We start from the raw sequence: 72089 nt of genomic DNA on the forward strand, positions 1-72089 counted from the left end.
TGTTAGTCATGATCTCTCCCCTTTCATTCATAATTTAATTAATTTGGGTCCTTTCTCTTTTCTTTTGGGTAAGTCTGGCCAGTGGTTTATCGATCTTATTAATTCTTTCAAAGAACTAGCTTCTAGTTTCGTTGATCTGATCTACTGTGTTTCTGGTTTCTGATTCATTGATCTCTGCTCTAATCTTAATTGTTTCTCTTCTAATGCATGACTCAAACATCGTTTGTTGCTTTTTCTCTAGTTCGTTAGCTGTAAAGTTAGTTGGTGAATTCGGGATTTTTCTATTTTTTTTTTTTGAGTGAGGCTTGGATGGCTATGTATTTCCCCCTTAGGACCGCCTTTGCAGTATCCCATAGGTTTTGGACCATTGTGTTTTTGTTCTCATTGGTTTCCATGAATTGTTTAAGTTCTTCTCTGATTTCCTGGTTGACCAAACATTCTTGAGCAGAGTGGTCTTTAGCTTCCATGTGTTTGACTTTCTTCCAAATTTTTTCTTGTGATTGAGTTCCAGTTTTAAAGCATTATGGTCTGAGAATACGCAAGGAATAATCTCAGTCTTTTGGTATCGGTTGAGACCTGATTTGTGACCCAGTATGTGGTCTATTCTGGAGAAAGTTCCATGTGTGCTCGAGAAGAATGAATATTCTGTTGTTTTAGGGTGGAATGTTCTGTATATATCTATGAGGTCCTTCTGGTCCAGTGTGTCATTCAAAGCCCTTGTTTCTTTGTTGATTTTCTGCTTAGATGATGTCTATTGGTGAGAGTGGAGTATTGAGGTCTCCTACAATTAACGTATTGTTATCAATATGACTCTTTATTTTGGTTAACAGTTGGCTTATGTAGATGGCTGCTCCCATGTTGGGGGGGTAGATATTTACAATTGTTAGATCTTCTTGTTGGATAGACCCTTTAAGAATGACATAGTGTCCTTCTGTGTCTCTAACTACAAACTTTAGTGTAAAATCTAATGTGTCTGATATAAGACTTGCTACCCCAGCTTTCTTTTGAGATCCATTGGCATGGAAAATGGATCTCCATCCCTTCACTTTCAGTCTGGATGTATCTTTAGGTTCAAAATGAGTCTCTTGTAGACAGCATATGGGTGGGTCTTGTCTTTTTATCCAATCTGCAACCCTGTGCCATTTTATGGGAGCATTTAGGCTGTTCACATTGAGAGTGATTATTGAAAGATACAAATTTATTGTCATCATGTTGCCTGTGAAGATCTTGTTTCTATAGATTGTCCCTGTAAATTTCTTTTCTATATCACTCTTGGGGTCCTTCTCCTTTTATAGAACCCCCCTTAATATTTCTTGCAGGGCCGGCTTAGTGGTCACATATTCTTTCAGTTGCTGGTCTCGGAAGCTCTGCATCTCTCCATCCATTCTAAATGACAGCCTTGCCAGATAAAGTATTCTTGGCTGCATGTTCTTCTCATTTGGTACCCTGAATATGTCTTGCCAGGCCTTTCTGGCTTGCCAGGTCTCTGTGGATAGGTCTGATGTTATTCTGATGTTCCCCCCTCTGTACATAAGGAATCTCTTCCCCCTAACTGCCCTTAAGATGGTTTCCTTGGTTCTAAGATTTGCAAGTTTTACTATTACATGCCGGGGTGTTGGCCTGTTTTCCTTGATCTTGGGAGGGGTCCTCTCTGCCTCTAGGACACGAATGTTTGTTTCATTCCCCAGGTTAGGGAAGTTCTCAGCTACGATTTGCTCAAATATATCTTCTATTCCCCTCTCTCTCTCCACCCCCTCAGGTATCCCAATAATTCTGACATTGGAACGTTTCATGGTGTCACTTATTTCTCTCATTCTATTTTCATGGATTCTGAGTTGTTTTTGCCTGACCTCCTCTTTTCCCTTCTTGTCTATTAATTGGTCTTCTAAATCACTAATTCATTCTTCTGCCTAGTGTACCCTTGCTGTTAGATTATCTAGATTGGATTGGATCTCATTGATAGCATTTTTAAGTTCTGCCAATACAGCTTTCATTTCTGCCCTTAGAGACTCTATGTTGCCATTAATCGATTTCTCCATCTGGCCATTGTCTTCACAATTGCTACCCTGAATTCCATCTCCGACAACTTGGTTATATCTGAATCCATTTGTAAATCTGTGGCATAAGTCATAGTCTCTGAGTATTTCCTATTTTGGGGATTCCTCCTCCTAGTCATTCTGTTGAGGGGTGGTTGAGGAAATGTATAGAGTCCAAATTACTGACCACAACCCAAGCAAGATGTACCTGTTTCTAGGGACCTTAGGGTTGCTGGCCTCTTGTTTTCCCAGCCTGTCTTCTGGGGGAGGGGCCTGCAGCACTGTTTCTCAGGCAACCCTGTTTGGGCAGAGTTCCCTTGCCCCCTGTGGTGGGGGATGGGCTCAGTGGAAACCAGTTTTTTTGGGCGTTTGTTCTCTGGCGGCTTTCCCTAGGGGGTTTCCGCATCTCTTCCGTGAGTCAGCAGAAGAGATGGTTTCCAACCCTCTGTCTCAGAGCAGAGAGATCGCAGTCTGTTCTTCAGTGAGCTCTCCAGGCCACACTATCTCCGTTTCTGTCTGTGCTGCTATAAACTGCAGTGTCCTGGGTTGTGTGCCCCTCAGCAGCGCTCCCAGTCCTTGCCTCCAGGTCAGGGCATGTCTCTGCCCTTTGTGCCTCTAAAACTGCCAGCCACCCCCAGTTCTCAGGTGCAGCCCCATCGCTCCGGGTTTCCGTCCAGAGGGCTGCTCTAAAGTCCTTTCCCCGTCGTTACTGGTCTGCGAGTCTGTGCCCGATCCTCAGCGCGGGAAGCTATCGCTCACCGGTGGTGTAGGATCCCCACGGCCAGGTTCCCTCCCCTTTCCGTTTATCCTTTGATATCTGCCTGCAGAATCACGGCTCCCTGCTTCGTGCCTCGAAACCAACCTCCTGTAATATTCTGTTTGTAGAGATCCAGATCTATCTTCTTACATCTCGGGCTGATTTCGTGGGTGTTCAGAGTGGTCTGGTAGATATCCAGCTAAATTCCGGGGACCGGTTGGAATAGGGTCCCCTGCTCCTCCGTCATCTTTTCCCTTTAGCAAGGTGTCTGTTGTCTTCTTTTAACAGCAGTTTGCCACAAACTCCTAAAATACTACATGTTTTCCTTTCATATGCTGGTGATCGCTTTCTCTCATTATCATGAACTGTGCATGTATGTCACCTCCTCTCTAGACTGCTAAGTCCCTAGTGGAAGAATCTGTTTTACCTTTATGGCCTTACTGTCTAACACTGAACCTGACTTATCATGTTAATTCCACTTAGTTGTTCCGTTATTATATCTTATGAAATGAAGTACATACAATGTTTACCCACGCAGACACATACAAAAATACACTTGGATTAGCAATATAAATAGTTTTTCTGAAGCCCTCCCTTTTGGTTAGTTCTAAATTCTGAGAACCTAACCAATATTTCTGTCTTCTCAAGAAAGAAAAATTCTTTTTTTGTGGCTGGGGAGGAGTGCAGAAAAAGAAACTTTGGAGAAAGCAGGCCTGCTTATACTTTGATGCCTTTCCTTTTTCTCTCCCTTTATAGATCTTGAAATGGTTCTGCTCATGTGGGCTGCATGATGCGGCCAATTGGAGGGTATGTCATATACTCCAGAATGGGCCAGGAGAGACAGAGGGGATGTGTGTGGATGTTCCCTGCCTCTCTTTTTTCTGGTTAGGTTTCAGGGGCTGATGCTCCATTTTGGAACCTAGATTTGGGTGTGGGCTACTCTGCCTGCTGCCTGCTGGTGAAGAGGATTCCACATGACAAGTCTTAAAGCACCGCGGAGAATACCCCCATGATGGTGTTGGAGGGACTGCTAGAGATGGTGAAGAAAGAACCATGGGGGGAAATGAGCAGCCATTAAGAATGAATAAACTCATCAGGTCAGTGCTGATGTTAGGTCAGTCCTTCAAAGCTTATTGGTGTTCTGGATATAAAGTCGAAAATCATGGCTCTTGCAATCACCCATTTCCCGTCTACTTCAGACCTGGGTGAGATGCCTCTCCTTCACACCCATTGCTTCAGCCATACTGGCTTTGGTAGTTCCTCACATGTAACTGGCTCTCCTGCTGGAGGAGCTTTATGCCAATGGTTCCTTCCGTGCAGAACAGTTTTCTCTCCAACCTTCATGTAGCCAACTACAACATGTTCCTCCCTGACCCCTCAAACTCAGTTAGTGCCCCCAGTTTTATAACATCTGGCACCCTTTACTTGCCCTTTGTCAAAGCTCACCAGTCTTTCAACAGCCTGCCCAGTTTCTTCACTAGACCATAAGCTCCTTGAGGGTGGACACCAAATCTGCCTCATTCATCACAGGAACTGCCATGTCTGTCCCCTTGCCAGGTGGACACCAGACTCATGATATTATCTGTTAGGTGAAAGCATGTCTCAGTGCTTCTAAGGATAATTCTCTGAGCTGACTGGGTGGTGCTACCAGAAACATGAGAACTGAATGGGTTCTTTCTGCTTTGTCTCTCCCAAATCCAGCTGGGAAGTAGGAGGTTTGAAGGACAGCATTGTAGATGGGGACTCTGGGTGAGGACTCTCACTGTGAAATAGGAACATTTTCAAGGGAACAGACCTTTTGCTGGAGCCCCTCAATTTCAGTGTGGTTAATAACTTAATTGTTTTGCAGTGTGAATAATTCACCTGTGGAAAAAATTTAGCTCCAACAGTAGTGCTGCTTTTTGCATTAAAATCCTGAAATCCTGGGGTGCCTACGTGGCTCAGTTGCTTACTGTTGATTTCCACTGACTGTTGATTTAGGCTCAGGTCATCAGCTCAGGGTCATAAGATAGAGCCCCACATCAGGCTCATTACTGGGTGTAGAGCCTGCTTAAGATTCTCTCTCTCCTTCTTCATCTGCCCCTCCCCTCTCTCAGGTGCCTTCTCTCTCAAAATTAAATTAAATAAATAAATTAATTAATATAATAAAGATTTTTTAAAATCCTGAAATCCTGATTAATCTCAACTGGACTCAGTCCAGACTGTGCCATTTCTATTAACATTAAAAAATAATCTGTAACTACACCAGCAAAGCCACCCCTTAACAAAGGACCAGTGAGAACCTTAGAAATCTAGAACCCCCCTCTCCCAAAAAATGATGAGTTGGGGAAATAATTGGACCTGAATTAAATTATTAAGTAATAGTAATGGTGGTTTAATGTAATCAAATTAAACCTCCATATCTGGATGGGTTTGGCCTTCTGGGTGTGTGTCATTTGGTCCATCTTCTCTAAATCATTTAGTCACTCATTTGCCTACTATACAGTCCCCTAGGGGGCAGTAATCAAAGTGAAATAACTCTTTCTACCCACAGAGAGCTTATTGTCTATTTGGAGAGAAAGGCATAGAAAAAATAAGTGAACAACATTTACTTTCAAATTCCAAAGGATACACCCAGCCCTTGTGGAGAGGCATACCCTAAGGAATCAGGTACGTCCTCTGAAGTGTTTGTCCTACATTTTCTGCACCTCTGGCATTTACTTAATACCGGCTCATGGGTTCTCCGTTTCCCCCATAACCTCATATTTCAGTGCTGTGTAAACTGTCTTCTCCAAATTAGCACACATAAATGCCAAAGATTCAAAACTCTACTAATTATTGCAAACTTTCTTTTTTTGTAACTATTTTACTTAGACATGCCATATTCGTAGTGTTCTCGGAGTTCCTAGCAAATTCTCAAACACTGTTTAAAGATACGGGTTGCATGACACCAACTCATGTTGATTCTCTGCTCAAAAACTCTAATTGTAGTATTTGTGTTTCAGTGACTCTATACTTAAAATTTCAACCTGACCCTCTATTACAAGAGAGATTTAGATTTCATTTATCTAAAATTAAATGCCAGCTACATTACTGATAGTGATATTTTTTAAAATGGTAAATGTATGAGGTAGTCAGTTATTTGCATAAATCTATCTATATGACCGCAATGACTGGGGAAGGGACAGGCACATGGTTGAAAGAAAGTCATAGGATGGTGTGGGATCTACCGGAAAGAAATTCTTTTTTTGGCTCAGCATGAGCCTGGGAAGATGAGGCCTACCTTTTGCTGTCAGCAGCAGTCCTGCCACCAGACACAGCCCAACATCAAAGATAACCTGAAGACAAACGTAGCCAAATTCTAACGTCAGTTTGAGTACCTGTATCAACCCGAACGTGAGGCTGCTCTACAGCTGGTCTTGCATGCAAGTGCACCTAAAATTCTTTTTTATGTTCAAGTTCATTAGTTAAGGTTAGATATGCCTTGCAAACAAATGAGACCTTACTGATTCCATCTCACAGAAGGATCAAGGTAGAAAGAAAGCTGCAAGCAGGACAATTTAAGTCATTCTGTATTTATTGGTATTCAATCTATTTTTCCCAAAGAGAAGATATACAGTCCGACATAGCCCATTTTAATAAATCCTCTGCTTCTGGATTTACATCCTGAATTTCTACGACCTCTAATCAAGGTTCAGTACTATCACACAGAGTGGTTAAAATTTTTCCCTGAGATCATGAAGGCTGTGTTTTTAGCCACAGAATATTTTGCCTTACCAAAATTCAGGAGAAAACAGAAAACTGGAAGTCTTTTGGTAGGAGACGAGGCAGGCAACTTAGGTAGAATTCCTGAGAAAAAGGTGTAGAGTCAACTAATCCACTAATTAATATTTTCCTGACTGTGAACTATTATCCGTTCAATGTCGCTAAACATTCTAGAAGGGAAATACATTTTATTGCCTAGAAAGACACTTTATCACAGGGCTGTGTGCAGAGCATCTTGACTTTTGCTAACTGCCAGAGCCATCATGATGCCTCAGTTCCAGTAAAGTGCAGAGTTAGTGAGGTACGAGCAGCCTCTCCCCAGTGGCATGTGGGAAAGAGAAACCCAGACATGGATGATGAGAAGAAATGGTTATCACATTAAGTGCTTAGGCCTCCAGTGTTTTTCAGAATGGTTTGAAATCAAAACAGCTCATGATCCTACACAAGTAGGAATGGCAGAGAGAGTCACTGGATTATCACCTCAAACCCCAGCCAAGTCAGTACACCAAAGCATAAGGGAAATGGCCATCAGCCCATGTCTTCCAGTACTGGTGCATGGAGAGTCCACTCTGAAGGGGATGGGGCTCCCAGCAGCCCCTCCTGGGTTGCGAGAAGCCACATTCTGGGAAGGAGCCAGCTCTCTGGGATCGGTTGCTCTTGGATTGTTGTGGTTCCTCACCCACCCATCCCCCTAAAATGGCACAATGGAATGACTGTGTTCTCTATTGAGGACTTCCCTTTTTAAAGATAAACAAGCACAAGTTTCCCTAATCTGATCCATATTCAATAGTGGGAGAAGGCAGCCAGTCCCAGGGTGGGGAGTGGGAAAGGAAGCCAGGCGTCAGGCAAACACACTCAGGGACGACATGCTGGATAGCTTGCAGGCCTCTGAAGACGGAAAAGTGAAAGGAAAGCTGAGCATCAGCGGGCCATGGCACTTCCAGATCATCATTCCATGGACACACGATCCCCCCTCTTAGGTTTTCTTGAGGTAGTTCTGACAGGCTTTCGCCATGTCCTTCAAGAAGTTAGGAACGCCATTCTGCAAAACAAAGGACACCATCACTTCTGTGTCCTTATGGTCATTTCTCCTGATTCTTTGAGATATGGCAAAGGTAAACAAACATGACTCTGAGAATAACAAATATGACAATAGGGCCCCTGTCCGATTTCTATAGAACATGGCCACAGATCATGACAGAAGACCCAAGGCACAGGTGAGACTAGATAGCAGGGGACACTGTTGTGTATCTTGGCTTTTCCTAGTAAAAAGCTAAGATGATCCTGAGACACCATTTTTTGAAAAGGAAAAAACACAGGAAATGGGATTGGGTTGGGCTATGGGATTCTAACCCAGGAATCAGAGAAAGGACTTCTTTTACAGAATTAGGAAATGGTGAGGGTGGGGGGCAAAGGGCAGACTATGTTATTAGTTAGTGCTGAGCATTGTGCAAGACACCACCTTAATTTACCACTACTCTACAGGGTGGTAATACCTGTCCCCATTTTCGAAAGGGAAGAAATCAACAGCTTCCCTAGATTATACAAACAAAACCACATGTGTTTGACTCAAAGCCTGTGCACTTTGCACTCTCCCAGCGAATGGGCTGAGCCCTCCCACCGGTAAGTAGCCCTCCTACAAAGCACTGAATGGTTCTCATAAAGCCAGGTTCTCTGGGGGTCTCTAGTGATCTGGCCACCACTGCAGTCCCCTCTCCTTACAGAGAAACAATAACAAAACTGGAGGCTTCCAGGCTTGGACACGTCTCTCGAGCCAGGTTGGCCTGTCATAAGCAGACACAAGGTCCAAAGGCACCATTTTTCATTTTTCCTACAAGGAGCAGGCTTTTATCTGGAGGATGCAGAGAGTGATCCTGGCAGGGTCTTGCTAGCAGGGAGGGTCTAACATTCCAGCTAAGGATTCTTCTCCTTTGTCCCAGCCTCTACATCCTGGATGTTGGCAACCTCAGTCCTAACTGTAGTCACTCAACCAAGCTGCTTCAATAAAAGAGCCTCATTAGGCCTGAGACACGGTGTCTCTTCAGCCTGACAGCCCCGTGGGCTAAGTCAACATTTGTCAAACACACTTCCCCCTCCTGCCTCCTGGGATCTCACCTTGGCGACCCAGTTTATCAGCCAGGATGGAATCTGGCCACCCGGGTTATCGAAGTAATACATGAAAACTAGAAGGGAAAGAAAGGACAATTCAGGAGGAGAAAAAAAATGTTAGAAATACAACAAACCCTGCAAAGCTTCCCCCTCTATCTTCAGGCCCCCAAAAGTAAGGAGGGAGGCAACACGGATTCAGGAGGACTTCTGTCCTCTGCCTTGCCTCACAGAATAAATACATATATATTTATATTATAATATATATATATGTTATACACACACACACACACACACACACATATTTTTAAAAACAAAGCCATAGGCAGATTTTGCTGCTACTGATTAAATGCCTGGCAAGTGCTAGACACTTGGATATAGTCTCTCATTTAATTATTTCTATCGGGGCGCCTGGGTGGCTGAGTCCTTAATAGTCTGCCTTCGGCTCAGGTCATGATCCCGGGGTCCTGGGATAGAGCCCCGCATTGGGCTCCCTGCTCAGTGGGGAGCCTGCTTCTCCCTCTCCCATTCCCCCTGCTTGTGTTCCCTCTCTCACTGTGTCTCTGTCAAATAAATAAATCTTTAAAAAAAATTATTTCTGTCATTAATTATCAGTCCAAAGGAGTTGGTAAAATTAAACCCCCACTTATAAAGGACAACATGGAGACTCAGAGCAATTAGGGTGGCATGTCCAAGGTGACAGATCTGAAAAGCTTCAGAATTATGGTTCAGAGGTTAACTCACACATAAAGCTACACTGATTCCCATACAACAAGTGGCTGGCTGCCCCCACTCTGCTCACAGCTTTTCTCTGTGCAGGCTGGAACTCAAGGCAGGCAGGTCCTGAGTCGGCTGAGCAGGAGCTGCGTCCTCAGGGATAGTCGTGCCAGCCCTCTTGCCCTACCCCACCCCCAGGCACAATGTATGTATCCCCAGGACTAGCCTGAAGTGAATTTTTAAACTTTCTGGTTTGATTTCCTGGGGACAATGCAAGAGTCAATAAAGAACGGGTTGAGGGGCGCCTGGGTGGCTCAGTCGTTGGGTGTCTGCCTTCGGCTCAGGTCATGATCCCAGGGTCCTGGGATTGAGCCCCACATCGGGCTCCCTGCTCCGTGGGAAGCCTGCTTCTCCCTCTCCCACTGCCCCTCTTGCATTCCCTCTCTCTCTGTCTTTCTCGGTCAAATAAATAAATACAATCTTTAAAAAAAAAAAAAAAAGAATGGGTTGAGTCAGATTTAACCATTCACCATGCACTCAAGCCAGGTTTCTGGGGATGAACTGAATCTCTCCCCAGGTTTTGATCCCTTGTTTGTTTTACACCCGTGCCCATTCTCTGACCTCAGGGAAAAAGCATCATGCATTTTACATGCCTAACAATCAGCATGGCCTACGTATAGTGGCCCCAGCTGCTTTGCCAACATGTTCCCCGGCTTTACCTTTGCTCCCATTCTTGCCATCACTCTCGATCACTAGGCTCTGCTTATACTGATTCACCCGGACCACATCAGACCTCTCAGGAATCTGTGGCACACAGGTGCTCTGGGCCAGGACCACGTGGATCTTCTGCCCGTCCATGTCCAGGTCTCGCTGCTGCCGGATGTAGACATACTATACTGCTAGTCAAGGCACGATACCAATGCCAGCATTTCAGATGGGTGGAAGGAAACCCCACAAGCCAGAAGCAAAGTGAGATGATTCTATTCCTCCCACCTGGCACTTGCTCCTGAATACTGTTCCTTTACTTCCCTGCCCTGTCTCCCTACCTGCACTGCAAGGTTGTACCCCATACAAGTTGATATTCTCATTTGACAGCATGCATTACCTACCTGTGAATGATTCCTTGATGCTTTCAATTATACGGGGAAACCACTCGTCCTTTCTCTAAGAAGGCACTGTGAGATATTAGAGGACTGATCACTCAGCAGCAGTGTGATTCTGCATTAGTTACTCAACCTTTCCGAAGCTAAGGGGGTTAGATTCCCCAGCAGGCACGCCTGGTGGGGGCACTGGAGAAAGACTGGGGCAGAATAAATACTCCATAAACACTGGGATCATTCCCCTTTGTCCTGTCCTCCCCCAAAGCTCTAGTTAGTGACCTCTATGCACAGAGGATGGCCAAGCAATGTTACTTACACCTAGTGGTCAGAGGAAGAAACATTGGTACCTGAATATTTAGTAGGCAGATGTCCTCTCTGGGTTAACACTGGTTAACCACCCAGGATAACAAAGCCATTTCATCTCTATAAACACAGGGCACTCACTATGTCTATGGTACTGTAATAGGGAAGATAATTTACTCCTAAGAAACAATGAGAGTTACCATTTACTGAGCCCTTACCATGTGCCTTACATATAGCATCAGTTTTGATCCTGAAAAGGTCCCTGTGAGTTTGGTGTAAGTATCTTCATCCTACAGATGACAATATTGAGGCTCAGAGAAGTAAAGTAACTTGCCAAAGATCCCATGGCTCAACTGGAACCGGAGTGCAAACCCAGATCTGGCTCCAAAACCTAGTTCGACTTTCATAGCTGGACGGGCCTCAACAGAATTTTAGGTTTCACACTAGAAGGAATTCAAAGCCTAAACAATAAAAAATAAAAATAAATAAATTTTTAAAAATCACTCTATAACATAATATACTCACTGTAACAGCAACAATGATAGCCCCATGCCACCACAGAGTCTCTGCAGCACCCAAAGGGGTCCCAGCCCTCACTCAGGCACCCTGCAGGATGCACTACTGCTCCCGACTCTATGGACTGGCAAGTAAAGTTCTTAAATGTTTTGGGGGAGAAATGATGTTGCTTTGGCTCTGGCTTTCTGCCACCAAGACCTTTCACTTTTTCCTCACAGCAAAAATTGTCCCACTCCCAAAACTTGCTCATCTCATGTGACAGATACCACCTGACACTCCATTAAGGAAAAACCAACCTGATATATTGATTAAAACTTGGCAGAGGTCGGGCGCCTGGGTGGCTCAGTCGTTAAGCGACTGCCTTCAGCTCAGGTCATGATCCCAGGGTCCTGGGATCGAGTCCCACATCGGGCTCCCTGCTTGGCAGGAAGCCTGCTTCTCGCTCTCCCACTCCCCCTGCTTGTGTTCCTGCTCTCGCTATCTCTCTCTCTCTGTCAAATAAATAAATAAAATCTTTAAAAAAAAAAAAAAAACTTGGCAGAGGTCTTCAAAAGTTTGGAAGGTTCAGCCTACCATAGGGCCTATGACCAGAGAACCACCGGTTCACTGAGGCCCAGAGAAGTGAAGGGACTTTTCCAAAGTCACACAACAAATCAGAGAATGAGCTCACATTCCATCTGGGATCTTCGGCTCCAAACGAATGTTCTTTTCCACTACCCTATTCTCTGTTCTCAAAAATTTAACCACTAGTGGAGAGACATGCATATAGAAAGATTAAGAAACTCATTATTGGATTGTGTGGTATTGGAAAAACAATTATATAGAACTTAAAGTAGGCCCAAGTGTCTACCCCTAAGACCTAACCAGCAGTGTCACAGTGAGGTCAGAGAGATGGGATCATGCCCTGGTCAAGGTCACCATCTCTGGGAATAGCTGGACATGGGTCCCAAACCTGCCTCTGCCACCCACTAGTTGTGTGAACCAGAGCAAAGTTCTGGACTTCTCTTTGCCTCAGTTTCCTTGACTATGAAATGAGGATGATGATACTTTGCACAGTTGTTGGCAGGATCAGGGAAAACCACATAAAATCTAAGGGTTAGAGTAATCCACAATTCGTTGAAATACATACCATATGTTGTACAAAGTACCTAGCAGTCTGTAAGCAAGAAATAAACCCTTTATGGAGTTTATAATCTAATTGGGGCCAAAGAAAACACATACACTTAGACACAAAAACACAAACAATATACATAAAACACAGCCACATGCTCCTTCTCTTTCAAGAGAATAATTATTTAGGAAATACAGGCTTATACAAAGCTAAAGCTAGAAAAGATCCCAGTGATCATCCAGTTTGGTGGTTTCCAAACTCTTTTTTTTGAATCCACAAGACCCTTTGTTGACAGGATCTTCTATGGAAATTCAGTGTGTAACATACTCAGCTGCTGTGATTGAAGAGGACAGTGAAGGAGTGGAAATCTCACCTATCCTGCCCCCACCCTGCCTGTTCTTCAAATTTCCATCCCCCTTCCTAGGCTAGAACTAAGAGGGCTTCTTAGAACCTTGGAGTGTCAACTAAAACTCCCCACATTCCATTCAACTGTTTTAACGATAAATGAGGGTAAGAAACATACACCCAGTATCCAGAGCCAACAGTCAAGTAGGGATCACTGTGGGGTCAATAAAACAGGAGGCGAGATGAGGAGAGCTGGAAAGTGGGGGCCTGGGGTCCAGTCCCCACTCTGCCACTAATCATCTGTACGTATGCCTCTGTCACTTTACCTCTCTGGGTGCCTTCCACCTCTAGATTGAGGGAATGTATTTTTGTTTTTTAAAGACTGTATTTATTAATTTGACAGAGAGCGAGAGCAGGAACACGAGCAGAGGGAGTGGGAGAGGGAGAAGCAGGTTTCCTGCTGAGCAGGGAGCCCGATGCAGGGCTCTATTCCAGGACCCTGGGATCATGACCTGAGCTGAAGGCAGATGCTAAACACTGAGCCACCCAGGCGCCCCGAGGGAATGTATTAAACATTCTTTATAAATAGTTCTTTCCAGGTCCCCAATTCTGTGGTTCAACAATTTCAAGCCTTAGAAAACTTCTCAGGAAAGTCTAAGCTGCCCTCCAGTGACCACAATCACAGAGGCTCCACATGGTCAGGCCCAGACATCACACACTGAGGTCTCCAAAAGTCACACAAGAAGCAACAGTTTTAGCAGATGCTTTTTAAGAATCAAGAACAATGCTGTCTACACCTGCTGGGCATGCCACCATTGGGCAATGGCCAAAGGGCACAAGAAACATTTAGAAAGCCAAGTAGGAAGGATACGTCTCTGTTGGACATCGGAAAGGGGTACTTCACTTGCCAGTAGACCACGGTTTTTCCATTGCATTCCTTTTCATAGAGTTCTAAGGCAAACAAAAGAAGTTAATGTATCTGGAAACTTCTTGGCTCCAATTAACAAGAAGCCTAGGTATGATGACCTCTGAGGATATGATAAACCACTAAGAAGGCACAGAATTCTAGAAAAAATCAGACAGATTCATTAATGCTGAAAGCTTGTTGCCCAAGGGCAGAGTCTAGTAGACAAAAAAACACGGTAAAAAAAGAAAATAACTCAACAAAATGTGTCCATTGTATAGCACAAGCAAGATTCTCAGAATGCAATAAAACAAAATCAGGCATCCAAAAATAGATGTTCAGGTTTTAAAATCAGGACAACCACCAGATGTCACTAGAATCCCAATAGTTTTGCTTTTGAGACCTCTCTTTAGATTTCTTCACCTTTTACAGCTAGCCTGGGTCTGAGTCACCCAGTCTAGTGTGTTCAGCTGGGAAAAGAAGGTTCCAGAGAGGGCAGTGTCCTTCCTAAACAGCTAGGAAGTGGCATTAACTGTGGCTAACCCTGAATGTCTTCCTTCTCTCCTGTTTCTTTACATTCTACCATAGCTACAAGACCAGAATTCTTAGTATTCCATCATTCTACTGTGTGCAAATAGCAGCTGACTCTCAGCTGGAGAAAGCAAAGGAATTCAATGACATACACACCCTCTGACCCTAAGCTGTGCAGTAAGCTTCAAACCAACCATTTAGAGAAGGAGCCAAGCCAAGGCTGCTGAAATAACCATGAGAACCCCTTGAGGAGCTCCTGATGAAGGAAATGCATTATTTAATTCAGCTTTGGAAAGAAAATCTATAAGAAGCAAGGTCATGGGTTAAAGAGCTGGCCCGGGCATTGGTGCCACGAGAGGCTAAAGACAGCCCTTGAGAGGAAGGGAAGAAGTGGACATGTTGCCTTTGCATGCTCAGCATCACCTCCCCCTTCCTGGACCAGCAATTTCAATTCTTCTTCAGGGCATCATCGTATCCCTCCTCCTGACTATGTGGTTTAAGCAGAGTCCTTAAATTAAACTCAGCATTAATTTCTGGCTGGGAAAATGAACAAGACATGGCCCAGTGATTTGTTCAGGGATGGTACATCTGGCCAGGGTCTTACCTTGTCGCTCTAACAAGTTTGGGCCAAAAAGTGGTTCAGTAAAGACTCTCAGGTAACTCACAAATATCTAGAAGGACCAGAGTTAGGCTTAGAACTTCAGGATTATTCCAGAGAAGGCAAACTACTGCTGTGACTAGACTAGACACGATAGCGTGAATGGCTGATGCCAAGTACCAAACATCAGAGGCTCTAGAGTGGTCTCTCCCAATGTCAGATACCTTAGCCCTACCATCACCAAAAAATTGATTGTGATGCTGCCTGCTTGCTCATGTTGTTCTCTCTCAAATTGAAGCTGCACGTTGTCTTATTGGCAACATCTGTATTACACCACTGAACCATGGCTGCTAAGGAGACTGGGACAGAGAACATCTGGCTTCTCCCTTGAATGGAGGAGCATCACAATTCACCCTAGATAGGAAGGGCATTTGAAAACACTAAGAGACCAAAACCATGACAAACATCCACAGGATGCCATGGCAGCAAATTGTGGGACTCTGGCTGCCATGAGTAGGAAAGTGGAATGCTCATTCCTGTTCCTGTGGGTTATTTATACGGTGAGACTATAAGCCTGGATCGTCTGGGGGTCATCTTTGCCATGACATAAGAATCTGCCTGAGAATTAGGTCAACTCAGGAGAAAACGGAGTCCAGATGGAGAAAACATTTAAACACTGGATGCAGTGTCCTGGGAGTCAGAAACCCCTGGACTTTTCAATGGCATGAACCAATAAACCCTTTCCTTTTCTCACACTGGCGTTTGTTAATTTCTTGTTGCTTGCAACCAAGGGTCCTGACTCTAGCAAGAGTCTTTCAGAGCTGACACGCCCCTGGGCTCGCTCTGCAGTTCTAGTCCACTGTGACTAAATGACAAAGGCCACTCCCAGCTCTAAGTGACAGGAGGATCACCTCTTTCATGCCTTTCATAGCTGTCCATTGCTTGCAGTGTCAAATCTAAGCACTGTAGCCTGGTGGCCAGACTGGGCTCCTGGGGATCTGGACCTTCCTCCCACCCTAGCTCTAGATTCTGCTACCCCAACAGCCCAGTAAAACCAAATTGCTCAGTTTTTGAACATGCCATCTGTTTCTTGCCTTCCTCGTTTTACTCAGGTTGTTCCCTGGGCCTCAAATAGCCTTAAACCACTCACCCCCTCACCTTCTCAGCTTCTCACCTATATGCATTCTTGTTTTTTGTTTTTTTGTTGTTTGTTTGTTTGTTGTATTCCTGTTGTTTATGAAACTTTGATTCAACTTCCAAAACAAAGCTTGGATACCACCTCCTCCAAGAAGCCTTCTGTGACTACCTAGATATATGGGATGATGACAAACTTATAGTGAGAACAAAGTAGGCCTTGGAGCAAACTGGAGAGTGGCATCTGAGAGTATGCAAGGAATCACAAAGGTATGTTTCAGCCCAGCACTTAAGACTGTCTTGCCAAAATTAAAAATAAAACACAGTAGAAATTAAACCTGTTGCTTTCTACTGGCTAGAATAACAATAGATTCTACTTTCTAGATGATTTTTAAAAAAATAATAGGTGTCACTCACCTTTAACAAACTGGTCCCACTGTTTTCTGTAGTCTAAGTCCATATAGACATCTGCGAGTACAGCCGGTGGGCAATTGTCCAGAACACCAAACACTTTATACTCATAAAGTCCAGTCTGCTATGAAAACAGAAGAGGCAGAAACAATCTCTTGATTCCCAAACCGAGAGACAACTGGATTACACAGCATATGAAAAACTGTTCATGCAACACCATTACCGACTACATCCTCTGTGGTCTTGGTGACACAATGATGAAAAAGCAGATGAGGCCCCTGCTCTAGTGAGTCTTATATTTGCTTGTAGACATTGGTGGTGGTAGTGGCTATAAATGCTATCTAGGTAATCTGAACAGGTTATAAGGAAAGTTATAAATTTAGTGGTGCCTGGTTTGGTGGGGTTTCCTATATAATTAGGTGGTCAGGAAAGGCCTCTATGAGAGATAACCTTTATGAGAACATCTTATTCTAAATATAGAAGAAGCCAGTCATGGGAAGATAAGTAAAACTCATTCCTGGTAGGGAGAAGGGCCTCTGGTTGATGGACTGGCATGCCGAAAGAAGAGAAAGGCACAGCATCCAGAGAACTGTGGATGGGGGAGAGTGGTAGGAGCTGAGGTCTCAGAGGTAGTGGGGGCCAGACTCCAAAGGGCTTTGTAAACCAGGGTAAGGGATAAGGATTTTGTTCTAACTACTAAGGAAAACCAATGAGTTACTTTAAATGGGGGGAATAATAAATAAAAAGATGATTCTTGCTGCTTGGTAGAAAGTAGATCATAAGGGAGCAAAGAGATGGATTTGAAAACCCGTGCAATGGGTGCAGATAAGAGATGATGGGGATCTGAACAAGGAGGTGATGACAGTGATGGAGAGAAGCCCAGTGATTTAGGGATATATTTAGAAGTAGTGTCGGCAGGAAGTGCTGGCAGACTACCTGTGGGTAAAGAGAAAGCGAAGAACTGTGTCTTAGAACCTCTGCTTGAACAACCAGGTAAATGGGAACTCCATGCTCTGGGAAAATCAAGAGTTCTACTTTTGAATTTCAGATGCTTATTACAAATCCCAGTGGGAGTATCATATAGGCAGCTAGCAATCTGGGGACAGGTTATTATTTTAGACATCCACAGGGCATAATGAAACCCAGAACATTGTTTTTATCAATTCCAAGACAGAATTTTTCAACAACTTCTTCCTTTAACTTAAGAACCAGTAAATAAAAGGAAGAAACAGCAGTGTCAAATCACATTAGTCCCCTTTATTCAGAAAAAAGACAATTTCTAGATGCGAAAGTATAAGAGAGTTCTTTTTTTTTTTTTTTTTTTTTTTTTTTAAAGATTTTATTTATTTATTTGCGAGAGAGAACGAGAGACAGAGAGCACGAGAGGGAGGAGGGTCAGAGGGAGAAGCAGACCCCCCGCGGAGCAGGGAGCCCGATGCGGGACTCGATCCCGGGACTCCAGGATCATGACCTGAGCCGAAGGCAGTCGCTTAACCGACTGAGCCACCCAGGCGCCCTAAGAGAGTTCTTTTGTTGTTGTTGTTGTTGTTGTTGTATAGAACATAGTCTAAATAAATAAATAAAGTAGAGAGTTCCCGTTTTTTGTTTTTTTTTTTTTCAGGTGAGGCCATATCCTCCTTTGTGAGAGTTCGGGGCTAGAGTGGGCCATGCTATACATTTCACTTTCTGTCCAATGGCAGCTAACAATTCCTGACCCTCCCCTTGCCTAAAGGCTCTATCCTTAAGATTAAACCAAAGGTTTTTAGATTAATTTCCATGCAAAAGCGAACAAACAAAAACGATTTTAGAATGACGTGTTCTTCCATGCGCTAAAGAAACGTTATTGGCTAACCGAACTTGAATAAAGCGATACTCTTAAAACCAATGCCAAGGAGTTATGTTAGGTCGAGAGGTAAACATGGTGAAGCTTTCTAGAGATCTCGAGGCAGCAAGGGTTTCCTGGCTCAGGAAGCATAACCCAGGGAAAAACACATCCTAGTTTAGCAATCTTCATAGGTATGTTAAAGTACCTGGTAAGAAATGGAAGATGACATTGAAACTGAATTCATAAAACTTTTCCAGGCCTAAAAGTATATGACTTTATTCCAAGGGTTTCCAACCAGCAAATGACAAACTAGTAGATCTGAACCCCTCACGGGCTGTGCCATGGATACCCCAAAGGAAGGGCAGACAGCAGGAGAAACAGCTCCTTCTCCCTCCTCTCCCCTCCCCTCACACATAGGGGAAGGTAGTGAGGGTTTATACATATCCACTGGTTTATTAATCAACTTTGGAAGAGAGACCAGTAGTTCCCTGTTCAAACATACGGGGGCCCCATTTTCTGTACACACTGACTGAGCAGAAGGGGTAATTGTTGAGATAATGATCTCAGTTTACATGAGTTAACTTTGGTTATCTGGATAAATTAAGACAAACTGTTTCCTTAAAGTGGTTCCCTTCCCCTTCTGAATTTAGTTACTGCCCTAAGTGACCTCAGTCCTATACACATCACAGAAAAGAAAAACAGAAAGCCCTCTTAGGAAGAGAAAAATAAAACGATGTGATTTACATGAATACAGAAGAATGAACTATTGTTACAACTTCCTTATACACTCCCTTCGTGGAGAACTGAGAAATGCCAGGGCTCCAGAGGAACAGAATGCTCGGTACCACTTCACTATCAGTAAAATGTTCTTTTCAAGTAATGTACAGCCCGCCCAAATTCTTGGATCAAGGCACTTTTTCACCCATTCTTTCTTTCTAAAAAGGAACTCAGCAAACATACATATTTATTTTGTCTTTTTAAAAAAATTAATTTTTTATAATTGTAGAAATAATATTCATTATAGGAGAATTGGAAAATGCCAAAAAAAGAGTAAGGAGAAAAAAAAAAGGCATGTGACTCCATCATCCACAAACACCTAGTTTAATATTTGACATATTTAGGCACATAAATACTTCTATATGTTACAAAATGGGAATGATGTTAACAAGCTATAGAGAGATCACACCTAATTTAATTCTTCTCATAAGTCAACATTTCCAATATTTTTAAAATATAAATACTGCTGGAACACTCTATCATTTCATACGGACCAAGTTGGTCCACAATTCTAATTTTTTCATTAGGAAAGTTTCCTTAGAGATAAATTTTGGGGTAGAAGGTATTACCATTTTAAGGTTCTTTATGCTTTTTATAAGCCTTTAAGACGTTTGTACCAATTTATACTCTTGCCAGTCACACAGGAGCATCTCAAAAGGACTGGGTACCGTGTTCATATAAACAATTTGATAGGAAAAAGCATGAAACTCAGCTTGATTTGGGCAAAGTTTTTATTACTGATCTGTAAGATCTCCTTAAAATTAAAAATATAAATGTTCTGCATATATGTCTCTAAAATTACTAGTACTTCAGTAAATGATTCCAAATAAGTTTACTCAAGAGGTTACTGGCTTTCCTGAAGCTCCTCCAGAAAACCATTTCTAAGAATGTCTCCATTTCTTTATCATGTTGTAAAACATGGTGCATACTTTTCTAATGCTCCATTTATAAATGAAATAAAAATTATTCAGTGGTAGAGAATCAGTAAATATCTTGTGTAGAATACAATGACCAGAAGAAACAGAAGATGTGGCATAGCATACAGTACCTTCTTTCTTGCTAAGAGAAGCTCTATGGCAATGTACACAGCTAACTTTGCAGGACTGAATATGGATGTTTGGAGCTGTAGCAGCTATTTTGTAATGAAGAGGTAACAAAAAGGAGGAGGAAACGTAAAAAGACTCAAGCGTATTACTGGCATCACTGATCAGCTACACCAGTGCCAGCAACTACTGATCTCTGCCCAACTTGTTAAGTGAGAAAAATAAACCCCTTTAAGTCACTGTCAGTACAGTTTCCTGTGGTATTGCAATGACACATATAAGAGAGGAAGCTTTGTGTCATAAGATTCATATTTATATTGTGCATCACGTGGGTGTTTACCCACCCTTCAGAGTAAATCTGTCAATCTAGAGCACACCATACCAGATAAATACCAAAAATTCTTAAAGATATCCTATTCAAACTCAGAAAAGAAAGAGAAAATTGACCTGTAGAGTAACATAGATGTGGATTACACCAGGCATCTCGTCAGAAACCAGCCATGTAGCTTTTACGAAGATGGCGCCGAAGGCTAAGAAGGAGCCCCTGCCCCTCCCAAAGCTGAAGCCAAAGCAAAGGCTTTGAAGGCCAAGAAAGCGGTGCTGTAAGGCGTCCACAGTCACAAAAATAAAGAAGATCCACACGTCACCTACATTCCGATGACCCAAGACACTGCGTCTGCGGAGACAGCCCAAATATCCTCGAAAGAGCGTCCCCAGGAGAAACAAGCTTGATCACTATGCCATCATCAAGTTCCCCCTGACTACTCAGTCAGCCATGAAGAAAATAGAAGACAACAACACACTTGTGTTCATTGTGGATGTCAAGGCCAATAAGCACCAGATCAAACAGGCTGTGAAGAAGCTCTACGACATTGACGTGGCCAAGGTCAACACCTTGATCAGGCCTGATGGAGAGAAGAAGGCATATGTTCAACTGGCTCCTGACTATGATGCTTTTGATGTTGCCAACAAAATTGGAATCATCTAAAACTGAGTCCAGCTGGCTAAATCTAAATATAAATTTTTTCACCAAAAAAAAAAAAAAAAGAAACCAGCCATGTAAAAAGAGAGTGGAGTAAAATATATACTATACTGAAAGAAAAAAAAGCCACCAACCTGGAATTCTATATCCAATGAAACTGTCCTTCAAAAGTGAAGGAGAAATAAAAGTTTTTCAGACAAATAAAAACTGAGGGAATTCATCAGCAGCAGACCTATTATGGAAGAAATGTTAAAAGATGTTCAAAGGGAGGGAAAAAATTACATAGGTCAGGAACTCAGATCTACATAACATAGAAAGTTCCTGTTTTATTGTCTTCAAGCTTCTTGAAGGTATGAACTTTGTCTTACCCATCAGGTATCACCAGGGCTTAGCATAATGCCAGGCACACAATAGGTCCTAAAGACCACTTGAATGAGTACACAAACAAATAATTTGGAATTTTCATTAACCCAAAGGTAGCTATGGAAACATGTCTATCCTAAACTAAATGGCAAGATAAGGTTGTTAGGTCTATCTCTAAGCTTTTCTGGGTCTTAAAAACACAGTAAAAGTCCCAGGCTAAAATTCAAAGGTTTGTATTTGCACAGATGCTCCCTTTCTTATAAAAATATATTCATTTGCATAATTTCCCTGAAGGATAAACTAGCCTCACAAAATAATGTCAAGGGACAGTGAGCTTGTGAAGTAACAAACTATTCCTACTGGAGGCCCACTAGAATTCTCCTTCCACCCATACATAGTGACTCTAATGTCAACAGCAGTTCGGAAGACCAAGCAAGAACAATATTCCACTCCACATTGCTCCAGGTCTGCCCCTGGTTCACCCTGATATTGGTATGGTATCATGTCCAAGGATCCAGAATGTCCAAATCCTTACTGACAAGTCACTTCCCCTCTCAAAGTGTCCGCAAGGCCCAATGACAATCAGAGTTTTATTAATAGTCACCTCCTGTGAACCCCATGTAGGAACTTGGTGAAAGACAAGATGAGGCATGAAGCTTGGCTTATAGCCAGAGACAGAGTGGGGGGGGTCCTACTCATCCCTCTCCCCTCAGTCCCCCAATTTAAATCTTGGGACCAACATTCTCATACAGCCTCATACCACATACTCTTCCTGAGAGAGAAGTGAGGAGGGGAAGACCTGAGGCTCTGACATATCCATCCCATTGTGTGCTCAGGAAGATGGAAAAGGAGAGGGAGAGAGAGACAATATGAGCAAGAGAGCCGAAGAGCTAGTCTCCATCTGTAGCAGGTAGAAGAGTGCCACACATGGGTGCTTGGCATTCAACATGGCAGCCCTGCCCACTAGTAAAATATGGCTTGATAAGTGTCTCAGGTTCAATAACCATTCTATCACTCATGTTGGTAACTCCTCTTAGCAGAGAGGCAGAAGGGTGAGAGAAGGGGGCAGAATTGTCCTATAATCTGGGAAAGAAGACACTCATGACGCAAATCCGTTTATCTCACCTGTGGGGGTGGTACTGGAAACTTTTCATTCATTGAGGTAAATCTGTTCTCATGGGAGTTAAATCTGTGTTTCCCTCCTAAAGGCCTAACTTTCTGTTACCCAGCCTGGCTAAGCACAATTTTCCTAAGAGTGCCAGGGTTTTGTATTTCAGTAAGTGCACAGTATTGAAAAGAACAGTCCCTGGAAAAGAACTGTCTGCTCCTCACCACACTCTTTGATTAGAAGACCCTATTAAGGACAAAAGCACAATGCAAGGCAATCCCTTCTCACAGTGCCAGACATTCAGATTTAAAAATATTAAGTTAAGCCATTAACCAGATCAGCTCAGACCACTATTTACTTGGTCTAAATTGAGGATGTGAAGCTCGGCAGGCTGGTTTCAGACTGTTGGCATGTCACAGGGTCTTTTGGGATGGTAACACAGCACAAAGCTCCAACAAGATCTGACTGTAGATCACTGGAAATGCTTCTGTAAGTGACCTGTGGCCCTTCTTTACCAGGGGGACTTCTCAGCACAACTCAGAGGTCAACATTCACTCCCAAGTGGCCCTAACTTAAAAATCAAGAAGAGTGAGCCTTCAAATGGACATTGCTTTTGTCTTACAATATTCCTTTTTTCCACTCTTACCTTTCTGTTTCTACAGCTTCTCTAGGGCACTCCCCTCCTCTCGACGTCAAAACCCCCGCCCTCCGTCTCCCAGCACCATGCTGGATGCTTCCCATACATCGGTGATACTCAAAGTATAGTCCCTGGACTGGTAGCTTCAGCATCACTTGGTAACTGATTAGAAATAAAACGCAAACAAAAGAAGAAAAAAAGAAATATAATGCAAAATTTCATGCCCCACACCGATCCACTGAACCAGAAACTGGGAGTGGGGTCTTGATTCTGAATTTTAACAGGCCCTGTGGGTGATTCTGCTTCATGCTGAAGTCTGAGTACCACACTGCCATATATCATTTCATTTCACGATTGTTGAGAGGTCAATATCATCCTGAAAGGTAACTATTGTCCTTGTTTTGAAAATGAGGAAGCTGAGATTTCATCAAGAAAAAGTAACTTTATCACCCTGCTAATAAGTGGGGACTGGCTCCTGGCTACTCTCCAACCCTAGCTTTACCCCAGTCCTGTACCCTTCTGGCTCTTCCTGGAAAACAAGGCAAGCTCAGCCTGGCTCAGGGACTCCCACTCAGCGTTCCCTCTACTATAGTTTTTTAAAACCCAGCATGTCCATTTGAATCTCATGGGAAGCTATAACATTAAAAACAACAACAAATCATTTTATTATGAAACATTTCAAACACACACAAAAGTAGGGAAAACAGAAGTAGATCAACCCCTATAATGAAAGGGGAGTTTTTCAAAAGGACTACCCAAGCCCCAACCCAGATCAATTAAACCTGGGATTCTAGGATAGGGCTTGGTCATGTCTTTATAGCTCCTCAGGTGATTCTAATGTGCTTGAGCTTTGACAAACACTCTCTGGACATTTCTCCTCCATATTTGCATGATGCCATCTCCCACTTCATTTCTATCTCCACTCAAATGTTACCTCTGCAGGGGGGCTCTCCAGATTCCCTTAATCTAAAACACAACACATCACCCCTGGCCACCACTGCCATACCATCTCTCTATCCCTTCATCCCACTTTACTTTCTTCATAGCATTTTTCACCCAACATTTCATTATATACTATGGGTTTATTCTCATCAGTGAATGTCATTCATTGTTTAAGAACTCATTCATTGAAACAGTAGGTGCATCTTCCTGTTCACTGCTTATCCCCAGTGTTGTGAGGGCAACAACACATGGGAGGCATTAGATGAATATTCTCTGAATGAAAAAAATGAATGATAGTGGAAATAGTGGAGATTTTAACCCAGGACGATCTGCTTCCAAAACCCATGTTCTTCCCATAATACCACGTGGCAGCTCTGGGCTAGTTTTCCCTAGTCTCCAGAAAGAGAGAGTAGTTCTTGCCTTGAAGCAAGCTGTAAATTTGGTGCTGAGCTTATCAAAGCAGGCTGGTTCATGTCTAGTTACTAGTTCTGAGGTCTTGTGTGGCTTACTTCACAACTCGTGGTCTTATTTCCACTGTAAAATAGGAAAATAAGCCTGTCCCTATCTTCCATATTGGTTTATAGGGATAAAGGAAACTTATATGTGACAGCATTTTGTAAATTAAATCACCATGTAAAGGTAAGTTATTAACATTACAACATGAAGAGGAAAAAAGAGAAGATGGAAACAGAGCAGGCAAACAGAGCAGAGCAAAGAAATGAACGGAAAAGATGAGGGTGTTGGACAGAATGGTTTCAAAGAAACTTTCAAAGTCCAAAAATTCTGTGATTTAATAGGAAAGGAGAAAATGAAAAAGTATCAAAATACTATATATCAAAAGTAGCCATCTGTCCAAGAACATGATTCAGAATTATCTACTAAAAAAAAAAAAAAGCTACAACCTTTTTAAATTTTAAAATATAATTTATTTATTACAGTGGAAAACTCAAATGCCTCTATACTTATTTCAATCTTTTCAAAACATGTAATAATAGATGATCACCAGAGCTCACCAAGGACCAACATAAATGGCTATACGTGATCCAGATGTAGGACTGGCTTTATTACGATGGGGATATTCATCTACAGAATATGGTCCTCAGGGGACCTGGGTGTCTCAGTCCATTAAGTGTCTGCCTTCGGCTCAGATCATGATCCCAGGATCCTGAGATCGAGCCCTACATCTGACTACTCAGCGGGGAGCCTGCTTCTCCCTCTCCCTCTGCTGCTCCCCCCTGGTTGTGCTCTCTCTCTGTCAAATAAATAAATAAAAATCTTAAAAAAAAAAAAAAAAGAATATGCTCTTTCCACAAGTCATGGTAAATACTTTTTATAAAGAGGGTCCCTTTCACATGGGCACTACATGTAAACTTACTGCTGCAAAACTCAAGTAATCCAAGAAGATTTACCAGATTACCAGTCTCATTTTCCCTTTATGGGTCTTACAGATGCCAAGAAAAATTAGAGTAATTAACAAGAAAATGGGGAAAGACGGGGGGGGGGGGGGAATAAAGGCACTCATCTCAATAGAGTTGAAATCTTTAGATGGCTATTAAGAAATAGGATGAATGAAGCAGAAAGATATTGATGGGGGTGAGGCTAAAGCCTTAATGCAGCACCTTCAAAAATTAGGAACCCCCTGGTGGCCCTTCAACATTAAAGGGTCCCAGATAAGTCCACTCTGTTTACCCCAGTTGTTGGAATTTAAAAAGCCAGAAAGCAAAGACGTCAGTAAGAAACCTCACCTGGAATCACCTGCACAAATGGTCAGGTAGATTAATCAAGATGAAGATTGACGACAGAGGGGCCCCAGTCTTCTGGTGTGACCCCCAGTTGGGGACCTGAGGACCCAAGGCCATATGCACTCATGTGGGTAAAATGGTTTGGGTGGGTGGAAGAAAAGACATATAATGGTAACATGCAGGGTGGATTAAACACCACTGGACCATAAGACAGATAAAGGGCTTTGCGTCAGATAGGTGCAGGTCTACACAGAGTGTGGGACAAGTTGATTTCACATTTGATAAGGTGTGGTATTCAGATGAAAAGATTTCCTAACTAGAAATTAGAGGGAATTCCCTTCCGGGAGGAAGGTAAAACATGGGACTCGAGTCAACCTGGAAATAAAATGAGGCTTTAGCAAAGTGGGCCAGGCAGCAAATAATGCTGGAAAAAGCTAGAACCCAGTATGGATTCTAGGAAAGGGCTCATACCCTGACCCAACAGGGCCTCTTGACATTTTAATACAGATGGAAATCAAAGTGGCCCTGGATGGCCCTTCATCCTAGCTGCTGAGGCTCAAGGGCACACCTACTGGAATCCCATGGCCCTTTAAACTTAGAGAAGTTATCTGGGAGTACCTGTAATTTACATCAGGGTACCATGACTGCCTTCATCCCTAGAACAGGTTGAAATAAGACATATAGTATGGTTAATAGGGGTGGGAACTATTCTGAAGACCACTCATGTCCTCCCCACCAGAGAGAAGTGGGCCTGCTACATAAAAATACACAATGAAAACAATACACAGTACAAAGCCAGTCACTGTCTCAGCTCACAGGCACAAAAGCAAAAGAGCACAGGTCCATTGGAGGGGTAAAGGAGTCTGGGTTGGCTAGAGGACAGGGGGCATGCAGATCAGTCAGGGACATAAAGCTGGAAATGTAAGTTGGGACCAAACTAGTTCAGTACAGAAAGTCAACAATTTCTGACAGTACAACTTATAATTTTTCCACTTTACAAAAGCACAAAAGCCATATGCGTTCAGTAGAAACTGTACTTTGAATTTGGAATCTCAATCTTTCCCAGGGCTAGTGAAGTGTGGTACGGTACCTTCTCCTATTGCTGGGCAGGGACAGTGAGCCGCAGGGTCAACAACTGATACAACTGCTCTGCACCCATATGATCATTCTGTTTCTCACTTTCAGTACACTATTCAATAAACTACATGATATTCAACACTTTAGTATGAAACAGGCTTTGTGTTAGATGATTTTGCCCAACTGTAGGCTAATGAAAGCATTCTGAGCACAGTGAAGATCAGCTAGGCTAAGCTATGATGTTCAGTAGGTGAGGTGTATTAAATGCATTTTTGACCTATGACATTTTCAACTTATGATGGGTTTATCGGGATGTAAACCCATCATAAGGTGAGAAAGATCTGTATAGCCTACCTGGAAGCATTTGCCTTCTCTCAGAGAGGGAACACAGGAAGGAGCCTATTTATGGCACAGGTCTGGAAGTGGACAGCTGAGCTCTGATCCTAATTCAAACCCTCAGCAATCAACTTAACCTCTCCACATACTCACTTTCGTAGAGGTAAAAAGGTGATCATTACAGTATCTTACATTAAGACTGACGTGAGGGGCACCTGGGTGGCTCAGTCGTTGGGTGTCTGCCTTCGGCTCAGGTCATGGTACCGGAGTCCTGGGATCGAGCCCCGCGTCAGGCTCCCTGCTCGGCAGGAAGCCTGCTTCTCCCTCTCCCGCTCCCCCTGCTTGTGTTCCCTCTCTCGCTGTGTCTCTCTCTGTCAAATAAATAAAATCTTTAAAAAAAAAGACTGACGTGAGGCTACTAGGTATTTACCCAGAGGATACAAAGTGCTGATGGGAAGGGGCACATGCACCCCAATGTTTATGGCAGCATTATCCACAGAGCCAAAATATGGAAAGAGCCCAAATGTCCATCGACTGATGAATGGATAAAGAAGATGTGGTAAATATACACAATGGACTATTATTACTCAGCCATCAAAAAGAATGAAATCTTGCCATCTGCAACAACATGGATTGAAACAGAGTGTATTATGCTAAGCAAAATAAGTTAGAGAAAGACAAATATCATGATTTCACTCATGAGAATTTAAGAAATGAAACAGATGAACAAAGGGAAAGGCAAGGAAAAATAAGATAAAAACAGAGAGGGTGGCAAACCATAAGAAAGTCTGTAGTTAAGAGAACAAACTGAGGGTTGCTGGAGGAGAGGTGGGTAGGGGGATGGGCTACATGGGTGATGGTATTAAGAAGGGCACTTGTTGGGATGAGCACTGCGTGTTGAATGTGAGTGATAAATCCCTAAATTCCACTCATGAAACCAATAATACACCATACGTTAACTACTTTCAATTTAAATAAAATAAAAATTAAAAATAAAAAGACTGACGTGACGATTGAGTAAGTCAATACCTGTAAAGCACTTAAGCAGTGCCTGGAACATAAGAAAGCAGGCCACGCGTGAGCTATGACACTGGTTATTCTTAGCATTAATTCTGCAACCAACAGTGCCACTGAAAGGGGAGTGGTAAGACCACAGCCTCTCCTTCAGGGGCTTGAGCAGACTGTAACGTGTAGGAGGGAAGGGATCAGAGGTGGAAGGCCAGGAAACTAGTTAAAGAGGTCACTGCAATTCTAGGTGAGAGGTACCATCCAAAGTGGCAGCCACAAAGGAAAGAAAAGGGAAGGGAAGGGGGCCAGACATCAGCCATGTCTGAGCAGTCGCATTGACAAAACCTGGCAAATGCCTGGATGTGGCTGGTAAGGAAAATGGAATAGTCAGAAGAATAAAGGATTTTGTCTGAAAAGAAGTCCACTTCTGCACCAAGGCAACAACTGAAATTACACTCAGAAATTAATTCTGCCTGCTCTGGGCTGTGAGCTTCTTGTCATCTTGTCACACCCGGCGGCTCTGCTGCACACGCATTCAGAATGCCTCCCTACTCCTCTGCCAGGAAACCTTGATTTCACTTACCCTGCCTAAAGGTGACTTTTTAACCCGTGTGCCATGCAGTTGCTACCACACAGTGTAACTGACAGATCTCAGGCGCAATGCAATCTTTCCACCTGGATAGCTAGCTACCTGGGTTCAAAGGCCTCCGGGAGCGCCTGGAGACTTGCTTAATAACCAACTCCATTCCTTCTACCCTTTAAGTTAATCTTTCTCCCTAAAGCTTCAGACTAAATTATAAAGTGCACCTTGCAAAGAAGGGGCAGCTGCGAAAAGAAGCCACTAAAATGAGATGATAGTAGCTCCCTTCTCAGGCACGCTGCTCCGCACTCACACTGTCACCCTGCACACCAACCTAGTCTCCGAAAAGCCCAGTCTCCTCTCCACCTGTATGCAAACCCTAAGGTTCGCCCTACCCACCAACACACACACACACCAGCGGCACCCACCCGGGAGATCCACGTCCCTTGCACGCAAGTACAGGGGGCCAAGACTCAGCCGACCACATTTTAACTCTATCCTTAACTTCCAACAGTCCACTCCCACCTTGGCCCTCAGAACTGAGGTTGAACTGGATGACCTCCCAACCAGGGAGCAAAGTCAGCTGCAGGCACTGCCCCCGTGCTCGCTCCTCCCAGCTCTGCATGACCAGCTCAGGCCCTGACTTCCAGGGCTACAGCCCTGCACTCCCCGCGGGAGGCTTGGCCCTGGCGAGTGACAGCCCAGCGTCCTCCAGAGGGCCGGAAGCTACCTCGTCCAGCCGCCTGTAGATTTTGAAGCCTTCGTGCTCCATCAGCAGTTGCCAGTCGTTCCCGACCCGCCCGAACTGCTGGAGCTCCTCACAGGCCTTCTGGAACTCCTCCCCGGGGAAGCCGCCAGACGTATGCTCCATCTTTCCACAGCCCGGGCTCCTCCGCCTGCAGGGGAGGCCTCAGACCTGCAGGGTATGTGTTCGGGGGCGGGCCGAGAGGGTGGTCCAGCGTGATTGGCAGGGAACAGAGGCGTGACGGGAAGCTGTTGGGACTTACGGCGAAGAAGGAGCCTAGAGGGAGGCGTGGTCACGGAGGGGCGGGCGCAGAGAGGTGGGCGGGGCTGATCAAGAGCAGCCAGGTTGGGAACGGAAGTAAAATCAGAAAAAATTGGACTTGATCTGGGAGAAGATGGAGGGGCTAGTCTTTAAGTGAAGAGGCTTCTAGACGGAAGGGAAATGGAAGAAACTAATGTCACCTCAGAAACCTCTCCAGGGCCCATCTCATACTCCTCCCCACCTGCATACCCTCCAAACCTGCTTGGGTGTCTGTCCCTCCTTTACCTTCTCTGAAGAAGGCAAGGAAAGAAAGTCCCTGAGGCGATGGGTAAACTCTGGAGGTGAGATGGACAGAGCAGATATGCTTGAAAATCTCAAGCATGCTAGATGCTAGCATGAATGCTATTCAAGGGTCAGATGCTAAAACTGAATGCTCAAAGATCTTTTTGTTCCCTCAGGTCCTTTGGGTATTACTATATGTCCTACCAGCACACTGTATTTGGCTTTGGATAAAGGAGGTAGTTTAAACAATATAACATGGGCGCCAATAAATTCTGAAAACTCATGTTTCCTAATCTGTAAAATGGGGTAAGAACTGTGCAACCAGTGAGAATTGAGGAAGTGACTACATAAAATAAACACAGAACATGTTTGCACATGTTTGGGCAATGCCTATCAAAGTAACTAAATGTTCAATAAAAATTTCCACTTATTTTACATTACTGTATTGAAATGTTTCTCCTTCTAAACTTAAAGACTTGAACCTGAAGACAAACTATGTTCATGCCAATTTCCAAGAAGAGAAATAAGATCAGATGTGGCAGCATAGATAAGTTACTCTTTTATTCAATTCAGTGCTGGTTCTGTCTTGTTTTATGAGGATGAGAGGAGGGATGTGGTATTTTCCTAGACTAAATGCACAAGAGATTAGAGACATACTTTCCTACTGTTTTTATAATGCCTTTTAAGTTCTCTCTTCTTTATACAAACTGTAGTAAAACTAAAATGCAATTGCTTGAATAAGGCAATTTCATCAAAACCCATGGGCTATGAACTATTTTCAAATATCTTCAAGGAATCCCATTATAAAGATATGCTTTGATGAAGCTGCACCTTTATCACTGTATAACAATAGATTAATGAAAACAACATGAGAGTGTAAGTGACACTGTGCAAGATATGACATATAAGGCAGAAATTCAAATTGCATGCATTATACATGTTTAAAAGTGTGCTTACCTACTAGACTCGGCAAGTCAATACACATATATTTGGGTATGTTGAGATCTATACCCATGTTTGCTTTATTATAGTTAATAAAGGAAAGAATCATATTAGCAAATAGCTTTTATTTGGTGCAACCTCCGAGGTCTAGAAAACACTTGGAGAGAGGTCTAGATCAGCCTGTTCTCCTTTAGAGCACTTGCCTATTTTAATAGGCCTCCTGTTTCCTTTGTGAAAACACTCTCTAGAGGAACTTCCAACAACATGACAGCTAAAGCTCCTGGCCCCAAACATGGAAATTCTGGGCAAAATATACCAAAAATAGTCTTAAATATACAGTTTAGCTGAAAATAAAGAGTATACACCAGATTTCAGAAAGGAAAGAGAGAATGAAAGCCAGGGACACATGCACATTGGATATCTTTAGAAGGGATTGACTACCCCCCCCACACCCCACACCCCCCCACCTTGTTTCTCAGTGGAGGAACTTCCTTCCTTTAGAGTAATACTCTTGGCCTCACTCATTGGCTCCTTCCTTCTCATGAGAAGAGGGGTGATTTATGAGTTTAAAAAAAGAAACTGCTAGGCATGTCTGGATCAAGCCCTTCTGGCTGCTCCTTTCTGGTACCTCTCCACTTATAGAAAATGTGCATTCTCATCTGCCCTAGGTTATACAGTAAACTCAAGAGTGTAGGCTATACCACTAGAATTGAGACTTTCCCATGGTGTCTGTGCCTGGAGGCCAAGTTTGGCTATAGGCAGTGTTGTAATTCTTTTGTTGCCTCTATTCTATAAACTGCTTCATTGTAGTAAAGGTGAGATGCTCATTTCCATTGTCAGACTTCCCGCATCTATCTAAATGGATTCAGAACACAGGTGGGGAAGAGAGGAATTTGGAGTTTCCTAAGTTCCAAACAGACAGAAGCTCTAGGGGCTGGGGCTGGGGTCCTAATACTCACATAGGGACTGAAGACATGCCAGTGGGCGGTAAGTGGTGGGAGGTTGGATGGGGGACTCCTTCATGAAGCCTGGATCCCTTGGGGCACCTGGGTGGCTCAGTAGATTAAGCATCCGACTCCTGGTTTCTGCTCAGTTCATGATCTCAGGGTCCTGAGATCAGGCCCTGAGTTGGGCTCCACATGCTCCGGGTGTGGAGTCTGCTTGAGATTTTCTCCCTCCTTCTGCCTCTCCTCTCCTCCCTTGCTCCCTCTAAAGAAAATAAAAAATAAAGCTTGGATCCCTCAGATCCTCAAGATCTGCCCCTTCCATTTCCAGGAAACCAGAAAGTCCCCAGCCTATACACCATGGAGCCCTCAAGGAAGCTCATGCTTTTCCTGAAGCCTTAAGCAGAAAGAAATAAAAAGACAAGTGGGAGAAACTGAACCCCAAGTGTATGCCAGAGATGGGACCTAAATTCATGTTACCTGTACGGCATGGGAGCCACAAAGAGATAAATTAACACCAAATCTGATTCAGGACCATTGAAATGGATCCTATGGGAATCAGAGCCAGGGACACTTTCACAACTGAGACACATGGAATTACCCAGGAGAAAACAACACCCACAGAAGATGCATATACACTAAGTGAGTTATGAAGATCTGAGGAAACAACTCTCCATGTGAGAGAGTTAGCAGATGTGCAAACAGGACTATCAGAACCAAAGAACTACAGATAACAACAGGCCAATATGAGTAATTTTCAATATGCATTTCTGACAACTAAAGCGAAGAAGGTCTAGAAATGGAACACTAAGAAAAAGAAATGAATTGGAAAAAGAACCTTCTGCAAATGAAAATACAATAGTCACTAAATTAGAACTTTAAAAGAGAGGTAAAATTGTTCCAGACAAATAAAGGGATAAGAAGGTGGCTATGAGGCAATTCTCTAGAAAGCAACAGGGAGATAGAAAGAAATGAAAACATGAAGGCACCTGGCTGGCTCAGTCAGAGGTGCATGCGATTCTTGATCTCCGGGTTGTGAGTTCTATCCCCACATTGGGTATAGAGATTACTTAAATAAAAACTTTAAATAAATAAAATAAAATCACAATGAGATACCACTATGCACCTACTGGAATGGCTAAAACTAACAAGATTGATCCAAGCAAATATTGGCAAGAACATGGAAGAAATAGAACTCTCATACACTGCTGGCAGAATGCAAATGATAAAAGCACTTTGGAAAATTGACAGTTTCTTTAAAAGTTACAGGGTGCCTGTGTGGCTCAGTCAGTTAAGCATCTGACTCTTGATTTCAGCTCAGGTTATGATCTCAGGGTGGTGAGACTGAGCCCTCCGTCAAACCTCACAAACTCTCATTAAACATTCATTAAAATTGATGATCCTGTAAGCCACAGAGGATATTTTCAACAAACACTAAAGAATATATATCATTCTTTGATGACAATGCAAAAGCAAAAGAAAGAAAAAAGAAAAAAAAAATAGCTAATCCCTGCCCCCATATATTTGAAAACTAAACAAACAAAACAAATACATACTTATTCTAGGAACCTAGCCAGCAATTAAGCCCCTGCATCAAATTCCTTTCTGCTTAAAACACCTTGGAAGAGTTCTTGTTTTCTGTCCTTACTCCTGTGTGATATCTTATTCATAGATTAGGATATTTAATATTTTAAAGAAGACCATTTCTATCAATTTAAACTATAAATCCAATGAAATTTAAACCAAACTCCATTAAGAGTGTTCAAGGAACTTAACACACCAATTCTAAACTTCACAGTAAAGGTATAGGAATCAAGCAATTTGAAAAAGTAGGAAAGCAACTTTTTAAGGTGTGGGGGGGAGAAAACTGCCCTATCAGATATGAGGATAATATAAAGAAAATATGGTAATACTGACTAGGAAAAATAAATAAATAATGAAACAGCTTTTCATCTAAAAAATCCATATGCACACTGAAACTTAGCATGTGAGAGAGAATGGACAATTTAAAAAAATAGTATTGGAGGCACTGTATGGTGACAGGTGGTAGCTACACCTGTGGTGAGCAGAGCATAATGCAGAGACTTGTCAAATCACTACATTGTACCCTTGAAATTTATGTAACATTGTGTGTCAACTATACTTCAGTCACAAAAAATGGTAAAGAAAAAAATATTTGAACAATGGACTATCCTTAAACAAAAATGAAATTCCATTATCATATCATATACAAATGTGAATTACAGATGTATAAAGAACTAATTGCATAAGTCAAAATGTTGAAACTTTCAGAAGACAATATAAAGGTAAACCTTTATGACTTAAGAGTTAAGAAAAGATTTCTTAACTCTTAAAAAATTAGTGGCTGGGTGGCTGGGTGGCTCAGTCGGTTAAGCGTCTGACTCTTGATTTTGGTTCAGGTCATGATCTCAGGGTCGTGAGATCAAGCCCAGGATAGGGCTCCATACTGGGCATGGAGCCAATTAAGAATCTCTCTCTCTCTCCCTCTGCCCCTTTCTCCCCTCTCTCTTAAAAAAAAAAAAAAAAAAAGATTTCTTAAAAACATAAAATAGCACAAACCATGAAAGAAAACATTAACTGATCTACATTAGAAAGCAAAAACTCCTGTTCAACTATACACTATAAATAAATCAAAACCCAACACACAGATTGGTAGAAGACATTTGTTACGTGGACAACAAAGGATCAATATTGATTATATACATGGAATTCCTATTATCAATAAGTAAAACCCAAATAATGCAATTGAAAATATGAACAGGGAAAAAATCCAAACAGCATATAAACACATGGAAAATTGTTTAACTTCCATAACTGGGGAGATGCAAAATAAATCACACCATTTCATTTCTATTAAATTGTCAAAAACTTAAATAGTAGAAGTTGGTAAATATACAACAAAATGAAAGCTCTGACATAAAATGTTCTAGTTAAAATGTAAATGTAAAAACCGACTGGGTGGCTCAGTCAGTTAAGCATCTGCCTTCGGCTCAGGTCATGATCCCAGGGTCCTGGGATCTGAGCCCCACGTTGGGCTCCCTGCTCAGCAGGGAGTCTGCTTCTTCCTCTTACTCTCCTTATGTTCTCTCTCTCATAAATAAATAAAATCTTTAAAAAATAATAAAATGTAAATTGTAGTTTGAAAAACAACTTGGGAAGACCTGTTAAAATTGAGTATCCACATATTATCTGGCCCAGCAGCTCCACTTTGGTGAGTGTACTTGAGAGAACTGCTAATATTGTGTAAAGATACACCTTGTTCTAGTGGCAAAAACATTGGGGACAACATAAAATATTCACCAAACACAGAATAAATAAATTGTGGTATATTCATTTTATAACTTTTGAAGTAAAAAAAGAATCTATTTGTATATTATGGATAAATCTTGAAAACATATTTGAATAAAGAAAGCAAGTTGCAGAAGGATGTACAGAGTAAGAAACTTTATAGTGTTTAGTCTGAAAACTTAACAATGTGAATGGGAGGGTGCCTGGGTGGCTCAGATGGTTAAGCATCTGCCTTCAGCTCAGGCCATGATCCCAGGGTCCTGGGATCGAGTCCCGCATCAGGCTCCCTGCTCGGAAGGGGGCCTGCTTCTTCCTCTCCCTCTGCTTGTGCTCTTTCATTCTCTCTGCCAAATAAATAAATAAAATCTTTAAAAAAAAAACAAAACCAAAAACAAACAAACAAACAAAAAACCCCCAATGTGAATGGGAAGGGTTCATGTTAACTTCAAAAGTAATTAATAATTTTTCTTTAAAAAATTATGATGCAAATAAGGCACAATATTAATGTATATGCTGGGTAGTAGGTTCATGAATGTTATATTATTCTCTGCACTTTTCCATATATTTGAGATTTGTGTAATGTAAACAAATTAAAGAAATAATTCTAATAAAGATATAATACTATCATTCTCATTAAAAATAGAAGAAAAAGAAACACTATTCTGGAATACCATGTAAAATGAATGAGTGAGTAATGAATGTTCACAAATGCCTAACTTTGCACAGAGAACAAATATAGATCACCTGTTGTGATTGATCAGTGTTGTCTGTGTGTGTGTGTGTGTGTGTGTGTGTGTGTGTTTAATTGGGGGACTAAAAGTGTATCTGTCCTTATTAACTAGTAAAAGCTGCTAGGCACCACACAACTGAGAAGAGAATGAATTATAGGGTATCATGGATAAAACAAATGGGTAAAGATCAGAACTTCTCACTTTCCGTAGGGATGTTTTTCACAGTATAGAACGAACTTGGTTTGCGGATTCCAAAGACAGAGTCATGGTCACGTGACTTTTTTGCAATCAAAAGATCGGCGTTCCAGTCACTTTAAGAACCAGGCAGATCACTTTAATTTTTTAAACCTATTTTCTCAACAGTGATATAAAAATAATACCTATCCCTGGATTTGCTGAGAGGATTATAAAAATAATACAAATGAAAGCACTCTGTAACGAGAAAGCGGACCCTTATGGAATGTATTCTCTCAATAGTTATTGCTACGTTCTATAGCTGAGTTGAATTTAATCTGTCTCGATGGTGGTCCAAATCAGTTTACTTCTTTTCTATTTGACTTGTACTGTTGAATGTCTGCTCCTATGAAAATGCTCAAGAGTTTTGCCTTGCTAGGGCAGTGGAGAAACAGAAGAGGATGATGACGCTGTTACTGGGCTCCAAAGCTTATAAAGTAATAACTATAAGTAGCTTGATAATAGCTTAAGCCCACTGAGTACTCATTATGAGCCAGAAACTATGCTAAGGGTTTTTATTTAACCCTTGCAATACCCCCTCTGAAATCAGTTCCATTATGATCTCCAGGTTCTACATGAAGAAACTAAAGTTTAGAAAAATGAAGTAACTTGTCCAAGGTCACATGGGTAGGTCAAAGGCAGAGTTGAGGCTGGGAGCCAGCTCTGTTGGGTTTGAGAGCCTACTTTTTCAGACCTGCGTCACCTACTACCAACAAAGGATCTACAGACATGAAGCTGTGAAAATAGCTGCTAACTCAATTATATCTGTAAGGGTTTCCACTCTAAGGAGACTTTTTATGAACATTCTAGCCATAATACTATAACATTTAGTGCCAGGAAAGGATTTAGATATTGCTTTTAATTTGTTCTCGTTTATGTATTCATGTACTCACTTCTTTGATAAATACTGATCATTAGTAAATATTTATCAAAGAAGTGAGTACATTAATAGATAAAAGAATAAATTAAAGGCAATATCTGAATCCTCCTTTAGTATGAGTTTTTTTTAAAGATGATTTTATTTATTTATTTATCAGAGAGAGAGCACAAGCAGGGAGAATGACAGGCAGAGGGAGGAGCGGGCTCCCTACTGAGCAAGGAGCCCAGTGCAGGACTCAGTAGATCCCATGACCCTGGGATCATGACCTGAGCCGAAGGCAGACACTTAACTGACTGAGCTACCCAGGCATCCCTAAGTATAAGCTTTTATGCTTTTATGGCCATAACAGCAATTGTAGGGTACAAAGAAGTAAGATGCAAATTCTCATCCTTAGCTTGCCATCCTCATGAACACATGAACAGTTAATTTGAGAAATTATTTTATGTATGTGTTATATATTATCTAGTCCACCACGTTTACTTTATGGAACCAGTATCATACTGTCTTGGTGACTAGAGCTTTGTAATATAGCTTGAAGTCTAGAACTGTGATGGCTCCAGCTTTGTTTTTCTTTTTCAAGATTGCTTTGGCTATTCAGGGGTCTTCTGTGGCACCCCTTTTATTTTATAAGAGATCATTAGAATAAGAGAATGAAGGCATAAAGAGATAATACCTTGGATAACCACCTGGCTATTTGGTTAGTCAAACCATGTTGTCACAGATCCATACAGACTGAAGGCTCCTAGTCAACTTAGCCTGCTAACATAAGGAAAATAAGACATACAAATCAGGTATTAAGAAAGATGAGTTTATAGTTTTGCCTATTGGGACAGATACTGTATGTGAGCTTTATTAAAACTGACAGTTCAATTCATGAGCATGGAATATTTTTCCATCTTTTTGTGTCTTCTTCAATTTCTTTCATGAGTGTTCTGTAGTTCCTAGAATATAGATCCTTTACCTCTTTGGTTAGGTTTATTCCAAGGTATCTTATGGTTTTTGGTGCTATTGTGAAGGGAATCATTGCTCTAATTTCTCTTTCTACAGTTGCGTTGTTAGTGTATAAGAAAGCAACTGATTTCTGTGCATTGATTTTGTATCCTGCCACATTACTGAATAGCTGTATAAGTTCTAGTAATTTGGGGTTGGAGTCTTTTGGGTTTTCCACATAAAGTATCATGTCGTCTGTGAAGAGAGAGAGTTTGACTTCTTCTTTGCCAATTTGAATACCTTTTATTTCTTTTTGTTGTCTGATTGCTGTTGCTAGGACTTCTAGTAGTATGTTGAACACTAGTGGTGAGAGTGGGCATCCTTGACATGTTCCTGATCTTAAGGGAAAGGCTTTCAGCTTTTCCCCATTGAAGATGATATTCACTGTGGGTTTTTCATAGGTGGATTTTATGAACTTGAGGAATGTTCCCTCTATCCCTATACTCTGAAGAGTTTTAATCAGTAAAGGATGTTGTATTTTGTCAAATGCTTTTTCTGCATCAATTGAGAGGACCATATGGTTCTTCTCCCTCCTCTTATTAATGTGTAAACATTGTTAAAATGTCTATGCTACCCAGAGCAATCTATACCTTCAATGCCATCCCGATCAAAATTCCAATGACATTTTTCAAAGTGCTGGAACAAACAGTCCTAAAATTTGTATGGAATCAGAAAAGACCCCGAATCGCCAAGGAAATGTTGAAAAAGAAAACCAAAGCTGGGGGCATCACGTTACCCGATTTCAAGCTATATTACAAAGCTGTGATCACCAAGACAGCATGGTGCTGGCACAAAAACAGATATATAAACCAATGGAACAGAACAGAGAACCCAGATATGGACCCTCAACTCTATGGTCAAATAATCTTTGACAAAGCAGGAAAAAACATGCAATGGAAAAAAGACAGTCTCTTCAATAAATGGTGTTGGGAAAATTGGACAGCCACATGCAGAAGAATGAAACTCGACCATTCTCTAACACCATACACAAAGATAAACTCAAAATGGATGAAAGACCTCAATGTGAGACAGGAATCCATCAAAATCCTAGAGGAGAACATAGGCAGTAACCTCTTTGACATCACCCGCAGCAACTTCTTTCAAGATCCATCTCCAAAAGCTAGTGAAACAAAAGCAAAAATGAACTTTTGGGACTTCATCAAGACAAAAAGCTTCTGCACAGCAAAGGAAACAGTCAACAAAACAAAGAGGCAACCCACAGAATGGGAGAAGATATTTGCAAATGACACTACAGATAAAGGGCTGGTATCCAAGATCTATAAAGAACTTCTCAAACTCAATGCCCAAAAAATAAATAATCAAGTCAAAAAATGGGCAGAAGACATGAACAGACACTTCTCCGAAGAAGACATACAAATGGCTAACAGACACATGAAAAAATGTTCAACATCATTAGCCATCACGGAAATTCAAATCAAAACCACATTGAGACACCACCTTACACCACTTAGAATGGCAAAAATGGACAGGGAAAGAAACAACAAATGTTGGAGATGTTGTGGAGAAAGGGGAACCCTCTTACACTGTTGGTGGGAATGCAAGTTGGTACAGCTAATTTGGAAAACAGTGTGGAGGTTCCTCAAAAAATTAAAAATAGAGCTACCCTATGACCCAGCAATTGCACTCCTGGGTATTTACCCCAAAGACACAGATGTAGTGAAAAGAAGGGCCATATGCACCCCAATGTTCATAGCAGCAATGTCCGCAATAGCCAAACTGTGGAAAGAGCCGAGATGCCCTTCAACAGATGAATGGCTAAAGAAGATGTGGTCCATATATACAATGGAATATTACTTAGCCATCAGAGAGGATGAATACCCAACTTTTACATCAACATGGATGGGAGTGGAGGAGATTATGCTAAGTGAAATAAGTCAATTATCATATGGTTTCAGTTATTTGTGGAACATAAGGAATAGCATGGAGGACATTAGGAAAAGGAAGGGAAAAATGAAGGGGGGGGAAATCGGAGGGAGAGATGAACCATGAGAGACTATGGACTCTGAGAAAGGAACAGGGTTTTAGAGGGGAGGGGGGTGGGGGATGGTTTAGCCCGGTGATGGGTACTGAGGAGGGCACGTATTGCATGGAGCACTGGGTGTTATATGAAAACAATGGATCGTGGATCACTACATCAAAAACTAATGACGACTAACATAACATAATAAAATTAAAAATTAAAAAAAAAATTGACAGTTCAGAAAACCAGGTGTTTGAATTCTGGAAGGGATCAGAGAATAAAGTCATCAACCACCTTCCTTCCAGTAAAGGGATTCCAGAGATGAGCTGGAAGTATTGTATTTCTCAATCCCTTCTGCTGCCCTGACTAATCACTGTAGGGGATCTGAGTTCAGCACTAGGGCGTTTCAGACAAAAGTTTAGGGTTTCACTTGGGCTGTGTCCCCAGGCTGCGCTCTGATACTCATCAGCATAAACACTGTGGCCCTTTTTTTCTGCACACCTGGAGTCCTCTCTCAGAGGGCAGGTCTCAAGTCTGGGTCAGAAGCCTCGCTCTCTTCTCCGGGAATATAGACTAAGTCCTTCGTGAATTCGGACGACCTAGCTGAGGCCAGTTGCACCCGGGGAAAGGACTCATTCAGGTCGCCTCTCCTTGCCGCCATCTCCCTACGGTGTCGTGCCCATCAGATCTTTTTGGAAGTTTGAAAACCTCCTACTGATACCGCTTTCTTTCCTTCAAACCCCGCATGCAATTAGTCAACAGTTTTTGCTATTTATACTTTCCACATAGCTTAGGTTTGTTCACTTCTTTCTATCAGTGTTCTCACCCTAGCTGACAGCGTCCTGTGCCGTCTGACTAGCCCTTCCTGGGAGCCCTGTCCTCATCTTCCCCGTTCTCCCCTCACTGCCCTCCAGCCTGCTGGTCCCCCGTGTCTGGGGTCCAGCCACACGTCCGCCCTCTCCACACTCCTCACTCATTCCCATCTTTCACGTGTCAGCCCGAATCTTTTCTCCAGAGAATCTTCTTCCCCAGCCTCTTATGTGCTAACTCAGCCTTTGGCTTTTTTTTTTTTTTTTTTTCCTGTACAAAATTGATTTCCAGGGGTGCCTGGGTGGCTCAGTCGGTTAAGTGTCTGACTCTTGATTTCGGCTCAGGACATGATCACAGGGTCGTGAGATCGAGCCCCATGTTCGGCTCCCCGATAGGCCTGGAGCCTGCTTAAGATTCTCTCTCTTCCTCTTACTCTACCCCTCCCCCCCTAAAAAAAAATGATTTCCACTTGTGATTGGACCCGTATCCCAGTGGGGGCAAGAGGAAAACAATAAAAGCTAAACAAATAAATGCTAATTTCTTCCTAGCACTGATCTTGATCTGAAATTAGCTGAGCATCTGTCTCCTCCATCAGAACATAAGCTCAACATCTAGACCTGTCCATCCCTCTCAACACTGTGTCCCCAGTTATTAGCACATACCTGGTATATAAACATCTGTTGAGTGAATTAATCAAGGAATTCTGTTGCTCTGCATTCTGATATTCATTATTATATGATATTCATATATTCAGTATCAGAATATATACACACAAATATATGAATTGTATGTGCATATATTCTGTTGATCTTCATATATGTGTGTGTGTGTATATATATGTATAAATATATCTAAGTATATATGTATAAACTGATCACCACACTAAAGTCTTTTGTTAGTTCCATTCGTTTTTAAGTTGTCCTCAGTTTTCTATATATACAATCATATTGCCAGGGGGGGATAAAGGGATAAATTCACCATAGCTTTTCCAATAGCTATACCAATTATTTTCCCATTTCATGTTATTAAATGGACTAGAACAGTGGTTTTCAAAATGTCTGAGGAGGTACCTCTGGCCCCATCATGGGAAGGAGGGCAAACTAGCAGGTCAAGTTCCAGTCTTCCATCCCTGCTTCACAAGTAAGAGCTAAGCTTTTGCTGGTTTTCCTTACTGGAACTCTGCAAAAAAAAAAAAAAAGTTTACGAAAGGAAACTTTAAACTACGCCTTCACTATTCTTGAGTTCTTTTTTTTTTTTTTAGGCTTTTATTTTTATTTATTTGACAGAGAGAGAGACAGCACAAGCACAAGCAGGGGGAAGGGCAGGCAGAGGGAGAGGGAGAAGCAGGATCCCCGTCGAGCAGGAAGCCAGATGCAGGGCCCAATCCCAGGACCCTGGGACCATGACCTGAGCCTAAGGCAGATGCCCAACCGACTGAGCCACCCAGGCGTCCCTATTCTTGAGTTCTTAATTTTGATTAATCCTCAAAGTCCTATAAACATTGAAGATTGGCATTTAGTATTAGGGAGAATTGCTTGGCTTGTATTTCTCTCTAAAATACATATTTTAGACTCTTGTAAGAGCCTTTGTTCTTATGAAAAGTTTGATTTGTCTTTCATGTTCAAGAGCTTTGCCTGACTATACCTATAGGCATGTGTCCCATTTACTTTCAGTGAACCATTTTTAAACTTCAAACTCAAATATTTATTTAGCTCAAAAATTTCTTCTTCTGTTGCTTTTATTTTTGCTTGTGTTCTCTTGTGGTTCCAGTTCCTGCTATGGAATTCCTACTTTGCACAAACTACATCTTTCAGACTCCTAATTTCCTATCTTTTTTCTCCCATTATTTTCAATTATTTATTATTTCCTGTGAGTCTTGAGAAAACTCTCAAGTTTATCTTCAGCTTCCCACTAACCAGACTTTTCTCAGTATAATAGAGGATATTCATTCCTTCATTGGGAGTTGAACATGGCAAATATATTTCTAATTTTCACTCGGGCTTTCCAGACCTCGGATTTTTTCTTGTTCATGCTGTCAACTCTCATTTTGGAGATGAAATATCTTGAGTCTTGAGTCTTATTGGGAAAAAAACTTTAAACCTTTCTAAAATGTTACTCTTTGCTTATGACAAATATATTTTAATCCAATTTAGTAGAAAAGCATAAGCAGTGCAGGAAATGGAAACAGGCAATAGAAATATTTAACAATACAGCATATTGAGATCTTGGGTACTGGTGTATCATTTTTTGCCCCTAATATTAATTATGAAGTATTATCAATTTTTGCTTTAGCTTCTGACCTATCTTCATGGACAATATGGGGCATAAGAGTAAAATTAAAAACAAACAAACAAACCAGCATCAGAAAAGCTGAAATCAGACTGTACTTTATAAACGTATAAAGGTATATGGGATATACTTGCAATGGAACACAAGGTAGCCACTTTATGGTCCATTTTATTGACATGGAAAGAGGTTTACCATAAACAGTGCTAAAAACAAGTTTGTAAAAATTATATACAGCATAACTCTATCTTTGTAAGAAAAATAACATAATCTTATGAAGACAAAATAGAATAAAGATACAGCAAAATGTTGATAGTTCTATTAAAGGTAGAGTTAACATTTGATTTTTTATTTTCTATTTATATTTATCCCTATTTAGTTTTTACATTATGACTAAGTTTTCCTGGTATTATTAAAATTGAAAAAGAAGGCACCGTGATTCCTTGAAGTGGTAATTTGCGTGTTAGGACTTTCAGTCGTGGGCTGGGGAAAATTGTGATACTTTTGTTTAAGAGTTAAATTTGCTAATGCAATACACACATGCAGTCGGCAGAGGGCGCAGAGGAGTAAGAGAAGGAAGTGAGGTGAAAGAGCTAGTTTGTAGCTGGTTTTATGGTTTCATAACCTAAAGGTTATTTTGATATCCTTTTCACTCATGTATCCAAAAAATTTTCAAATTTTCGCGATCACTTATATTGTGAAATGTTTGGCATTTATATTATCTGTAGAGTCAAAAATGTACTCCAAGTGGGTAAAGGGAATAAAAATAATGGTCTATTTTATGCCAGGCACTGACACATACTTTATATACTGTCCTCTCCTATGAAAAATGTAGGTTGATAAATGTCATCTGACATTGTAGACAGATTAACACAACCTTGATAAGGTTTTAATTTTTTTTAAAAAGTCCACAAAGTTTAGAGATACAAAATCTCACAGCCATAGACCACTTTATAGTTTATTAAGTGCTTGCAGATTTATAATTTCATTTTATGCAACATCCTGTGAAATAGGTCGTGTTTTTAAAGATGAAGAAACAAACAGGTTAAGTGGTTTATGGAATGTGGTGGCAAAGTTAGAGGTTCTCCCCACCAGGTCTGTGAGTCTGGGCATACGGATTCCACTGTGCTGTTTCCCTAGTAATCTAGAAATCTTCAGACATAATTAACACCTTGGCCCCAACTGGAGAAACAAATGACATGAGCAATAGTTAATACCAATACAAATCAAAGAAGTATATTCTTCCTTTTTTTTTTTTTTTTTAACAGGATTTGACATTATAATTCCCAACTCTGGTTCTTGGATTAATTAATCTAGGTTTGGTGGTTTCAACACGCTGATTTGGAGACATGCTTTCAAAATGTGAAAAAGTAAAATCAGTGTCGTGAGATTATATCCTATTTTGTTTTGTTTTATTTTTTTGTTTTTGAGCAATAGTACTCTTTCTTTTAAGAAACCATCATGACTATGGATGATGGTGGTCTTCTTTTTTTTTTTTTCTTTTCCTGTACTTGTTTAGCAAAACCAAAGTTTGAAATCCTATGTCAGTCTCCCTCCACCCACTGTAGTTTTTTACTCATCTGAGTCCCCAAGGAAACACCACTGTTTTGATCAGCAATGAGCAATCCTAGACTCTCAGGTTGCAACAGGCTGCCAAGTTTCTTAACAAAACCATCCATGAGCTCTTCAGGTACACTAAGAGACAGGTGCATTTATATTGCAAGTTTTCCAAAATTCTCGAATAGAAAACATTTTAGTGGCTAATGAGCACTGCACATTTTCTCAACAGCTGTCTTCTTATAAACAAATCCTGGTAATCTGCCTAAGAAGTTTTTAAAAGAAAGTTGTAAGGAAAAAAAATCGAGGAATAGAACAGAGCTATTTTCAATTTGCATGAAAAGAATTGTCCCTTGGGGGTAAAAAAAAAACAAAACCTTGTTCATCCTTCTAAACCATGCGCTACTGTAGACCTAGAAAAACAGAGCTCACTATTTTAAAAGCATCTGTCACCTCTTTCAGATGAGACATCCCCAAACCCTGTATTGAAAGGAAATTCTTATTTTAAGCTTAAAGAGAGGATCATGAAGTATAGGAAAAGATGGAAAATAAAGATTAGCTGTGATGCATTAAGAAAGCAACAGAATGATTGAGATTGACTTTTTGAGATCGTAAGAAACTGCAAAGAAAATAGTAATGAGTGAGTCCCCTGATCTGTTCAGGCTTCACTGTTCCCAAGTTGAAAATGAAAGAGCTAGACTAGATGATTTTCAAGCCCCCCTTGCAGCCTAAAGGATATGTGTCTGGCACTTTGTGACTCATTTACGTAGAATTTTACAATTTGTCAGTGCTTTCCGTAGCCTCCAAGTTCAGGGCATGAAATGGTTAATGGAAAGCCCCAGCCAGCTGCTGGTGGAGGGGAGTTGGTGGGGGCAGAGTCCACATTTCCCTGCAACAGGGGTCCTTCTTAGCTGAATTCAATCTGGAAACTAATTCCTTCTGCTTAAAGGAGGGAGCAAGATATATAAACCAGCCCACCACAGTGCTGGGAGAACACAGAAGCCACAGTGATGGAATGCCCAGAATGTAAAAGGAAGTCATAAAGTAGGCAAACAGAGAAGGAGAGAGAGAGAGTGAAAGAAACAGGGAGGGAGAGAGAAAGAGAAGCCTTTCTTGAAGATAATGAAATAACCAAAGAGGCATTTCATAGGGTGTATTAGGGGGAAAAAAAATCATCCTTCAGAGTGGATGAATCTCCCTATTAATACTGTGAATCCTGAGCAGTTGCAGATGTAAAACCTGTTTAATTTCCTACCACTGATATTAAAGGTCAGCATACCAGGAAGCAGCCATCCTAGCACAAAGCAGAAAAGAACCAGAACCAAATGAGGGAAACCAGAGCACAGAGATGCTACCTGATTTGTCCACAGTCACCACATTTTAAGCAATAGAGCCAACCAAGATAAGCTAAAATCTAGGTCTTCTGACACCTGGCACCTCAAAGTTTTGCTACGGAGGAAATATGTGTTATATGCCTACTGTATGCATTGGGTGTTATGCTTTGGCACAGGGGTCATGAGGATAAATTTTGTATAGCCCCTGCACCTGAACTCTTAGACTCTTAGAAGAGATAAACAAGCAAACAGCTACTTTCTACATAATTTGGTGAGGACTATATGTAAGTAGAGCAGTGTTCTCAATCTGGTACAATTTTGCCCTCAGGGGACACGTGGCAATGCCCAAAGACATTTTTGGTTCTCAGCTCAGAGGTTGCTACCAGCATTTAGTGGGTAGAGGCCAGGGATGCTGCTAAACATCTTGCAATGAGCAGGTCAGCCCCTCCACAAAAAAGAATCATCCAGCCCCAAATATTAAACATGCCCAGCTTAAGAAACCCTGGCTTCGAGCAGGATGTGGACACAGTAGAAGGGAACTGAAGCCCACCTGATCTGAAGATGGAGGAAGACTTATCAGTGAAGGGGATACTTGAGGTAGTCGGGAAAGAGAAGTACACATCATCGTGAGTCTCTAGGAGTAGGAACCAGCAAGTCATGAGGAACATGAAAAAGTGTGTTGTAGCTGTAATCTGTGACTTGATCCAACCTGGAGCAGAGGCTGGAGAGGAAGGGGCTTTGTGCTTTGTGTGTCATGCTGAGGTTCCAAACCTTCAACAAAGAGAAACCACCGATGGGTTTTATCCAGAGGAGTAGTGTGGTTAGGCTCAAATACTCGACAGCTTGCCATATTAGCATCAAGCAGAGGATCTCAAACTTCATTTGGGACACATATAAAACAATGCAGATTCCTGACCTTTCAAAGACATACACCTTCACATACACACACATGCACGCCAGATATCCCGAGGCTCTCATGCAGTAGGTCTGGGCTGGAGCCCAGAAACCTGTATTTTTGACAAGTACCCTGTGCGGTTCTGATGCGGGGAGTCCAAATCCTTGCTGGGGTACGGAATATACTTGATGGTGTTAAGACCATGATCCCACCACAAAGAAAATAAAAAGGAATTTTAGAAAGAGAGGAATATATAGGCTATCCTTTTCTCAGTTCTAATCCATAAACTTGAGAATGTGAACTGGGAACACTAGGAATCCACTGGGTCACACAGCGAATGGCACAGCTGCTCTTTCTGGATCCTGTGGCCTGGGAGGGGAGAAGCACGAACGAATTACCCGCTCCGCGTGGCACCCTTTTGGCAGCTTCTGGAGAGCCCAGTTGCTTCTACAAAACCTGTCAAAATTCTCTGTCCCAGAGCCTCATTGGTATAGCGGTCCCTGCTTCCTGTTCCCGGAGACTCACCCTTAGGCTTTCCTATCAGTCCTCCGTGACACCAGGTGCTCCTGTGTCCTGTCACATAAAACCGTGAACTGAGGTCTCCGACTTCCGTCATGTCATGTCAGTTACAGCAGAGGAAGGCTCCCCAAGTGGGAGTTCGGACCCCTGCTGCTTGACTTCCAAATTCAATTGACTAGTTATCTTGTCATTGATCTCCTTGGACACCCGACACTCCCTACTGCACTGGCTTGGGATAGGCAAGAGTGGAAATTAGTGTGTGATCACTGCAAACCTAGAATTTCTGACTGGAACCGAAGAAAACCTTTGCACTGCAGTCAGCCTCTGAGCCAGATGTCTGTGACTCTCTTCACTGGGAAATAGATGAATATCCACAGTAAGAGGTCAATGGCTTTGCTGACAGATGCTGAACCAGGGACTTTTTTTTTTTTTAAGAGGCTTCCTACAGCTGTTCTGGTAGCTTGGGTGGCAGTGTTAGCAGTTTCCCCCAAGCTGTCTTGTCTAAGTTCTCAGATATTATGAGCCCAAATAGGATTTTTAAAAATAGAATAAAAAGAAAGAATAGTAAAAGATCTACAGATGGGACCCTGAAGTCCGACAGACAGAACTCTGAGAGAGAGGAAAGAAGATTCAGATCCAAGTTTCCTGACTTTCTGTTCATGGCTGTTTTCATTGCACAACCAGAGTGGAGAGTCAGAGATGTTCATTTTGCTGTGGAAGGGATCCAAAACCTTACCCTGTGACCCTAGGAAAAAAGATCAAGTTAAACTGGAGCTATAAAGAAAGTTTTCCAAACTAAGTTTAACTTGGAAAATAAATACCAAGAAATAAGGGGAGAGAGGTTCTCCTGAGACTCCTGAGCCCATCAAATTGGAAGTCATCCAAAGTTATTGATGGCAGATTTACCCACCAAGCACAAGTGGCCAGTTGGAGTTGAAAGTGAGCTTGGGTGCCCCTCAAGACACAACAGAAGAAACATTGTGTTCTCGTTCTGCGGTCACACCACTGTCTTGGGATCATTAGTTTGACCAAGCTTTACAACTGCTTTTACAAAGACAATGATGCCTGTTTCCTGTATAGTTTATTTAAGTAAACAAAAAGGAGACAGCAAGGTACCATCTCCTCTCTGAAGCAAAACTTTAAAATTTTTATCTAAAGAAAGAAAGCAAGAGATCTGTTCTCTGCATTGTTCCATAAGATAAGCTCATAAGATAAATAGTTCTATTTTGAACTAAGTTCAGCTGGGCAAATGGTTCCCTTTCCCACTACCCACCCACGTTGTGGATATCAGATTGTGAGTGGATAAAAATATTTTCAAACAGTTTCTTGAACTGGCCCTTCTCTCCATCAGTGGCCCCTACAGAGTTTCTATGGGAAGGTGATTGTGTGTTTCTTCTGGCAAAACAATCATTTCAAAACTCAAGAGTTTATTTCGGATGAAGTATAAACTTGTGAGCAATAGAAAGTGTGCACATCAACTGAACACAGAAACAATATTGCACAGGGATTAAGAGGGAAACTTTGGAGTCAAACAGGCTGAGTCTAACCCTGGACTCTACCATTTTCCAAACGGTGACGTCCCCAGGCAAGTCCCTTCATCTCTTCTTTTGTATAATGGGACTATTTCTAGCATCGACCTCCTGGATTATCTGTGAGTATTAAGTGAAATAATAAATCTATAAAAGGTGTATAGCATAAGGTAAGTGCTCAGTAAATGTTTGTTTATTATTAAGTGAAGCCTGTGGCTGAATCTACATGGTAACTACCATCCAAAGAATACTGAAAAAATGCCAGTAGTAACTGAATAATTAATGTACTTAGCACGAAATAGCAGGTCACTTTGAAATTATCCATTTGAATAATGCTCTGAGTTCCCAAGTTTATATTTGACTTCAATGTACATTCTTTTATTTATTTGTTCATTTATTTGGCAAAGACTTTCTGAGCACACACAATTGCTGAAACTATCGTTGAGGATGTGGGAGACTTTCCAGTCAACATGATCTTGGTAAACCCCAATATGAAGTCTTGCTTACATTGCATAAGGACCAAACATGACATTTCTAAAGAAATCCACAGGGGACTTGGACTGCTTTTTTTTTTTTTTTTTTTTTTTTGCACTAACTCAGGGGGAACATAAAATTAGTTCTTGGTAAGACAAAGGCTGTTCTCCACCTGTGATATGGGGAGATTGGAACTTCCTTATGTAGTCTTCTACATGAGTAGTCCCTTGCTTGGAGTAGTGATCAATGCAGGAGAAAACACTTTCATTCCTGGAAAACACCTGTGGGGTGATTTTCTCATGGTGCACAGTCGTACAAAAGGATTGCTGTTTATGTTCTTGTTTTCACAAAGTTTAAAATTGAACTTTAAAATGGGATCAATATATTCTTTGCATATAGTCAGGACAACCAAAGGCTCAAACTGGAATTCTTAAAATATTGACTTTCTTGTTGTATGAAAAAAGTTAGCAATGTCAAGTCATGTGTGTATACAATGTACATCAATTGTGTGTATATGTATGGAATGAGGTAATTATAAATTCATTTATAATTTTAGAGGCAAATTTACCTGTGAGCTAATAACGACATTATTTGGCAATTCAAACAATGGTTCATGAATTAGTAGGCAGGCAATAATGCCTCTCCACTGGAGAAGTGGCCAGGTATGCTAACAAAATTAAGCGTGCATCCTCCACCCTACCTGCTCTTTGTCCTGGCCTTCTATTTCTGGTGACAGTATCACCAAGCTCTTAATTACTTAGGCCTTAAAACCTTATAGTTCCCTCTCCCTTGATCACCTCTCCCACAGAAAATTCACTGCCAAGTTCTGCTGATTCTGTCTATTATGGTGTCTTTAGACCTGCCCACATTTCCTAATATCAGGCCCCTAGGACCTTTCACCTGGACAATCACAGAGATTTTCTAACTGGTGTCCCAGTCATACTCTCTGACTTCCCACAAGTAGCCAGGCTACTTGTGATAATGCAGAGAGCTGACCATGCCATTCTGCTCAAAAAACACATTGTTCTCAGAATACAGTCCCAACTTAACATTGAGGCCATAATCTCACCATAAACCCTTTCCAGTCTTATTCGGACTGCTCTCTGTCTGTCCCAGGTGCTCTACAAGTCAACCACACAGGCTACTCCAAGCTCTCGGCGAGGACTCACACTTTTCTGAGCTATGTTTATATGCATCCTTCCACCTAGACTCACCTTCTCTCCTTCCCTACTTATAATACTCTCAATGTCTGCCTGCCATCAAGCGTTCCCCTCCCACTCATGCCAGGCTGACTTAATTTTGCCTGGGCTTCCTATAGCAGTTTGTTATCCCCTCTAGTAAAAAGGTTACTCACATAGGTTGCTTTGTGGCTTTCCTGTCCTAGGCTATGAGCTCACTGAGAGCAGAGACCATGCTTTATTTACTAGATTGTACCTTCTCAGCTAGAACATTAAACAAATCCCTGGCACCTGAGAAGAGTATAGTAAATACCGGTGGAACTTAAATGTTCGTGAAAGCACAGGAATGGCCTGGGTGACATCTGAAATGTCCCTACTGCCGTGGCATCTGGCAAGACTCCATTGGTACTAGGGTGTGTCTCAAACCTCCCCAGATCTGCTTAGTAAGAGGACAGCTCAATTTCAAAACCCAGATGCATATGAGGCAACACACATGGTTTCATCATCCTAGAAGCAATAGGTACGCCTTCTCAAAACGCTTTTCCAAAACTAAACCTAGTGAGACTATGTCATCCTGAACCCAAGAAAACGGGACTTCCTCTGAAGTTAGGAAGAGACACGCAACCTCATAAATACTACACAACAGTCTTCCCAACACAACACAGGAGAAAGCAGCACTTGGGCTTGAATCCTGGTTCACCTCTCTCCCTAGTAGTAGCCCAATTTGCTATAACTCTTTACCTTCGAGGTTCCTCATCTTAGGGCTCGAAAGAATAATAATACATAAATACAAAGGATTATGCAAGATACATGGTGATGTATCAGGAACACAGCAGTTTCAAAATATATTCAGATTTTGTTTTTGTTTTTTTTTATATTCAGATTTTGAAACAAGAAAATCATTTCTCATCTGAGGCTGGAGTGCCCATTAGCTCTTGTTGAAGTGAGAGGTGATTTACTCAGCCCTGCCTAAGGTTCCACTGTCATTTGATTTAGCAACTCTGTTTTTTTATGTTTATATGATCATTCGTAGTTACTCAGAACAAAATGGGTAAGAGAATGGTGACCAGGATGTGTATCTAAAAGATGTATGTTTTCCTTTTTATACTCACGTGGACTTCATGAGTTTCTGGTAGCTGGAAATTGACCAGCAAATAGTAAAATATATATTTATATCTAAGGCATACCCATTGTTCCTCTTGGTGCTATCAGATCTCTCTATTTAATGTCCTAGGGCTCAAAGAAAAGTGCCTGGGGGTGGGGAGTGGTGTGGGGGAAAGCAGTAATAACATGACCTGTTATCCAAAATGAACGCACAAGCACAGATCACTTTCCAAAATGTTAGTGATTTCAGAACATAAATGCAGACACACCCTTAAAAGAAGCATTGGAAAGGAGAAAAACTGGCCAGCTTCCCAAATCTCACTGAATCCAACTGGACTGGGTGATGACCCAGATCAAAGGCATGCAGTGATTGGACGGAGTGCCGGAAGGAACTGGCATCTTCAGAGCTGCTGGAAATTAGCCAACTGAACCACACCAAGCAAAGGCAAACTGAAAGCAAATATGGGCGAGTAACTGAATACACGTGGGGGTGCTCTTCACAAAATGCAAAGTTTGTGTGTTCCCAAAGGAGCAATTTCCAGGTCTTCAACAGCATAAAGTCAATGGCAAAATCAAAATGCCCCCCCCTTTCCAGCCCAGAGACTGAACCTTGGCTTCTATCAAAGGGAAAGGGGCGAAATCTCCTCTTTGTCATCACCATCTTCCCTGCCGTCCTCCACTTCTGTACCCCCTGCCCCTAAATAGCTTTGTTTCTAATCTCATTTCTGAGTGAAATAAGATTTTTTCAAATTTGGGGAAATTCTCTCCAGACTAGCAAGCTCTGCTGTTTATGATGCCTTTGGTGGGAATGTTACATGTTGCAGGGTGGTTTCAATTTCCCAGCACCAGACTGATGTTGAAGCCTGGAAATTAGGTGCTGATTAGGAGTTCAGTTCCTCAGAGATGTGACTTTCCAGTAAACCATCATTTCCATGGTGCCTTGCCATCCTCTGATGAAGAGCGCAGAAAAGACCACTACTATCTGGAACTTTAGGGAAAGGGTCCACACAAGAAACCACATGCCATTTTCACCATGAATCCTCCTCTTCAATTACTCCTCTTCTTACATGCATATTAGGATGAAAGAGATTAGTTTACACCCCACTCCCCATGCCCACATACCTCCCGAACCCCACACCCGCCTGGAAGTATAGAACAAAGATGACAAATTCTTTTCTGCAGGTTCCAAGTAGGACAGAGGAGTATCAGGATGGGGGCTTTGGGTAGGGAACATCTTGAAAATGAAAGCCTGAATGAGGCTATAAAGAGAGTAAAACAAAGCAGGACATTCTTTTCAAACTTGATTCCCTTTTTAAAAATATGGAGAACATTCTCATACAGGGAAACCGAACAAAATGCAGCAGCACTTAAAGGATTTCCTCTCTCCAAGTTTTCTCCGGCCCCTTAATTGTGTTTAAGCCTTGTTGAGTACTTTGTTTACAGTCCCTAGTGTGGTGATTTGCATCCCCCTCTCTGGGTTGCTGTTGGCCGAGGCGGGCAGCTGTCTCAGTCGGATTCTGGCTGGGAAAGGTAAGAATCTTTGCCTTGCTTTTTGAAAGATCTGGGAAAAAATGTTGAATGCCTACAGAGGGGTAATAGGGGGTGGTGGAGGGCATTGACTTAATTCACGCACTGGAAGCTTTCTGAAAAGTTCCCCAAACTTAAAAGAATCTCCTGGAGCCATGTGTTTTAAAAAGAACCAGAAAGATTTCTTCTCCCTTCTGAAAGGCTTGCAGAAAGAAGAGTGGTTGCATTGTGGATAAGATTCTGCATTTGGGGGCAGGTGTCCCTTAAGGAATTCCCAAGGAGGTTTAGTATCTTATAGGCACAGAGTGGAAGCAGGTAAAAATATTCAAAGACATCAGCACTGATCACTAGGAATTCTCCCTGAATTTCAACTCGAAGAGATAAAAGTCAGTTGAAACTGTGTGTGTCCGTGAGTATAATGATTGGTGCCTATTCTTCGTATACAACTTCTGTGTTATCCCAAAGCTTTCTTCGTCTTTGTATTTATCAATACAAATCATTGGTTGTCTACTTAGAGTCTGAAGATGTGCATCTGTGTATCTAGGCATATGCACACTCTCTGTGAAGAATTAGGGTGAATGAGATGCTTGGAGCCTGGAAAGGCTGAAGAATGCTTTGGTGTTACAAGTAATGACAGACTTGCCCCCGTTCCCAGCACACAGATACACTCACTGTCCCTTATTACAGATTCAGTCAAGGGCTCACTGCGGAAAAATGGTGCCTCTGGTTTCTCTCTGGTGAAAGTTGGATTCATTACCTTTGATTTTGGTAATAGGGGACTATGATATTCAACAGGGTAAGGTGATATTGAGAGCTTCAGTGGGTTTACTGGATTATTTTGGGGGGAAAGAGACCTATGCTAGGAGATGGAGAGGAACTGTGCCCAAAGTCCACACATTGCAGATGGGAGGGATTGATGCTCTTATAAGGAGCGTCCCCAAAGCCTCCAATGTATGTAGCCAGCAGCCTCCGTATCACCATCTTCCCAGGGCAGTGTTGGCAAGTGCTGAAATGCCCTGGTCCTAAGCATCCCTTATCTTTGACACCAGCATTTCTCCTGGATGATGGCTCTATCTCTTGTGGCCCCACATTTTAAAAGTACAAGGATGGCAGCTAGGAGGACTTTGTAGCTGGGTTGTACCTGGTTGGCCAGGTAGTCAGGGTTCTCAACATGCTGGTCTCCCCTTACTTGGTGAAGTCAGGCCTCAGGGACTTTTCAACTTTTTTTTTTTTTTTTTTGCGATGAAGAAGCCCTCTCTGACTTCCATTCTAGAAAAAAGGACTTCTGTTCCCTCCCCCTTTATGATAAAATCATCAAAGTATTTTTAGTAGATGCAGAAGGCTATCTTAGAACAGAAGGGAGATGCCTAGGAACATCCAAGCCCTGCACCAATAGTTAAAGAAATCTAACAACCCCAAGAGGAAGAAGGGAACAAATCTCTTCCGAGATCTAATTCACATTTGTAGATTCGCCATATTAATTAAAAAGAAATTATTAAAACTTGTAGAGATTAAAATATAGAGGATGGATAACATTTAGCTACAGAAGTATAGGGATGAGCTTTTAATAGTGTCCCAGTACTATCTCATTTTTCTCTCAAAAATGCAATCTAGGGCTTTAAAATTTCCAATAGCTTATCTTAAAAAAAAGTATAAATCTGTAAGGCCACTTGGGGAATGGGCAGATATAAACCTTTAACTTTATTGTTTGAGAGTGTGATGCATCAAGCCATGTCTACTTGAATTTTTAAAATATCTTTCTCCTAAAAGTGGGCCAAGGAGCAGCAGATTGGCATCAGCCAGGAGCTTGTTACAGACCTACTAAATCAGATTCTACAGTTAACGAGCTCTCCACATGATTTATGTGCCCATTAAAGACTGGGGCTCAAAATAAGGGTTTCTTTCTATGTGACCTTTGTGAGATTATTTAAACCCTCCAGGCCTCATTTATAAACTATTTATAAACTCATTTGTAAACTAGTGAGAATTAGTGTTAATGCATGCAGACTGTATGTCACATCCATAGTAGATCCTCTCTGTACATGACAGCGATGATGGTGATGATAATTTCTCCATTGCCAAAAGTACTCACCTCCTAGCACGAGCAGTAAGTGATCGTGTTTAAATCAAGATGATTGGTTTCTCCCTCAACCATAGCGTTTGCATCCCCCACCCTCATTCCTAAGTGAATTAATAACAAGGGAGGTTTTAAGCTTCGCATGGCCCCACACACATATAAATAAAGAATACTGGGGAAGCCTAGGAACGTGGATTTTTGCAGGCTTACAGGCTGAATTCAGCTGCCCCATGACTTCACAGCTGTTCCTGCTGCCCTAAAGAGTCTGTCCCTTCGGCTCTGTCCCCTCAGCTGGGTCTGCAGAGCTGACTCAGGGATTTTCTTATGAAAATGCCTGTTGGGTAGGAGGAAGATCTGGAGGTTAGCTGGGGAAAAAATGAGTAATGCAAAGCCGTCTACTTAGTAAATGCTGCAAGAGAAATAAAAGTAAAAGCTGGCTCCTGTCTCTGGGGACTCTAGAATGATTCTGACTTATCATGTCACTGAGCAGAGTTGGGGGAAGCCAAAACTCGAAATCTGCTGGCAAGGAAGAGAACGAAGGAAAAAAAAATGACAGGGAGGGGCAATCCAGAGGGGGAGGAAATAAAAAGAGAGAGAGGGAAAGACAAGCGTCATTTAGGAACAGAGGTAGAGCAAAAGAAGGAACTCCAGGATCTGAAACCAACCATACAGCACAGTATTTTTCTATCTTTTCTTTTCCCCAGAGGAGATTCTTGTCCTGTCATTTTATTGACAGACGTGCTATTACAGGCTCTTTTCGCAGAAGTTGACCGAAGAAGCTCAAGCGCTGCTGATTCTTCCCTCCCAAGTTCGGTGGCTCCCCTGATAATGGATTGCTTTTCTCGGAGGTATGTGTGTGTCGTTTGGGGACAGATCTTCATTTGCAAGTTAGCTTATGCCTCAGCTTTGGGGGAAGACTTTTTTTTGCTTTCAGACATAATCTCAAATATCCTTTTACTGGCCTAGTAATGATACTAGGGTATCATTGGACAGCAGTGATTAATTTTGGTGACTAAAAATTACAGGCAGACAGGCAGTTCTAATATTTAGCTTCATTGCACAGGGAGTGATATGCTGATTTGGGCTTGAATTTGTTTTCAGTGGATGCTTCATTCGTTCAAAGTATTAATCTCATTGAAGTAGTCTCAAGAATCTTCCTCTAAATTTCTTCAATGACTGCAATTGCTCGATCCTTTAGCTGCTCTGTCGCTTCTCAGAGACAAAAGAGAATGACTTAACATGTCTGAACAGCAGACAAGAGCATTCACTGATTTCTCCTAGGCAGCATTTCAACCAGACGCTTTTGACCAAGAGTTTCAGATTTTGTCCTGAAGTGTTCCGGTTCAAAATATCCAGAAAGGTATATTGCAGCAAGGGCATGGGAAAATAAAGAAAGTCTAAAACTTTGCTGAAAATCTAGCATGCTTATTTTTTAATACATGTCATGGTCCGCATAGTGTTGAAATTCCTTGTTGAGTTCCATGGAAAATTTTGAATTGACAGCTCGTTACTCTAAGAGTTAATCTTACTTTAAGAAATTACAAAATCATATCCTACAAAACTGAATCCCCCCCCCGCAACTTTTCCTTTTTCAAATGGATTGGAAGGTATAGCCCCATTTCAGATCACAAATCCTGGTCTTATTGCCGCTGAATTTTTGCTGACCTGCAACCCCACCGCGGTCCCAGGACACATGTTGCACTGTTAAATAGTTACAACAATAAAGACCTGCTGACGGTCATCTGCTATAGGAGAACCTCGTTTGCACACTGTCTGCTGGTCTTGACACTGATTTGGTGGGCAGTGAATGAGTGATAGTTTGGAATGCATGTTATGCCTGAAAACATTGGCAGAGTCTAAGTTGCTATGAGTTTTGGAATGAACCGTGCAAAGGATTGTTCATAGTGTATTCTCCCCATGAAGGAGGCTGTCTTTTGGATTAGGATTGAGACTTTTCAGTGCGTTTAGAGGAATGAGAAGCAATAGACAGAGCGGAAAGCCTTGTAAAACATTTGTAGATCGTCAGGGTATATTAAGCACTGTAAAGTGCTTCCTGCTTTTTATATCTTCCCTTTTTTTATGGCTATCACTTTATCTTGCTTTTTGCAAAGAGAACGCAAACAATCAGGGGAAAAAATATGAAAGTTGATTTTCACATGCATCTGTGTCTCCTAGAAAAGACCCCAGAGATGTTTCCCCAGCTCTTCACTTCTACTTACAGAGCTCACTCTGATGCATTTACCTGATATGTTCTGTCTCCTCCACAGCTTCCACCCTGGAGAGAACCCCCAGGTCTAGTCTGTGAACCCAGCTAGGAAACATCACTAGTAAAAATGACTGAAGAGCCCATAAAGGAGATCCTGGGAACCCCAACATCTTCCAAGCCTGTGACAATGGAGAAGAGCCCCAACACCGAAGTGGTGGTCACCACAGTCCCCTTGGTCAGTGAGATTCAGTTGACAGCTGCTACAGGGGGTGCTGAGCTCTCCTGTTACCGCTGCATCATCCCCTTCGCTGTGGTGGTCCTCATCGCTGGAATAGTGGTCACTGCTGTGGCTTACAGCTTCAATTCCCATGGCTCCATCATCTCCATCTTGGGTCTAGTCCTCCTGTCATCTGGACTTTTTTTGTTAGCTTCCAGTGCCCTGTGCTGGAAGGTGAGGCAGAGGAGCAAGAAAGCCAAGAGACGGGAGAGTCAGACGGCTCTTGTGGCAAATCAGAGAAGCTTGTTTGCTTAGGACTGAATCCCCAATGGGATATGTGGCCTGAAAACTTTCTCTCAGTGTGTCATCCAATTCACCCAGAACTAGAGTGGGAGAGAATGAACGGTGCAGTGGGAGAGAATGAATGGTGCATTGGGAGAGAACGAATGGTGCATTGCAGGAGACCAGAGGGATGGGGGTGAATTGAGTGTGGGAGGGTAGAGGGGGTTCTGTTTTACGAAGAACCTACTTGTGTCTTCTTTAATGACAAACTTAACTCTAAGGGCTATTTCTGAGACTGAAAAATCAGCTTTTTCTCTATATTAGACATTTGAGGGGTCATGGGAGGTGCACAGCATTAGACAATGTTCAGTTCACCTTGGAAAGTAGCCAAGGAAAGATGAGAAAATAAATAGTCAGATAGTTCTGGCACACCAGCGACCTGCCTCAAAAAAAAAGAAAGAAAGAAAGAAAGAAAAAGAAAAACCCACACTTTAAAGAAGTTGTATCATAAAAAAATATTCTGCCAAGAGTCTAAATCACCTCGGACTTTGCATCCTTCTATGAAATTCTGTGATAATTTTTTTAATAAGCTGATTCTCTGGCATCTATTTTTTTTTTTTTTTGCTTTCAATAACTCATCACTGGTGGTACTTTTTCTTAAAGAAAAACTAATATTTTTTATGTTTTAACATTGGACAGTTTTAGATGATTTTAATGAGTCAAGTTAAAAGGTAAAAGATGTAGCTACTAAATGACATGGGGGGTTAAATTAATATTAAAATAATCCAACCTAGCACTTTTGACGATTTTTATATAAAGTTTAATGTACATTTCATTCAAAATAATAAATACTTATTGCTGCTGAAATTTCTTAAATGCTTGTTGCTGTTGTAGTTATGTTTACTGCAGTTCCAAATTGCCCATCTTCCCTTGCCTCGTTGGCAATGTCTCAAATGTATTTCTCTCGAATGGGCATGTTGCTTCTCCCTAACTTGTCTAAAAGATTTTTATTTTTTATTATACCATTCTTTTTTTTTTTAAGATTTTATTTATTTATTTGACAGAGAGAGACACAGCGAGAGTGGGAACACAAGCAGGGGGAAGAGGAGAGGGAGAAGCAGGCTTCCCGCCGAGCAGGGAGCCTGATGCGGGGCTCGATCCCAGGACCCCGGGATCATGACCTGAGCTGAAGGCAGACGCTTAACAACTGAGCCACCCAGATGCCCCTTATTATATCATTCTTTTATGACTTGTGAAGAATAATATTATGTTCACTACATTCTAAACAACTTCTATGCCATTAACAATTAGGAAAACAGTGCCTGGAGTCAGGAATTTTATAATGTGTTATTAAATGTGCATTAACTATTCAATCAGTTGTTAAATATTTGCTTCACCTATTTTTGAGCATCAACTATATGTCAGGCATTGTGTAGATTCTTAGTCTGCTTAACTGCGTTAGTTCTAATACAATGCAAATAAGATCACTGCTTGATTTCTGTGGATATTGAGCTATTCTACACCCAGCTAGGACTCTACCCCAGAATGCTTGCCAGGAATATCCCTAGTCCATGTTGTTTAAATCACATGAAACTAGTATGGGAAGATAGTCAGGCCTGAAGCCTTTCTTAAACCTTGGAAATGCGAAGCAAAACAAAACAAACCTCATGTGGCAGGAGCCCTATGGCACTGACTGTAGCCTGTAGTTTTGTTAAGGGGAGAAACCTTGATGGCCTCGTTTCTCCTGGCTTTGAAGGTCAGATGGTGCAAGCCTGGAGTTGTTCATTATAGTAGAGTATACCACAATTATCTTAAATGCATGCACATCCACACTCCTCGGGCCAAATGCAAGTATGTAGTATCAGGTTGGTTTCAATGGGAGGGAGTCTGTGCTTTGACACGCCTCTTTTCTGCTCAGAATATTCAAAGGCTCCCCATTGCTGATGAAGAAATTTCTCAGGCAAGTGTTCAAGGTTCTCCACTATCCGATCCAAACAGATGTATCCAGCTTTCACTTCACTCCAGCCCGAAAACTCATGAGTTAGCCAGATCAGACTATTCACCATTCTGAATCAGACTGTGGTTTCCTGCTTCCATGTATGTTCAACTTCTGTTTTCCCTCCTCCCTCCCTCCTCCTCCATAAATGCCATCCTGTCCCTCTCCGTCTCAACGTCTCCAAATCCTGCTTCTCATTAGAGCTCCAGCCTAAATGCAACCCCTTCCTAAAAAGCCTTCCCTTTTATCTCAAAGTAATTACTCCTTTGAGAGTCTTTACTCATTTACTCTCTGATAGCACCTTTCATTTTCTACCATGTTGGTGGCATAAATGTTTTATCCTCTTCCAAAGCTCCTTAAAAGGGATGATGTCTTTTTTTTAACCCTCATGTGATGCCAAATACAATATCTTGCACAGAGTAGGTACTCAATAAATGTTTGCTAAATGAACTAAAGAATGAAAAATCAGAAAGCGAGTGGTTCATCTAGAATCACTGTCCATTTATTTTACTCTCTTAAAAGAAAATATTTTAGTTCTCAACTCTCCCCAAATAGGTCATCCTACTCCGCCCTGCCTCAACTGTAAGCAACAGGTGTAGGTGAGTATTTACTACCATCATACTTCTCCAGCCACACAGGCCCTTCAAAATGCTTGATGAGCAAACTCATGAATGATTTCAGGCCACCAGGGGGCCTCCTGCTGCTACCTGAGTCCCAAAGGAAACACTGGAATGACAAATTATAACTGAAATGGAATCATATCTGCACATAGCACTATCTCTCCTAAATGTGAGGAGTTGGAGAAGATTCTCCACCGAGCCCACTACTACTCTCCTCCCTAAGCCACTTCACAAGGCTACATCTGGGTCCCCCTAGTCAGTAGAGGAGCCCTGTCTGGGAGCCTTCAGTCCCATTAAAGGGTTACACACCTCTGCAAAACTGTAAGGCACAAAGATTGTCCTATGCATTGTGAATTCCAACTCCAATGAGGGTGAATTATGATATCACAATTATTTCATAACATATGTCTTTACTGGGCAAAGTTTATCTTTTCAAATGGTTGATAAGCAGATATGGAATGCATACATAAGCATGATGCAGGTATATATGTATTAAAAAGATAACCTGGCCCAATCCTGGAGCATCAGAAACCAGCTGTATCACCCAGCTGAATAACCCTAAACCCCACACATCCTGGGTCACACAAGGACAACTTTTGACCTCATCCTGTGCAGCAGGTCTCTACCTAGGTGAGAATCATAGCCACCCAGGTAACTCTGTGCTTCCCACCTTATCTTGGTTAATCTTAGGAATCTCGCCTAGAGAAGATGGTCAAGGTCATATGGATCAGGCACGTGGCTGAAGCCAGAGCATAAGCCCAGGAGAGCTAGACCACAAATCCTCAAACCTACCTCTTTGCACCATCACCACTCATAAACGGGCTGGGGGGAGATCTCCTGGTCTCCTGGGAAGTATTTTGGTTTTGAACTTAGAAGATCTGATTATAAATCCCAGTTCTCCTGTTAAGCTAGTCAGATGACCTTGAGTAGTTAAGCCTCATCTTTAAAGTAAGGTTAATTTTTAAGAAATGATTTAGATTTTGTACACTATAAAGTACTACATAATTGCAAAATTGCTATTTATGGTAATATCTAGTGTTGACTTTATCCTCTTTCTCTACTTATTATCCCAACATGTCATTAAGCATCAAGCAGCCCCCTGTTTTGGTTAATTGACTTTAATCAGTCACTTTGTTTAACCTTGACATTATCCATAAAGGCTTTCTAGACCCAAAATATTCCAAGGAAAGCTCCTGTTCCAAAGATGAATCATCACTACATTTCCTTAATATTGTTATAATTTTCAGTGCTTTCACATATGTTGGAATTACTGTAAAGGTATATGTAATAGGGACATTCAATTAGGTGCCCTCAACATAAAAGAGATTATATATATTATAAAATTATATATATTATTTAAAAAAATCCTTTTTTCCACCCCCCGCACTGCTATTCAAGCCAATTTCGTCCTAGGCTGCCCCGCAGAAAGGAAGACTAAAGGCAGAAATCTAAAGAGAAACAAAAGAAGTACACTCCTAGTGCCTGGCTTTTGAGCTTCCAAGGGCATCCCATTGATTTAGGGGTTATCTACAGAATTGTCAAGGGTAGTTTGTTTATAGTTGATTTTTACATTACTCCCTGACTTTAGTACTTAATCTTGTGTACAACAGTATTCAACTGTACCTGATGTTACCCAACATTCTCCATCACACTTTGAGGCTGGAAGGGCATGGGTCCACCCAGCTCTTTGCAAACCATTATTCAGAGAGGATAAGTGACTTGTTCAGTCAAGGTCTCACAGCCTTGGACCAAAATGTTGACCAGATATTGTAGTTATCCCAGATATACACCAAGCCATAACAGATACCATTTCTAGAATGTCTCTTTAGGAAAGGAAGACAATAAAAGTGTTCTGACACGGACTTTTGAAAAATTCTTTTTGAAGTATAACGTACATAGAGAAAAGTGTGCAACTTAGTGAATTTCACAAACCTGTAGAGCTAAAACCCAGATGAAGAAACTAAATGCAGCAGCTTCTCCAAGCCCCCCCTTAAATCTACTTCCAGTCATTATCTTTCTGGGGGAACACTATTCTCACCTCTAACACATAGAGTCGTTTTGCCCATTTTTAAACTCCATATAAATGGAATCATACAAAGTGTACTCTTTGTGCCTGGCCTCTTGATGTGCCATCATTTCCAAGATTAGGTTATAAAGACACTGAGGCTTTTGCCTTGATGTTTCTCTCTCTCTCTCTCTTTCTCTCTCTTGCCTTCATCTGGCAGAAGCCCTCTGCTATGTCATGAGGACACTCAGGAAGCTGTAGAGAGGCCTGTGTAGTGAGGAATTAAGGCCTCCAGCTAATAGCCAGAGAGGAGCTGAGACCTACCAGCAACTACCTCAGTGAACCTAGAAGTAGATCCTCCCACAGTGGAATCTTCTGATGACTGTATCCCCAGCTGACAGCCTCACCAAAACTTCCTAAGACACCTTCAGCCAGAACCACACAGTCAGGGTTGAATTCTATGATTTTTGTGGGCCCTGGGCACTTTTGTCTCTCTGGGCCCTTTCTTTCACTTGAAAAAAAAAGAAAAAGAAAGAAGGAAAGAAGGAAGGAAGGAAGGAAGGAAGGAAGGAAGGAAGGAAGGAAGGGAGGAAGGAAAGAAAGGAGGGAGGGGAGGGGACGGAGGGGAAGGGAAGGAGAGGGGAGAGGTGGGGAGGGGAGGGGAGGGAAGAGCAGGAGGATGTATTTCACTTATTGCAAGAAGAAAATTGTACTGAAAAGTATTGTGGGCTCTAGGCACTGCACATACTTGACCTAATGGATAAATTGGCCCTTTACTCAGCTAAGTCACTCATGGATTTCTGACCCACAATAACTGGGAGGTAATAAATGTGTGTTGTTTTAAGTTACTACGCTGTAGAGTAATTTGTTATTCAGCATCAGATAATATTGTGCTCTTGTGAAATTTCCTCTATGTGACTTTTGGTGTACGTACATACACATCTCTGTTGAGAATATACCCAAGAGTGGATTTCCTGGATTAAAGGGTAGGTGTGTGTTCAGCTTTACTGCCAGAGTTTTCGAAAATGGTAAGATCAATTTATTCTTTCACCAGCACTATAAGAGAGTTCTGGATGCATTACATCATCATCAATTTTTAAAAATATTTTCAATCTTCCATTTTAGTCATTGTGGTGAATGTAACACTTGCTCTTAAAGTATATATTTTAAAAAAGGGATGTGGCAGGGCGCCTGGGTGGCTCAGTCGTTAAGCGTCTGCCTTCGGCTCGGGTCATGATCCCAGGGTCCTGGGATCGAGCCCCACATCAGGCTCCCTGCTCCGTGGGAAGCCTGCTTCTCCCTCTCCCACTCCCCCTGCTTGTGTTCCCTCTCTGGCTGTCTTTTTCTCTGTCAAATAAATAAAACCTTTAAAAAAAAAAAAAAAGGGATGTGGCACCAGAAGCTGGGCTCTACTAGGGCAGAGCAGGCTAGAGGTGGGAGAAGAGATTAGAGTGGAAAAATATGAATTAGATTTAGGCTTTGAAAAAGCAAAGCAGCAAGAGATAAATTCTCCAGGAAGTGCTCTGGAGACCAGAAACCAGGCTAAAGACTGAGAGTTGAGTTCTCCATGCTAACAACATTTATAGAGTTCTCACTATGCTCCAAGCATCATGCTCTGAGCTTTGTGTGGATGAGCTCATCTGATCCTCAGCCCAGTCCAATGAAGGAAGTACTATTATCACCTCCATTTAATAGATGAGGACATGGAGTCACAGATTAAGCCAAGTAATTGAGATCACACAGCTAGTAGAGTAGGGTCTGAGTTCAGATTCTAGAACCCACTCACTTATCCACCATGTTGATACTCTCTGGTACACAGTAACCTTCCAATACCTGATTCTGTGAGCAACACAGGGTCAAGAGTTTGAGCTAAAGCTAAAGAGTGAGTCAACAGTTTTGAGAAACCAGGACTAAAAAGGTAGATGATTACTGAATCATTTGCCATCTGAAGCCACATCATCTTATAATAACTCCCATATATTTGCAGCATTTTGCACCTTTCAAGACACTCCTATTAGCAAACATAGGACTGACTCAGGACCCCAGCCACATCTTCTGCCACCAAATCTGGTGCTTTCATTCTCAGCATCCTTGAGTTTCCTGTGTGGAAAATTCAAGACTCAGAATTATCAGCCAGCCCCAGCCCAAAACTGGAGGCTGGGTGTGACAGAAGTGCATAGCAGGAAAACTTGACATACTTTAGGGGGAATCAAAGAAGGCTTCCTGCAGGTGGTGACTTGATAAGAGCAGGACAGGTAGAGGAGTTGGACAGGTGATAGGAGTAAGTAAGGAGAAGCAATCAGGGATACTCCCAGAGGGAACACCCAGAGTGAGTGCTGAAAGGTCATGGGGAGAGCTAGCCCTCAGCCTCTCTACCTCACCAGATCGCTATAAGGCAACAATGAAAAAACTCCTTAAGGGGATTTATCAATTACAAAAATCTGTCCAAGCAAAGAGGCTCAGTAACTCTAATATCTGTAAGATTCAAACTTATGACTAGAGAATCAAATGTTCAGGTTCTAATTGAGCAGAAATACTTCACTTTAATGTATGAGCACTATGGGGATGGTGAATAAAAAATATTATCATAACTAAAATCTTCCTCATCATCATTTCAATAATTATCCTCCCTGAAGATGGTGTAGCACTCTGGTTAAAGGCTGGACTCTAGACACAAAGTGCCTAGACTTGAAATTCAGTTTTACCACTTCCTTGCCCTGTGTCCTGTACAAGTAAACTTGTACCTCAGTTTTCTCATTAACAAAATGGGAATATTAATGGTATACCTCATAGGGTTAAAATAACTATTAACTGAGTTAATAGATAAAAAGTGCTTTATATCAATGACTGGTTCTCAATATATTAAGTGGTACTAGCATCTATCTTAAAGTTAATTTTAAAGCCTAGCTGATATGCTTTGAGGGAGTTTTATGACATATAAAGCTACAGAAGTTACCAGAAAATCAGTTCAAATGAGATATTAGTAGAAAAAATGGCAGTTTACCTCATGAAAGAAATTGTAGGGGGCAGAGCAAGATGGCAGAGGAGTAGGAGACCTGGATTTCGTCTGGTCTCAGGAATTCAGCTGGATAGGGATCAAACCATTCTGAACACCTACAAACCCAACAGGAGATCGAAGAAAAGAAGAGCAACAACTCTCTCATCAGAAAAGCGACCACTTTCTGGAAGGTAGGACTTGCGGAGAAGTGAATCCGAGGCGATATTCGGGAGGATAGACAGCGGGGGAGGGGCCTCCGGCGGCTGCTTCTGTCAAGTGATAGAACCACGGAGCACAAAATCGGAACTTTTAGAAGTCTGCTCCGCTGAGGGACGTCGCTCCGGTGGCTAAGCAGGGGGTGGAACCCTCTGGGACAGTGTGGTCTCAGGACCCTCAGAAAGACCGGGGGTGCCTGAGTGCGGCAGAGCTCCCAGGTATCGGAGCGGGGAAGCCAGCTGCAGAGACAGAGACGAGGCGCGGGCTCTCAGCTCGGGGTTGCCATAAACCGTGATCCGCGGCACAGTCGGCCCCGGCTCCTCCAGCAGGGACCCAAGAAGCGGCAGATCCGGGGAGACTCCCCTTCCTCCCCGGGGAGGAGCGGCGTGGGAGTGCACCACAGGGATCTGCTGGGTTTGGAGACTCCACCCGGGGTTGGGTGCCAGAGATAGAAACGCGCGGTCACAGGCCTGGTGAATACGGAGTGTGGCCGGAGACCGGGGAGACGGGAGTGACTGGCGGCTCTTCTCTGGGGGCGCACTGAGGAGCAGGGGCCCCTGAGTTCTCGGTTCCTCCGGGGCAGAGATTGGGAGGCCGCCATTTTCACTCTCCGCCTCCAAAGCTGTACGGAAAGCTCGCAGGGAACAAAAGCTCCGGAGAGCAAACCCGAGCAGATTACTTAGCCCTGACCGGGCAAGGGTGGGGCAATTCCGCCTCCAGCAAAGACATTTGGAAACCACGGCAACAGGCCCCTCCCCAGAAGATCAGCGAGAACAGCCAGCCAAGACCAAGTTTACCGATCAATGAGAACGGCAGAACTCCAGCGCTAGGGGAATACTGCACATAGAATTCATGGCTTTTTTACCATGATTCTTTAGTCTTTCAAGGTTAATTTTTTTTTAACTGTCTTTTTTTTTTTTTTTAATTTTTCTCTTTCCCTTTTTCAACCAACTTATTATCAATCCCTTTTTTAAAAAAACATTTTTATTTTTCATTTTTAGATTCATATTCTATCCCTTCATAGTAGTTACCTGTATTTTTGGCATATATATATAAGTTGTTCTCTCTTTAAAATTTTGAGATAGTTTCTTCTAACAGATCAAAATATACCCTAAATCTCTAGTGTATGGTTTTTTTCTACTCCCCTGCCTGATCACATTCTCTCCCTTTTTTTTTAATCCTCTTCTTTCTTTTTTCAAACAACTTCTTATCAATTCCTTTTATAAAATTTTTTATAATTTCCATCTTTACAGTCATATTCCATCCCTTCATCATATCAACCCTTATTTTTGTACATATATAAGTTTTTCTTTCTTTAAAATTTTGGGAGGCACTTTCTTCTAACAGACCAAATACACCCAAAATCTAGTGTGTGGCACTGATCTATATACCAGCCTGATCATATCTAATCACATTCTGTTTTTGTTTTGTTTTGTTTTGTTCTGTTTTTGTTTGTTTTTATCTTTATCTTTATCTTTTTCTTTTTTTTTCTTCTTTTTCTTTTTTCTCTCTTTCCCTTTCTTTCCCCACTGCTTCAGGTCTTTTCTGATTTGTTTAGAGTATATTTTCTGGGGACGTTGTTACCCTGTTAGCATTTTGTTCTCTCATTCATCTATTCTCCTCTGCACAAAATGACAAGATGGAAAAATCACCTCAACAAAAAGAACAAGAGATAGTACCGACTGCCAGGGACCTACTCAATACAGACATTAGTACGATGTCAGATCTAGAGTTCAGAATCATCACTTTAAAGATACTAACTGGGCTTGAAAAAAGCATGGCAGTTATTAGAGAAACCCTTTCTGGAGAAGTAAAAGAACTAAAATCTAACCAAGTAGAAATCAAAAAGGCTATTAATGAGGTGCAATCAAATATGGGAGCGCTAACTGCTAGGATAAATGAGGCAGAAGAGAGAATCAGTGATATAGAAGACCAAATGATGGAAAATAAAGAAGCTGAGAAAAAGAGAGATAAACAACTACTGGATCATGAGGGCAGAATTTGAGAGATAAGCGATACCATAAGACGAAACAACATGAGAATAATTGGGATCTCAGAAGAAGAAGAAAGAGCGAGAGGGGCAGAAGGTATAATGGAGCAAATTATAGCAGAAAACTTCCCTAATTTGGGGAAGGAAACAGGCATGAAAATCCAGGAAGCACAGAGAACCCCTCTCAAAATCAATAAAAATAGGTCAACACCCCGACATCTAATAGTAAAACTTACGAGTCTCAGAGACAAAGAGAAAATCCTGAAAGCAGCTCAGGACAAGAGATATGTAACCTACAATGGTAGAAACATTAGATTGGCAACAGACCTATCCACAGAGACCTGGCAGGCCAGAAAGGACTGGCAGGATATATTCAGAGCACTAAATGAGAAAAATATGCAGCCAAGAATACTATATCCAGCTAGGCTGTCATTGAAAATTGAAGGAGAGATAAAAAGCTTCCAAGACAAACAAAAACTAAAGGAATTTGCAAACACAAAACCAGCCCTACAAGAAATCTTGAAAGGGGTCCTCTAAGCAAAGAGAGAGCCTAAAAACAACACAGACCAGAAAGGAACACAGACAATACACAGTAACAGTCATCTTACAGGCAATACAATGGCAGTAAATTCCTATCTTTCAATAGTTACCCTGAATGTAAATGGGCTCAATGCCCCAATCAAAAGACACAGGCTATCAGATTGGATTAAAAAACAAGACCCATCAATATGCTGTCTGCAAGAGACTCATTTTAGACCCAAAGACACCCCCAGATTTAAAGTGAGAGGGTGGAAAACCATTTACCATGCTAATGGACACCAAAAGAAAGCTGGGGTGGCAATCCTTATATCAGACAAATTAGATTTTAAACCAAAGACTGTAATAAGAGATGAGGAAGGACATTATATCCTACTTAAAGGGTCTATCCAACAAGGAGATCTAACAATTGTAAATATCTATGCCCCTAACATGGGAGCAGCCAATTATATAAGCCAATTAATAGCAAAAGCAAAGAAACACATCGACAACAATACAATAATAGTGGGGGACTTTAACATCCCCCTCACTGAAATGGACAGATCGTCTAAGCAAAAGATCAACAAGGAAATAAAGACTTTAAATGACACACTGGACCAAATGGACTTCAAAGACATATTCAGAACATTCCACCCCAAAGCAACGGAATACACATTCTTCTCTAGTGCCCATGGAACATTCTCCAGAATAGATCACATTCTCGGTCATAAATCAGGTCTCAACCAGTACGAAAAGACTGGGATCATTCCCTGCCTATTTTCAGACCACAATGCTTTGAAACTAGAACTGAATCACAAGAGGAAAGTCGGAAAGAACTCAAATACATGGAGGCTAAAGAGCATCCTATTAAAGAATGAATGGGTCAACCAGGAAATTAAAGAAGAATTAAAAAAATTCATGGAAACCAATGAAAATGAAAACACAACTGTTCAAAATCTTTGGGATGCAGTAAAGGCAGTCCTAAGAGGAAAGTATATAGCAATACAAGCCTTTCTCAAGAAACAAGAAAGGTCTCAAGTACACAACCTAACCCTATACCTAAAGGAGCTGGAGAAAGAACAGCAAGTAAAGCCTAAACCCAGCAAGAGAAGAGAAATAATAAAGATCAGAGCAGAAATCAAAAGAACAGTAGAACAGATCAACGAAACTAGGAACTGGTTCTTTGAAAGAATTAACAAGATTGATAACCCCCTGGCCAGACTTATCAAAAAGAAAAGAGAAATGACCCAAATCAACAAAATCATGAATGAAAGAGGAGAGATCACAACCAACACCAAAGAAATACAAACAATTATAAGAACATATTATGAGCAACTCTACGCCAGCAAATTAGATAACCTGGAAGAAATGGATGCATTCCTAGAGATGTATCAACTACCAAAACTGAACCAGGAAGAAATAGAAAACCTGAACAGACCTATCACCACTAAGGAAATTGAAGCAGTCATCAAAAATCTCCCAAAAAACAAAAGCCCAGGGCCAGATGGCTTCCCAGGGGAATTCTACCAAACATTTCAAGAAGAAGTAATACGTATTCTTCTGAAACTGTTCCAAAAAATAGAAATGGAAGGAAAACTTCCAAACTCATTCTATGAGGCCAACATTACCTTGATCCCAAAACCAGACAAAGACCGCATTAAAAAGGAGAACTACAGACCAATATCCCTGATGAACATGGATGCAAAAATTCTCACCAAAATACTAGCCAATAGGATCCAACAGTACATTCAAAGGATTATTCACCACGACCAAGTGGGATTTATCCCTGGGCTGCAAGGTTGGTTCAACATCCGCAAATCAATCAACGTGATACAATACATCAACAAAAGAAAGAACAAGAATCATATGATCCTCTCAATAGATGCAGAAAAGGCATTTGACAAAGTACAGCATCCTTTCTTGATCAAAACTCTTCAGAGTATAGGGATAGAGGGTACATACCTCAATATCATAAAAGCCATCTATGAAAAACCTACAGTGAATATCATTCTCAATGGGGAAAAACTGAGAGCTTTCCCCCTAAGGTCAGGAACGCGGCAGGGATGTCCACTATCACCACTGCTATTCAACATAGTACTGGAAGTCCTAGCCACAGCAATCAGACAACAAAAAGAAATCAAAGGCATCCAAATTGGCAAAGAAGAAGTCAAACTCTCACTCTTTGCAGATGATATGATACTTTATGTGGAAAACCCCAAAGACTCCACCCCAAAACTGCTAGAACTCATACAGGAATTCAGTAAAGTGGCAGGATATAAAATCAATGCACAGAAGTCAGTGGCATTCCTATACACCAACAACAAGACAGAAGAAAGAGAAATTAAGGAGTCGATCCCATTTACAATTGCACCCAAAACCATAAGATACCCAGGAATAAATCTAACCAAAGAGGCAAAGGATCTGTACTCAGAAAACTATAAAATACTCATGAAGGAAATTGAGGAAGACACAAAGAAATGGAAAAACGTGCCATGCTCATGGATTGGAAGAACAAATATTGTGAAGATGTCAATGCTACCTAGAGCAATCTACACATTCAATGCAATCCCCATCAAAATACCATCCACTTTTTTCAAAGAAATGGCCCAAAATTTGTATGGAACCAGAAAAGACCCCGCATAGCCAGAGGAATGTTGAAAAAGAAAAGCAAGGCTGGTGGCATCACAATTCCGGACTTCCAGCTCTATTACAAAGCTGTGATCATCAAGACAGTATGGTACTGGCACAAAAATAGACACATAGATCAATGGAACAGAATAGAGGGCCCAGAAATGGACCCTCAACTCTATGGTCAACTCATCTTTGACAAAGCAGGAAAGAATGTCCAATGGAAAAAAGACAGTCTCTTCAACAAATGGTGTTGGGAAAATTGGACAGCCACATGCAGAAGAATGCAACTGGACCATTTCCTTACACCACACACAAAAATAGACTCCAAATGGTTGAAAGACCTCAATGTGAGACAGGAGACCATCCAAATCCTAAAGGAGAACACAGGCAGCAACCTCTTTGACCTCAGCCGAAGCAACTTCTTCCTAGAAACATCGCCAAAGGCAAGGGAAGCAAGGGCAAAAATGAATAGTTGTGTTTTCATCAAGATTAAAAGCTTTTGCAAAGCAAAGGAAACAGTCAACAAAACCAAAAGACAACCGACAGAATGGGAGAAGATATTTGCAAATGACATATCAGATAAAGGGCTAGTATCCAAAATCTATAAAGAACTCATCAAACTCAACACCCAAAGAACAAAGAATCCAATCAAGAAATGGGCAGAAGACATGAACAGACATTTTCATGTCAGGAAATAAAGACTTTAAATGACACACTGGACCAAATGGACTTCACAGACATATTCAGAACATTCCATCCCAAAGCAATGGAATACACATTCTTCTCTAGTGCCCATGGAACATTCAATATCGCTTGGCATCAGGGAAATCCAAATCAAAACCTCAATGAGCTACCACCTCACGCCAGTCAGAATGGCTAAAATTAACAAGTCAGGAAACGACAGATGTTGGCAGGGATGCGGAGAAAGGGGAACCCTCCTACACTGTTGGTGGGAATGCAAGCTGGTGCAGCCACTCTGGAAAACAGTATGGACGTTCCTCAAAAAGTTGAAAATAGAGCTACCATATGATCCAGCAATTGCACTACTGGGTATTTACCCCAAAGATACAAAAGTAGGGATCTGAAGGGG

The 72089-nt window shown here is 41.7% G+C and overlaps 2 protein-coding genes and 1 pseudogene across 2 annotated transcripts; 2 read left to right on the forward strand and 1 right to left on the reverse strand.

Annotated features, from left to right (window-relative positions):
* Window positions 1-6337: 6337 nt before the first annotated feature.
* Window positions 6338-29698, reverse strand: LOC110592914 (phosphatidylcholine transfer protein). The gene is made up of 6 exons (XM_021704104.1): window positions 29464-29698; window positions 16320-16437; window positions 13607-13686; window positions 10080-10251; window positions 8653-8720; window positions 6338-7579 (listed from the first exon to the last, which is right to left on the reverse strand). The coding sequence occupies exons 1-6, from the start codon at window positions 29602-29604 to the stop codon at window positions 7514-7516; spliced, it is 645 nt and encodes a 214-aa protein (XP_021559779.1). The 5' UTR covers window positions 29605-29698; the 3' UTR covers window positions 6338-7513.
* LOC110592915 lies at window positions 20476-20946 on the forward strand (annotated as a pseudogene).
* Window positions 29699-53149: 23451 nt separating the features above from the next.
* TMEM100 (transmembrane protein 100) lies at window positions 53150-58666 on the forward strand. The gene is made up of 3 exons (XM_021704354.1): window positions 53150-53248; window positions 56027-56170; window positions 57590-58666. Exon 3 carries the CDS (start codon window positions 57656-57658, stop codon window positions 58058-58060), a length of 405 nt encoding a protein of 134 aa, XP_021560029.1. The 5' UTR covers window positions 53150-53248; window positions 56027-56170; window positions 57590-57655; the 3' UTR covers window positions 58061-58666.
* Window positions 58667-72089: the final 13423 nt, after the last annotated feature.

The sequence above is a fragment of the Neomonachus schauinslandi genome, chromosome 15 (assembly GCF_002201575.2).
Source record: "Neomonachus schauinslandi chromosome 15, ASM220157v2, whole genome shotgun sequence".
Lineage (NCBI taxonomy): Eukaryota > Metazoa > Chordata > Mammalia > Carnivora > Phocidae > Neomonachus > Neomonachus schauinslandi.

Bases quoted from the DNA above. Each gene is read 5' to 3' on its own strand.
- LOC110592914 (XM_021704104.1), bottom strand. From the start codon at position 29,604: ATGGAGCATACGTCTGGCGGCTTCCCCGGGGAGGAGTTCCAGAAGGCC. The intron at 16,438-29,463 runs GTAGCTTCCGGC...CTGTTTTCATAG, and splicing joins TCTACAGGCGGCTGGACGAG to CAGACTGGACTTTATGAGTA. The intron at 7,580-8,652 runs GTGAGATCCCAG...TTTGTTTTGCAG, and splicing joins TGATAAACTGGGTCGCCAAG to AATGGCGTTCCTAACTTCTT.
- TMEM100 (XM_021704354.1), top strand. From the start codon at position 57,656: ATGACTGAAGAGCCCATAAAGGAGATCCTGGGAACCCCAACATCTTCC.